Source organism: Furipterus horrens, unplaced genomic scaffold, assembly GCF_987537825.1.
Source record: "Furipterus horrens unplaced genomic scaffold, mFurHor1.1.pri manual_scaffold_12, whole genome shotgun sequence".
Classification (NCBI taxonomy): Eukaryota; Metazoa; Chordata; class Mammalia; order Chiroptera; family Furipteridae; genus Furipterus; species Furipterus horrens.
The window spans coordinates 74,213,793-74,285,881 of record NW_028327182.1 but is presented as its reverse complement, the minus strand read 5'-3'; the positions used below and the strand labels follow the sequence as shown (position 1 = coordinate 74,285,881).

Sequence of the window (72,089 nt, the reverse complement as noted above, 5' to 3'; positions counted from 1 at the left end):
TTTTCACTAACTTGGTTTAAATTTACATTAGAGGATAATTCCACAGTAAGACATGCATCCTTTGACACCCACCCCATGGGATAATAGCATTGCAGTCACCAGCTAAAATGAAATTGATTTTTTCAAAACAAGAATTTGGCAAATCCTGTGCTGAATCACTCACCACCCTGCACAGTGAAGGCCAAGTGCTGGGGCCCCCCTGTCACCATTCTGCCCCATTTCATAAGCAGAAGTGTCACAAAACACAGAGCTGGGCAAAGTGGCCCAGAAAAGAATGTGATAGCCTCAGATACCCTCACAGTCCTTTTCCCCTTAGGACAGGACAGGGCACTACCCAGTTTCCAGAGGTTACACCCTTCCCCTTTTATGCTAACAAGGGAGAGAGTAGGCGCCCAGGTGTGGTTTCTCCCCCAAAGAGCAAACTTGGAGGTGAGGAGGGGGTTAATGAGGCACTTCTGTGTGTGGGCCTCAGATGGGTGATGGGGGAAGAGATGTGAACACTCCAAGGTTCACTCTCTGTGCAGAGGGGTCACTTTCTGTTTGGAATCCGCGTCTGTGCCCTAGAATTCTGATGTGGGCCTATTCATGCCCATGGAAACCACCCCGTGGAGTCCTGGCATGTGGCCACGTGGTGAACTGCACTTGTACCAGGAACGAAGCCAGCTCAGGAGCTCCCTGGTGGTCTGAGTCCCAACCCAAATCTCCCTTTTGTTTCCCAAATGGCTTTTATCCCAAGCTCTGGGAAACCAGTACAAGCAATGTGAAATGAGAAATGATCCTGAGGTCTGTAGGGAACCCACACTTGGCACTTGGCCTCCAAGCCTGGCCAGACTGGCACCATAAGCCTAGTGTCAGGGCACCTTGGCTCTTTTTGGAGCGGTCTTGGGCTGAGCAACCTATGACCAGACCTCCCAAAGCGTGGCAGTTTAGGACTTCTGTGCTTCCTTTTCTTCTGTGCTGCCTCCCCAACCTGTCCCCCTCACTGCCGCTTCCCCCCCCGACCCCCCCCCCGACCCCATGATAGGAGTGACCTCTGGCAAGCGGAGGGAACAGGATTGGGGAAGAGAGGCAACTTCAATTTTATTTGCAATATTCTATTTCTTTCACAAAATTAAGTCTTTATAGTTTCTTTAAACTTAATACAGTACTTCAGATGTTAACAGTAGTGAAATTAGTAGTGATATCTTTTCTCTCCTTTTATGTAGTTCTCATATTTCTTCTAATGAGCATATTTTTCTCTTTCGACAGGAAAAAAATTTTTAAATCCCCACCTGAGGACATGCTCATTGATCTTAGGGGAGGGGGGAGCATCGATGTAAGAGGCCTCTCGCATGTACCCCGACTGGGAATTGAACCCTTAACCCAGGCATGTGCCCTGATCGGGAATCAAACCCACAAGCCTTTGGTTTATGGGCTGATGCGGCAACCAACTGAGCCACACTGGCCAGGACAGGAAATAAGTTTTTAAAACCATTAGTTGAGCAATAGTTTATACAAGGTGCTATGGGGTGAGCCATTTGGACATGGGCCCTGTGCTTTATGAAGAGGTGACACTGGAGAGCACAAACTATAGGTACAGAGTCATCAGGGGAGCAAAATAAAAACATTTAACACTATAGAGCAGAGAATGAGACTACAGTGTTAAAGATTGAACCCCTGACCAGGTCAAAGTAACCACATAAGTAGCATGAGGGGAGGGCACCATTTTCAGATTGTACCTCAGTCAAAATGTTAGCGCATCATCCAGAAGGAGGTTATATAGCCTGACCTGTGCTGTGGACCCACAAGGGAGGAAGCAGTACGACACTGCTGGACTGAGGGAGAAGCCACGCCCAGGACATGCAGTAAGGATGCACTCAGGATATAAGAGCAGCCGAGAGGCACTGCAGGAAGCGAGAATCAGAGCAAATCAGAATCAGAGCTCTTTGCTTAATGACTAAGGCTCTACCATTCACTCAGTGAGAAGCCTGATGGGATAGTCTTTTATCTTTTATATAAGAATACCTGAGTTGTGCTCAGGAAAATCCATGCCATATATTAGATCTCAGAGTGTAAGTTCACTCTCAGCAAATACTTTTGTTACTTTAAGGTAGTCTCAAGTTACAGAAACTGGCCAGGTGTTAAAGATTTTCACTTCCCCTGTCGAAATTCAGCTTCCAAGAATGAATAAAAAGAGGTAATTAGTCCTGCTTTCCTGATTTACAGAATGTTATTTCGATGAAGCTTTTATCTCCCAGCTGCGGTGCATGTTACAGAAGCATCTGGTCTACCTTCGCATCCCACCAGTCCACACATACAGACTGAGCACAAAGGGTATATGCCAGACACTGGGTTAGACACCAGAATGACGTAACAACTAAGACAGATACAGCCCCTGCCATCCTGAAGGCACTCCCTAAACGGACGTGGTTGTTCCTTCCTTTATAAACATTCTACCTGGCCTGCACCAAGAACTCAGAAGAATCTTCTTTTTTTTTTCCATCACAGACTGGGAAAAATCTTGACATTGTGAACAATGGATTCTTTTCTCCGTTACAACTTATTTCCAGGTGAAACCAGCTGATGCACGTTGTGATGGTTAATTTTATCTGTCAACTTCGCTGGTACCAGATATTTGGTCAAATGTTATTCTGGATGTTTCTGTGGTGTTTGTTTGTTTGTTTGTTGTATAAGATCAAAATCTAAATCAGTGAACTTTGAGTAAAGCAGATTATGCTCCACGATGTAGGTGGGCCTCATCCAATCACTTGAAGGCCTTTAATAGAACAAAGAATGACCTTGACCGAGCAAGAAGGAATTCTGCCAGCAGTTGGCCTTCAGACTTGAACCACATCAGCCTGGGTTTTCAGGCTGCTGCAAATTTTGGATTTGTACCTCCACAATTGTGTGAGACAATTCTTCAAAATAAATAACATACATATATATCTCCTGTTGGTTCTGCTTCTCTAAAAAACCTGGACTAACACACATGGACACCCTTAAAACCTCACATAACATGCACTAAAGACAGTGAAATGTCAAGAAGAATGGGGATTGGAGAGAATTCACAGCTATTAATACTGCAACTGTCAGTGAAGATACATGAGTTTTAGTTCCTAAAGCTGAAAGAATTCTTAGAAAGAATCTAGATCTACAGTATTCAAACTTCTCTTTCCCAAAATCTTACACAGAATTTCAATATACCAAAATGGGGTAAAAGAACCCACTTATTACTCTCCTTCCCACTCCTCTCCCCCAGGCACCACTGGATGCACATCTCCTGAACTTGAATGTTCCCACCCATTGTTTATATATAGGACTGATGTATATGCTACCCAGTAATGTATTCTTGCATGCCCCCAGTTTTATTTTTATTGCAGTGCTACTCAAGTCTGTACCAATATTATATAGATATAAATTTCTTATTCTCATAGCTCTTAAACAACTATAATAAAACAGTTACAAATTCAATAAAAACATTGCTACAAACTAATAAAATTTAACTTCATAACATTAATTTAATTTGCCAGATGATGGTGGTTTGCTCAAACTAAATTACTACTGGCGATAGGAATATGATAATGACTTCTTTGGAGAAGGTTTTTGTGTGTTTAACATGCTTACTCTTATCTTTGTTAAAATTACCTGGCAACCTTCATTACTGTGAGGCTCCATGATATCATTTAGCCTTCACTTGATGTGAATATTGCTGAGACCTCTCCATTGTTTTTCTGGGTACCTTATGGAGGTTGAAACATGATGTCTGATGCCAGAGGGAAGGTTAGCATGAACAGACACCAGGCTCTGACAGTGGGCAGCAGGCCTTGGGAAAAGTGGGCAGCTGAAAGGTTCAGATAAAAGTTTGTATGAGTTTTCATCAAAATGAAAAACTAATAGAAAAGAAAAGGCTAATAATTAGTGAGTCTGAGTGAAGGGTGTGGCTGTTCTTATCTTATTCTTCCGAACTTTTTGTAGATTTGAAATTTTTTAAATTAAAGTGTTGAGGGGAAAAAAAGAAATCCTCATAGAGAACTCACAGCTTCCAAGAATATCCCTATACAGTAGTCCCTCTCTATATCGTGATTCACTTATCGCGGCCTCACTGTATCGCGGGATTTTTAAAAATATTATATTTAATTACTTATCACGGATTTTTTGCTATATTGAGAATTTTGCGGTACTGTATACGTATGTTGTTAAAGTTACATAGGTTTAAGAGTGTAGAATATATTTAAGAACATAAGTAGTGTTTATAAAATGTGAAAAGGTTAATAAGGGAGTGGGAAAAGTTAGTAAGGGACTGGAAACGGTTTATAACTTGTAGGAAGGGTTTATAAAGCCTTAAAATATATATAAATACTAAAATAAATGTAAGATTCCTACTTCGCGGATTTTCACCTATCGCGGGGGGGGTCTAGAACATAATACCCGCGATAAGTGAGGGAATGCTGTACCCCCCAATGCGAGAAACATTGATCTACTTCAACCCTTTCTTTTATAGACTGGAAAACTGAGGTCCAGAGCACAGAAATGACGTATGGGGTTATTACCAGGCTAATTAGTGGAGAATCAAGATTAGAACCTCAGTCTCTTTGCTCAGACCCTTCACCATACCAACTATGAATTGTAGGGCTTAGACCCCTACAACTTTCACAGGGTTATGTTTTGCTGTAATAAACTGGTGAGGATTTCACAATAGACCTGTGTTTCAAGAGCATTACTAAGCTGATGTTTGAGAAGATACCAGCTTGAATGCCCCAAATACATCAAAGGCATAATAAAGAGTCCAGCCAATACGGAGAAGGAGCCAAGGCTCCACTCTGCTAGGAAGCATTGCATTCTTAAACAAACAAACAAAAAAGATCTCTTTATTCTTTAACTCCAGTGACAATCAAATCTTCCAGTCAGTTACACCTGAGGCTGGGCAGGACCAGGGGACGTGACCTGGGGCCACACCCATGCCTGGACCCACCTAAGGCAACTTCTAGGCACTAAGTCTTGTCTCTAGCCCTGCTCTTTAATTTTGCATCAGATATATATATATACATATATAACATATATATGTATATATATATATATATATAAGCTTAGGGAAAGAAGCAAAATAAATAAATAACAGTGCCTTGAAAATAGGAATACAAAATAAAATGCAAAATGTTTTAGGAACTGCTTATCATTTAAACTATCATTTTCACGAAGGGAGAGGAATCTGATTCCAGGGTTAAAGAGTGGAATAACTGAAAGATGTAATTACTGCTAAAAGGATTAAAATGTCTAAGGAGTTAAGAAGAATTTGTAAAAGGTTTGAGCAAGTAGCATTGTCTCTAGCATACTAAGAGGGTCAAGTTCAATGGAAAAAGTTAGGGGGGAAAGTTAAGTCATGTTTAATGTAAAATAGAGCCACCATAGGTATTCATCAGAGGAAAATTACATGCAGAGAGGGCTATTCAAAGAAAACCTTATTCCCCCTACTGCAAATACACAGAACTGCAAATATATGGCCAAAGTGAACTATCTTTTGGTTTTCAATAAACAGTCAACAGTTTCTATAAGCTATAATTTAGTTCTTAAGAGTCTACACTTACGATTAAGCTGTGGATGGAGCCATCTGACCACAAATCTTAGAAGTTGCACAACATTTTCCACAATGTTAGGTTCACAGTTCATTAGAAGGATCCTGGATGCTGGGCCAGGGTGCCAGCTAGCGTTGTGGTGCCTTTGGGAGAGTCTGGTGGTGGGAAATGAAAGTCTGTAAACTGAGTAGTCAGGAAACAAAAGTTTATAAGCTGTCTGGCAATTCCATTTGTTCTTATTTCACCTCCCTTTGGAACACAAAGGAAACCAGCTTGGGCTGATGCAGCTGGGGGCTGAAAGTCTTGGAATGACTTTCAGGGGACTGGCTGGACTGACCAAGAAGGTGGTTTCTGGAGAGAGGGGCTTATTTTACATTTGCTGTTCCCTAAAAGTATTGCTCCACTGTACCCATTCCTCATAGCCATACTACCACTGGGAATATCACCCAACTCCATGGGTGCAGCCACTGTCGATCTGCTCTTAATGCACTTTTCCAGCCTGGATCTCTACCCGAGATCTGTCCTATTCAAACACACACATCGAATAGCTCCACTTGGAGTCCTGCAGGCAACTCAGGCTAATGTTTCCAGCCCCATGCCTTCTTCTCCTTCTGTGTTTGCTATTTCATTGGAAGGTATCACCAGACACCTGAGAGTCGTTCTTGACCCTTCCTGGCATTCTCATAAATATTTCTTGACTCTCTCCCTTGTCCATGACTAGCTGTTTTAGCCCCTCTTCCCACATTGCTTGGTGTTCCTGTCTTGAATTTATTCTTCATGATAACCCATCAGTGGTTCCTCATTGCCCCCAGGAATAAATTCAAGTTCTTCAGGACAACAGTGAAGGCCTTTTAGTCTGATTTCTACCTCTCCTCCACTCAACTCTGATATTGTACCCTCGCCCGAATGTCAACATTCTACACACTCACAAGAAAGCCACATCTTTCTTCCATGCTTCCCTTTATACCTGAAACGTTATTGTTCAGCCTCATTTCCTTACTTTGTCTGGCTAACTTCTAACTCTTCCTCCCAAACGTAGTTCAGGGGGTCTGCTCTTCCTGACAGTGGTCCTTGCCTTCCATTGTGGGCTTAGGTGTGACCCTTCCACACAACTGAGTACCTACAATATACCACTGCCATTTTGTGTATTATGATGGTCCATTGTGTCTCACTTACACTCATCTGTGAGCTCCATAATGAGCAGAGACTTTGTATCCTCAGTGTTCAACAAAACTACTTCAAAAACGTGATCTAAGACAGGGGGATAAGATAAGTCATGTTTAATGTACATTTTTCATTACTTTGCTGGTCCTCTAGGGACTATTTCCAAAACAAATATGCACAGTATGTACAACCATCCCAACAAGGGGTCTGTTGGGCGCCCCTGAAGGGAAGGGTGAACGCGAGGCCCTGCTACTTGAAACATGGTAAACAGCAACCTTGGAAGGGCTATTGGGCTGATGCTATGGCCAAAGATCTGAATGACAGTGTAATGAAGGCCTTGAAGGACTCAAAAAATGGGATTGCAATTGTGGTTTACTAGTTTTACGAATTGAGCTCCCTTCTGGGCCTTAACCTCTAAAGAACAGCCTTGACTTTGATCAGCTCTAAATTCCCTTTGATTTCAAAAAATACCATTAGTTAAAACCAAGTGGCTTTGCCCAGAACCTAAAAGGCAATCAAATGTGAGAGGAGGACAGACACATATGCTGGGGGCACCATACTGTGGCACCCTAATGTAGTACCCCATTCTTAGAACAGTGGGAGACATTTTGCAATGCTAGAGACTCTTTGTTCTCACTGGGGAACAGGGGAGGAGGGGTGCTACTAGCATGTTGTGGGGAAAGCCAGAGATGCCACTAAACAGCTTGCCATGCGCAGGACAGCCTCCCACAGCAAAGAGTTATCTGGCCTCAAATGTCAGTGCCAAGATGGGGAAACCCTGCCTAGAGCTTTAGCCCTTTCCTTTTGCCTCAAGATTTATCAATAGGCCCATGGTTCAGTGATCCCATACAAAACAGATGTGCAAACATACCTGCGTCTTCTTCAGACACTAAGAAAGGTCACCATCATTGGATCACCACAGAGAGAGGTTGAAGTTGTGTGTGTGTGTGTGTGTGTGTCAAAAAGCTCAGGTTTCACTTTGGCAAATTTGTGCAGACGGCCACGTGCCAGTGTCCTAACTAACTTTGGTAAAGTTTGGCAAGGTTGATTCTCAACAAAATTGTGCTGTAGTCAAATTTGTAATATCCTAGCTCCTCCCAGTGAACTATCCATTGTCATATTGGTTCCTGCCTTCTAGTCTAGTGAAGGATGTGACACTTTAGTGACCACTTTCCATCTGCATCTTAGAAACATTTCCATGATACCTTCCCAGGATACTGGGAAACCCTCTTTGATCCCTTTGTCTTTAATTCCATAGTTCTTATGGTTTCTACTGCACACCCTAGTGCTTAGTATGGTTTGAATGTATCCACTGTAGGTACTTGTAACTATAGTCATAGCCCTAAGTGCACTATAAGCTCTTTTAGAGATTTCTGTGGCCCCTGAATGCATACCATACCACTGAGTCTGTAGCAGAAATTCATTAAAAACTTGTTTGATTGATTTCTACCTTCTAAGGAGATACTTAGATAATTACAATAAATCGAATCTTGTTAATGAGAAGATGCTGGCCTTATCAAGTTTACTCTTTTAAAAAACAATATTTTATTTATTTATTTTTAGAGAGAGGGGAAGGGAGGGAGAAAGAGAGGGAGAGAAACATAGATGTGAAAGAGAAACATCGATCTGTTGCTTTCCATATGTGCCCCAACCAAGACCAAACACGCAACTCAGGCATGTGCCCTGACTGGGAATAAACTGGCTACCCTTTGCGGGATGATGCCCAACCAACTGAGCCGCACTGGTCATGGCTCAGGTTACTCTTAATGCTTCCTTTTCTCTGAACATACCCCTTCCCCTTGCAACCCTACTACAGTTTAGTAGGAGTTCAGACTGGGTAAGAAGGGAGAGCATTGCACAGAAGGGAAGATGTGTGGGTCACCAAAAGTTGGAAGGCTCCTTTCCTTCATACCTGGCTAAGGTGAGAAGTCAGCAGAAGAATGCTCTCCTAGGCTCCTCCCACAGTTCTATGGGAAGAAGGTAGGGCTTTGCTCTTTCTGCTTTCTTTCCAAACTTCTAGTTAAAATAGAAGCAAAAGTGTGTAGGTGCGGAGAAGTGGCGGCAGAACCAACTGATGGGAAAAGGGTTTGTGGTACCTCCCTGCCTTTCTGTGTCTCTTCGTCCCATTCTTATTTTTTCCAAGCTGATGCTCTAGTTATTACTTATGTCTGCTTAGGTTAGCCTTGGGACTGTAACGACTGGAGATTTTCATGGTTACAATATATGATGCTCCTACTTGTGCGATGATATAGACAACACCTGTTACTGTCAGATTTTCTTGCTTTGGCAGAGTATATAAAATTTCCAGGACCACTACCCACCCCCCAAGACTGTGAACACAGAATGGAAATACTTTCAGAAACCACCTGGTTACAGTTTTAGGACTAAATTAGTCAAGATGTGGACATTCAAGTGACTATTTTCTATAATTGCTTGTATTTGGGAGGCACTTCTGAATACTGCTCATCAAAGCATAATTGAGGAGATAGCAATTAATGTTAGGTTCCTGCCCTCAAAATCTTCATTAAGTCACATGTGTTAATTAAGCTGCTTATACCTAATTCTAAGTCTTGATGAAATGAATCCTTGAGTAAGAGTCAGGAGACTTGGAACCTAGTCTCTGCTTCGCCACTGACCTTCAGTAAGTCCCTTTACCTCTCTAGTCTCTTTTTCTAAAATGTGGCTGATCGCAGCTGCTTTACCTGCCTGCCAGGTTTGCTGTGCAGATGAGCCAAGTATTCAGCAGTGCTCCCCGCCCACACCGGCCCCCGACCGACAACCCCCCCCCCCCCCCCCCCCGTTGAAAAGACCTCTGAGAACCATCTGACTCGCTTCATCCTGTGAACAGAGCCCCTCACCTTAATGTGTTCTGGATAGTTATTGCAAGAACAGCTGGAGGGAAGTGCCAAGGTGAGCTCAGTAGGAAGAGAAGGAGGGCCCAAGGGCAGGCTGCAGGCCCTCACTCCCTTCTGGCCTGATTGCCTTCCTTTTGCAGGCTTCCCTTCTAGTCATGGGTCCCCCAGACGCCCCTAAGGAGCTGGAGACTTAGTTAGCACTTCACAGATGCTGTTAGGAGCCTAGGCTTTGTGTTCCCATCGTGGCAGAGTGAGGTGGAGGAATGCCCACCTTGCGTTTCTCCTGGCCCAGCACTCCCTGCACCTTCCCAGTGTCCCCGTGTTGCCATTTCATGCTGGGCAGCCATCCGACAGACATGGGCTTCCAGGCTCCCGCAGAGGGGGAGTCTTCTTCCCTGTCCCAGACTCTCCCACAGCATTGCCCGCCAGTCTGGCTGGGATTCTGCTTTGTGCTGAGGAGCAAGGAACTGAGTGTTGGTGGGAAACATTGTGCAATTCTGAGGGATTTTGGTAATGTGCATTCACCCTCAATTTAATCATAAGTAGAGACAGTAAAGCACTAGATTATAGACATCAGAAGTTGTTGATTGTTTACTAAAACCCAAGAGGGCAGTCCAGTGTGATCCAACAGTACATATTCATTAAAGGAAAAAAGGAAATGCTTTTAAATGTCCCCACTGCATATAATTTACTCTGATGAATACCCACAGAGTATGTATTTCATGTCACATACAAGTTAATTTTCCCTCTGGCTCTTTCCCATGAACTTGCCACTAGGCCATAACTACTTAATCTCACTAGCCTTGGAGTCCCAGATAACTTAGTAAATTATAGTACTGGAATTATTCCCTCCCACCCTATACCTATCCTCACCTCATTCTGTCAGAATCTACCTTTGGCTAATTTTTTTGGTAACTATATGAGGAAATGAATGTTAACTAATTAAGGCAATTCAATTCAATATATATGTTGAGTATATTCTAATGTATATACACGTATTGAGTCATTATGCTGTACACTTAAAAACATTTTTTTTATCCTCATCTGAGGATATGTTTTTATTGATTTGAGAGAGAGAGAGAGAGAGAGAGACAGACAGACAGACAGACAGAAAGAGAGAGAGACATCAACATGAGAAAGAAACATCGATTAGTAGCCTCCTGTACACTCCACAACCAGGGATAGAACCCAAAACCTAGGTATGTGCCCTAAACAGGAATGGAATCCCCACAACATTTTAGTGTATGGGATGATGCTCCAATCAAACGAGCCACCCAGCCAGGGCTACGCTGTGCACTTTAAACTTACACAGTGCTGTATGTCAATTATATCTCAATAAAACCAAAAGAAAAAATTTGAGAAAAAATTTTTTTAAAAAACTGCAGTCTTCTTTTTCTTTTTAAAAAAAGCTTTAAAATTATTGTATCCCATATGTTTAGTTACTTTATTTCTGTAAGAAATCTACTTCACCATATTGCTGGAAAAGGAAATTTTCTTCCATATTCAAAATTACTTTTCTTTTAGGAAAAATATCTTTGAGAGAAAAAACAATATTACCATGCACCCTCTCTCTACTCCCAGAAAGCCTAGAAGTCAAAGTACCTAGAAATATGAATATTGTTTACACTTTAGATTAAGCTACAAACCCAGACATAGTGACAGGAGGATGCCTAAACTAGGATGCACTCTATATAGGCAATTTTAACTTATGTAATCTCATTTTTAAAAATTATATATTCTTGTCTCCTTAACATGAGTTCCTTTCTAGCATTAGTGTAATTACATGAGCCAACTGGAAGACTGGTTAAGAAATATACAGCATCGCAGAAGAAAACTGATATTGCTAAATAATACATTGTGTTGGGTGACTTAGACATCCCTGGTAAGTTTCAGGTCACTGTTAAGTGGGAATGGGCACCTGGACAGTAGATGCTACCGAGGTCAGACCCCCTCCTAGCCACATTTAATGGTGGCCTAGAAGAATGATGTGCCCATTGTGGCGCGCTTACAATCTCCGGGGCCCGTAGGTCTCACTACGACTAAGATCCTGGGGTTTGCCTTGGTGAACACACTTTCCATTTTCATAGTATACATTTACTGAAACAGCTAGTTCCCCAAACCTGGTGCAATGACCTTGCAAAACAGAACCTGCTTCAAATGTAGGAGCAGCAGTGAGGTTCTTTAGAATAGTTCTAAATTATCAGGGGGGAAACTTCCGTACTTTGGCTGGTGAGAGCATAAGCTTACACGCTGGGCAGAGCCTTGGGGGGATGTTTTCAACCCTCATGGTTTACTGGATCTGCTCCCTTGAATCCTAAGTGGATCAACATGTGTGTTTGCCATTTTCATACCTCAGTTGTCATTGGCAATAGTCTTGGAGGTAGTAGAAAACAATAGTTGGGCCCTGGCCAGGTGGCTCAGTTGTTGGAGCATCGTCCCATACACCAAAATGTTGCAGGTTCAGTCCCCAGTCAGGGACATACCTGGGTTGTGGCTTCATGTCCAGTCGCGGGCATGTACACGATTAATGTTTCTCTCTCACATCGATGTTTCTCTCTCTCCCTCTCTCTCTCTCTTTTTCTCACCTTTCCTCCACTCTCCCTTCCTCTCTCCAAAATCACTAAACATATCCTTAGGACATATCTTTGGTTGAGGATTAAAAAAATTAATGAAAGGAAAAGAAAAAGCAATAGTTGGGTTTTGATGCCCTATAGTCTGAGTAAAAATCCCAGGGCGGACACCTATGTGAACTTGGAAAATGATTTAGCCTCTCTGAGCTCAGCTCCCTCAAATGGAAAATGTAGATAATAATAGTGCATATCTCATGTGAGGACTGAATAAGACAAAGCCTTTAACACATTTCTTGGCACATGTGAAGCACTCGAGCAATGTAAGCTTCTCGTTTTATGGGTGGTGCTGTGAGTGAGGGTAGAACAGCTATGGAAAAAGTGAGCAAGACAAAATGCCCTGGGCTCTGGTTTCATTGGACCTAACACTCTATGGTTTTTGTTTCCTTCCTCCCTAATAATTCCTGGTCCACAGCACAGGACTTAGAGTTGCCCTGTATCCTGTGCACATCCTGGTCCTGTCATTTGCCAGGTAAGTGACCTTAGAGAAGCATGGTGCTTAGAATTGCTCATAAAGTAACACATTTCTTGGATTGACACCTGAAAGTTTATTTTTCACTCATGCGATATTGGCTGTGGGTCCAAGGAAGCAGTCTCTCCACAGTGACCAGGCAGTACAGGCTGTTCACATCTCATGCCTCCTGACGCGGAGGCTCCACCATGGCCCTGGCAGAGGAGAGAGCCCACTCGCCTCTCCCATGTGTCCAGATGGTGCTTATTCTAGCCACCCACAGCCAGCCCTAGTCCCATAGCCTTTCCTATTGCCAGGGCTCTGGGATGGACATAGAGGGGCATTTTGATGATGAGCACCACTGTCTCTGCCACAGCAAGTCTCAGCCTCTCTGTGCCTCCTTTTTCTTACCTACAGAATGCAAGTAGTATCTCCCAGGGATACTGGGAGGATTAAAATACATATAGAGGACTGATAGTACCTTTGTCAAGGTCCTGGCAGGAAACAGATGGCACGTGGACAAGAATTTATTGTTCCCAGGAGACAATGTATAGTGGGACCAAGTACAGAAATATGGGCAAAGTTAAGGGAATCATTAAGGGATGTGGTCTGAGGTCCCATTCCTTAGAAACAGTTCAAGGTCAACTCTAAGGCAGAAGGCAGATCTGAGAGGGGGATGAGGGTGGTAAATAGAGAATATCCCTCACCATACAAAATAAACATTCATTAACTCTACAATGCTCAACCTACATCACCATTCAGTTGGGTCTGTAGAATGTTGGTGACCTTCCCCACCCTCATTGATCTGACTTTGTTCTCTGGTCTTTCTCTCTGCTTTAACGGAAGCATCTAATAGAAAGGGTTATGGTATGGAAAAAGCACACAGAGCCTGCGTGAGGTTCTGTGAGTGGTCAGAACTGGGGACCATGCCGACTGCATCACAGGATGCAGTTAGGGATTTAAAAATAAGCGGCAGATATTTTAATGGGACTGACCATGCGGTTTTGAAAAGGAAGGTTCTCCATACGGTTTTGGTGAAGGGGTTCTCCATGCGGATTAGAAAGGAGGGTACGCCATGTGGCTTGGAAAAGAGAGGTACACCATGATGCTTTGAATAGGAGAGAACACCTTGCGGCTTGGAGAAGGGGGAATACCTTTGTGGTTTTGGAAAGGAAAGGCTGGGAATCTACGCGGTTCTGGATTAAAAGCCAGGGAGACCCTTAACACAGACAACACCTCCCCCAATCAGAATTGAATGATTGGCAGCTACCAGTAAAGCTGAACTGTGTCTAGGAAGTAGGGAAATGGTTTCTCTAACTTTTCTAAAACTAGCCTGGTTTGGTAGGGGGAGGCAAGAATATGTGTTTGTGGGTGGTTTAAGGAACATAAGACTTAACGGCAGAAACCTGCAAATAATCTAAATCTATATAACTGTTAAATAAATAATTCTTTTTCTTTTCACTAAACTCTGGTATTGAGAGTTATAATTCTGGCGGTTGGCAATCCGGCCCCTAACTAAACAGCCTGTGGGTGCTAGGTTTCAATTGGAGCAGCCCAGAGGTTCTGTAACAATATGTCCCTTGGATGGTGCTTGGGTCCAGTATTCTTCATGGTATGGAGCCCTAGGAATTCAATCCCTATGGTTCAGGCCTCATCTTCTCTCTCCTGGGCCCTTGTAATAGCCTTTTAACTGGCCTCCCTGCTCCATACTGACTCCATTCTAATACTATTACTCACATTTTATAAAACCTTCCATGTTCCCTCTTTCACAGAGAATGAAGTCTAAACTCCTCAGCCTGTTATCCAAAGTTCTATTCTTTCTCACCTCCCACCACACCCTCCACTAGGGACTACTTCAGCCACACCTAAATATTCACAATTCCTCACATGTCGCCTCCTTGGACCTTGGCTCCAGATGAAATGCCCCTCCCACACCCATGGTCTTTTGCTGAAGTCCTACCTTTCCTCTGAGGGCCAAGTCAATACCAGCCTATGCAAAACTCCACCCCTTGGTCCTCCCATCAGGAAAATGTCTCTTTTTATTCTCCATCTTTCCTACGTGACTGTCTGTCTGATGCTCGTAATGTGTGTTATGAGTTTGTCGCCTTTACTAGATTATGAGCATTACTGAAATCTTCATCTCTCCACCCTCATGATGCTGGGCCTGACATTTCACATACAGTCAGTGTTGGTAGGAATGAAGCAAAGACATTTAGTCTTTTCTAAAACTTTCTCCCATAAAAGCTAGAGAAAGAGAAGGCTCCATCGACAGCCCTTAATTTAAGGACATCTTTCTTTAAATAAATAAATAAATAAATAAATCCCAAACCTGAAACTTCCACCAACAGAAGGATAGGAGACAACTTGGGGTGTGGGGGTTGGTTTATGAGAAAGGGAGGTCTTTCCCTTCCCCCATGAGAACTATTACAAGAGCATGAAGGGAGTTGCACTGCTTTAGTTTGTACTAGAGTCGGGGTTTGGGGAGGTGCCCCTCTTTCACCTTCTGCTTTGCACAGCAAAGGCCACAGATTGGTTCTTGCATTGGCTTGTGACCTTCCTTGTCAAAATCAGCACAGGCATGGAGATGGAAGGTTGGACTCTCTCTAAGGTTACTGTCCAGATGGACTCTTGGATGCTCCTCCGGAAATTTACATACATGCAACTCCCAGCAGCAGAGGTGCCCTGCCAGGATCCCTGCTTAACCCCTTTAATTCCTCTAGCCAATGATATATTTGCAAAAAAATGTTTTCATCTTTATAACTAAATTGCTTCCCTCTAAGACAGTCTGGAAAATGTGGGCAGCCTGCCTTTACTGAGATGTTTCAAAGCCTCGGCCCCTTCCCCCACCCCCCAACTCCATTTCTTTGCTCTCAAGCACTCTGGGAAGTTGCTGGTCATTTCCTGTTCTCCTGACCTGCCCCCTGATGCTGGTGCAAAACTTGAGAAGACTGCTCCTCTCTGTCTCTCCCTTCTTTAAGCAGCAGCTTAGAAGTAATATCCTGTGTTTGTGTAGCATGTGGCAGCCAAGAAGTCCAAAGTCCTTGGCAAACATCAGCTCATCATTACTGCACCTCTCCCTTTTCTCACCATGTCATGGCAAGGAAGCTGTTGAAAGGGCACAATGTATTATGGGTTGGGGAAAATAGCATTTGGAATATAAAATAGGAGGTTAAACGATGGGAAAGGTCAGACAGCCTAAACTCCTGAGTAAAATTCATTCTGGTTCTAAATCAAAATTTCCCCTTCTTTTACATTCCAACCACCTGACTTCTTTCTTGGTGACACTCCTGTATGGCACAACTGTTTTTGGGGAGCAAGCTGTTTGGGGGAAGCCACAATCTCACTGTGTTTTGCTAGCCTGATATTATTGAAAACATGACTTGATTTTGTGTAGAACAGACTCCATGCATTTAGGAAGCCTGTTATAATTTTGATTCAATTGTTAGGAACTAAGTACCTACTACTTTTACATACTTTAATTCATTAACCTTCCTAATGAATTCTCTATTTCACAGATGAAAAATCGAAGTCTCAGAGGTAAGCCAGATGTCTGAGCCCACAGCTCTTTACACTGGGCCACAGGTCTAGGTTCTGGTCAGCTTGATGGGATGTGTGAAAGGCTTTGCAGACTTCATAGGTTCCCACCTGCCTCTCCATCTCAGTTCTGTGTTTTGGGGCCTGAAAACAGTTAAGTGGACTTCTTCAGTTTCTAGCTGCTTTGCCTTCGTCCTTGGTCTTGGTCTTTGAGTGTCTCTCAAGATCAAGCCCAGACCTTCATTCTCTCCCCTCAGCCCTTACTCCCTCTGGCTTCATCCTGTCTTAGAACTTAGAAGTTCACCCAGCCCTCATCTCACTCCATCTGTCCTGCCCAGCACAGCCATGGAAATCCTACGAAGGGTAAGCTCAGATCGCCACCCAAACCTGCTCAGAGCAGGAGCCTGGCGCCCTCCCACAGCCTACCAAAATAAGGGAACATCGCCTTCAGCACACCGTAATATAATCTTGATCTACACAAGCCTTCATTCCCACTGCTCCTTTATACACAGCCTATGCTCACATTCCAGCCATGCTTTGTCCTAGCAGGAGAGACACTCCAAACCTTGCTGGTCCACACGTTAGTATCCACTCGCACTATTTCTTCTCCCTGGAACGCCCTTCCCAACCCCCATTCCCCCAGCCAAATCCCAGTCTTTCTTAAAAGACTATCTTGAATGCCTCCCCTGGTGCTCCAAATCCTGCATGCTTCCTTTGAATCACAAAACACTGTGCTCTCTTACACAATTCATCTTATGCTATCCTGTAGCATAACTCTTGTTGTCTAATCCAAATGCTACATGGAATGTAAATTCCCGGAAACAAGTCTGTGTCTCCTTTCTTTTTGATTCTTCCACGCTGTTAGTGTGGGACTTGACACATAATTAATGCTAAGTAAATATTTGTAGATTACATGGATGCATGTTACTACTAGGTACTCAATATCTATTGAAACTGATTTGCCAATGATCCTCAATGCTATGCCTCCCATCTAAGCTCCACGTTTGTATTCTAGGTGCCTTCAAGAAGGTATATGGTAATGACTTGCATTTACCTGGAACATAGCACATCAAAAACTAAACTAACTGTTCCCCACACATCACCCCCAGCCCCAGCTTCATTACTTTGGTCTTTCTGCCTCACAAATTCTTCCACCTTGTACTTTTGTAAGAGTTACTTCATATGGGCTGGATGAGCACCAGAAACTTGATCGAGTAGTCAAGTTCCCAGCACCTAACATCCATGGATTAATGTGTATCACAAAATTATAGGATGTCGGAGCTCAAAGCAACCTCAGTCCAAACCCTTCATTATAGATGAAGAAACCAAACCTCCAAGGGGATTTGCAAGAACTAGAGGCAAAACTATCACAAGACTCTAGTCTTCTCACTCTTGGCCGAGGTCTCTGCCCTCATTAGATATGGCATGACCTTCCTAAGCTCTTCTGTTTTTCCAGGTGTTTCAGGTGGTTATTTTGCAAGTGACTGCATGTTTTAGCATAGCTTTTTCTCTGACTCCCACAGTGACATCTGACAATACAGGCCTTTGGAATCTGTGGCACAGAGCTCAGACAAAGCTGTTGCCTCTCCCAGGGCTGTCTGCTATACTATAAAGCTCATTAACTCCACCCCGGTGTCTGATGTGCCTGTTTCTCTAGAAACTTACTAGCAGTTAGCTGGTAGGAACTTTGCATTGCTAACCCAGCAGTAAACTCAAATTCTCAGCATTTTATCTAACATTCCCTACAAAGCCAAAGATAACCCAGGTTACTTTAGGGCTTTGAATAGTTAATTCAAAAAGTTATTCTGAGCATAATTAGAAATGACCAAAAGACCATGGGGTACAGTTTGAACCAGATAATATGTACTTGGGCTAAATTACTTAAACTCATAGACAGCCTCACAGTGACACTAATTAGAAATTATTCGTGTACATCTGCTCTGTTGAGCTAAACAGGGCCAGAGAGCTCCTCCAGCTGGCCTGTCTCTCCCCCAGGCAGAGAGATGTGAGAGAAATACCATTTTTGAGCACCAGCTTACACTTTATATGTGTGACCTCATTGAATTTGATTCTCTCAATAACCCTGTGTGGTAGTAACCTCATTTTACAAATAATAGAAGTGACATTAAAAAGTGTAGTCATTTCTCAAGTTGATTTAACTAGAAACAGAACCACTCTTCAAGCCCAGCTCTGTCTCTGATTCTAAAGACTGTACTTTTTCTATTTCACCAGTGGGTTCTCTTCCTTCCTTCCTTCATTCCTCCCTCCCTCCCACCCTCCCTCCTTCCCTTCTTTCTTCCTTCCTTCCTTTTCTTTTTTTTTAGAAGGCAAACTTTTTAGACTAAAATGGTACACAAACCCCAATATATAAAACATAAAAGAGCAGAGCTGCCTTGCTTTATTTATAATTGACAAAAACTGGCAACACCCCCAAATGACCAACAACAGATGACTACATGTCAACTGTCGTCGTCGGCAGCCGTCCGTCTCGAGAGACGATGGTGTAGCTTCTTAAGAGTCTATCTGCACTGCCGAGAATGGCTGTGCAGTCCGACTCGGGAGTGACACGGTATCTGTCTCCTCCCGTGTTGAATCGACATCTTGCGATGACGCTGAAGCTACAGAGCCTGGGCAGGGTAATATGGAGGGTCTGCTGTTGCCCATGCAGCAGACCCCCCCTCTCTTCGCAGCTGAAGGGTCCAAGGGAAAGACTGAGTCGATACAGCTTGGGTTCAGGTGCGCCGCAGGAGTTGCCGGTGTTGACTACAACGTCAAACCGCCTTAGGGACTCCGGCTCCGGATTTTCTGTCGGGGTTTACTCCCTTAGCCTTTCCCCTGAAGAGGTATGCCGCAAGGCAGCGGAGGTTTTTTGGAGTCAGAGTTTTCCTTCTCTGATGTACCCTGACTGGAAGATCGAACCAGCGACACTTAGCTCGCAGGCCGACGCTCAATCCACTGAGCTAAACCAGCCAGGGCCAACATGTCAACTGTGGTACATCATCAATAATAAGAAATGAAGTAGCCCTGACCGGGTGGCTCAGTTGGTTGGAGTGCTGTCCCTGTACCAGGGCACGTACAGGAGGCAACAAATCAATGCTTCTCTCTCACATCAATGGCTCCCCCTCCCCCTCTTTCAAATTAATAAACATATCCTTGAGTAAGGATCAAAACAAAAACAAAAAACAAAAAAACAAAGGTCAAGTACTAATACATACAAACTGTGTATAAATTTCAAAATAATTGTGCTGAGTGAAAGAATCCAGACACAAAAAAGTATATACTGTGTGATATGTGTATACTCACATAGAAATTTAGAAAAGGCAAGGCCAATTGATGGTGACAGAGGACAAATCAGGGATTGCCTGGGGCAGCAGCCAGAGTGCTTATCGCAAAGTGGCTGAGAGAAGCTAAGTCCGTTTTGGGGGTAATGGAAATGGCTCTGTGTGTTGATTGTGGTGGTGATGCATATATTTTTCAAAACTCACTGAACTTCACACTTTAAATAGGCACAATTTGTTGTGTGAAAAATACCCAACAACATTAGCTTCTTTGTGTTCCTTTGCTTTTTTAAAGCTGAGCTACTTTAACTGAGGAGGGGGTGCCCAATCCTTCCCAGTACTTAGTGACTCTGTAAGCCCCAAGGGGACTCTGGCTGTGCTGTGTGGAAATTTATGTCTTCAGGAAGCTGTCTGACCACACCGAGCTGCCTCACACAGCCATAAATATTGCCCAAGCAATCAAAGCTTTGTAAAGGGAATAAGAGCAGTTCATGTTCATATAAACCATCTAAACCTTCTTGCTGAGGGCTGCATAGTTCCCACTGAATCAGCAACCAGCCCTATCATTGCCAAGAAGAGGCTTCTGGTCCAGGTTCATTCTCTGCACAGTGAAAAGAATGATAATGCAGAATTAGGAGTTAATCAATAAAACTGAGAATTTCATGAGTGTATATGTGTGTGCTGTGTGTGGAATGAGTATGTTTGTTTCATGTCACTTGGATGCAGGTGATGTTATGTTTTATTTTCCTAAATTGAACTCTATCCAGCTCTCAGTCACCGCTGGCCAGAGCAATGGGATGGCAGTGTCAGTTTTTATTGCCCCAGGGCCATGCAAGAGTCTGGGGCACTTATCGATCCAGAGGATTTCAAGAATTAGCTCTGTCCTTGAGTTCACCCTGGTCCCAGCTAGGTGTCCAGAGCCCAGTCTCCAGCGGACCATTGCAAAGGTTGGTGACTTTGATCTCCAGCTGGGATGGGGGACCATGTGGCAGGCCTCCAAGTGAACATACCTAGTATTCTGCCTCCCGAGGCCACCTTGGAATCAGGCAACCACGGAGCGCTGGGCAAGGAAAGATTGGTCACTGCTATGTCCAGTGGCTCCCAACATGCTTCCTTTCTCTATTTTCCAGTCTCCTCCAGCAGAGCTGCTCAGGACTTCCCAGGACAATCCACCCTAATTCCTTAATGGGTCTGAAACACAAAAGCTAGCAAAGGTGGGGTGGTGGAGTAGAGCAGAAAGGTAGGGGGAGAGGACTGCACATCTACATTATTCCTTCCTCTGGAGTTACAGGTAAAGGAGGCATTTTTTTGTTTGTTTGTTTGTTTGTTTTTGCTCTTACTCAGTGAATCCATAGCAGGAAAAGAAAGCCAAGGTGGAAGTTCATTTCTTTATTAATAATGCAACTAGTGGTGTATGAGAGTTTAAATTTATGCAAAGCCCATGAAGTAAAGAACTGCATTGGTCTCATTCATAGTTGTATCCTCTGCACTTAGCTTGAGACAATATAGATAATCAATAAATATCAGATATTCATGAATGAATGAATGAATGAACATGAAATATCCTGAAGGACAGATAGTACCTGAATTTTGTTACCTTTAGGAAGTGGAATTCTGCGGGGGGTGGGTATCATTACTATTTAAAGTTCTGTATTGTTTGTATTTTATAAAATTGTGTTTAGTGACTATATAATGTTTTTGTTAAAAACTGTTTAGACTGTAAGTAATAAGCACATGCAGAAGTTTTTATTATAATCTTGCTGTAAGAGGGCAGCTGTCTGGCAGCCATGATTTACATTTGGTAGCATTATAGTATTGGATAATGTAAGAGCAAAAAAATGTCTCTTCTACCCTTCTAGATTTTTTGGCTGGTCTAATAATCTAAGTGACATAAGACTGATTAATAGGAGAAAAACATTTAATTTCATACAGAAAGAGCCCCAAAGCTATGAGACCAAAGGGCAAGTCAGGCAATGGAGGCTTATATGCCATCCTGAGCTAAGGAATGTGACAAGGGCCCAGGGCTTCAAAGGAGAGGGGGTTAATTCACAGGAAGATAGAAGAGCAGATGTTTGGAAATTAGAAGTTGGTCCTGACAACAGATTGGTCTTTTAGATAAAATGTAATCCCTGGTAATAGCCCTCTTTCTGAGCCAGCCTCCTTATTTAAATTTTTGTAGGTATAGTTAAGGGAGAGGTCAAAGTTTTTTCTGAGTCAATTGGGTCTTGATGGCCTTCAGCTCACAGTAATTCACATGCCAACGTGGTATATGCTGGAGTGGCATATTTTGCTCTCCTTCAGTGAGAAAATGTCCAGATAATCTACATTAGGCCTGATTCACAAAGGTCAGAGTGTTTGGTTAAAGATCATCAGGTGTTTGACTGACAGCTGAGGGAGTGACTGGTTTCTCAGAACACAACTTAATACTTCTAAATTCATGAGAAAGTCACTTAAACATTTTCTCAGGAATAAATGATATATTCCCAGGAGATGTGAATTCTATCAGTGTGAATTATACCTCTTTTAGGCCAGGTTGAGAACAATTATTTCTTTACAGTTGTGAGGTTTTAGTCACCCAGTAGGAGTTCAGAGGAGAAAGAAAAGGAACATGTAAACTAAAATCCATACAAGTCAAAAGAGCCTCCTGGAAGCTATGGGAGCTTAGAATGATATTGTCAAGAAAACTGTTCATTTCTTCATAACTCCATTAGACTGTTATTAGAGAAACATCTTGGGTTTCTCTGGAACCCCCAGAGAAAAACTGTTCAGAGGGCCAGGGACTGAGATGCAGCTGATCAAACCTAGACCAGCAGAGAGACTTCCGGTCAAGATGGAGGCATAGGAAAACATACTTCACCTCCTCACACAATTATAGAAAAAAATTACTAGATACAAAACAAATTACCCAGAACCATCAGAAAATCGAGCTCTATGGAAGTCCAACAACCAAGGATTTAAAGAAGCCACATTCATCCAGACAGGTAGGAGGGGCAGAGATGTGGAGAGAGGTGGAGAGGTGTGGACCCTCAAGAGTAGCACAGAGGGGCAGTGCAACAGGTGGTCCCACATTCATGTGTGGTGGATAAAAATTGGGAGGGATACCTTGGGAGTAAATGATCCCAGTCCCAAACCAGACCACCCAGCAGCCCATGGTTCCAGTGCCAGGAAGATAAATGCCCATAACTTCTAGCTGTAAAAACCATTAAGGATTGGGACAGTGGAAGAAACTGCCAGATTTTCAGGAGACTCTGCTTAAAGGGCCTGTATGGACTTAGGACTTATGCAGACCCTCCGCCTCTGGTATTCAGCACCTGGCAACAGCTGGAAGGACACAAGTGACATAACCAGGGAGAAAATGAAGTGACTAGAAACAGGGCGAGTCCTGGAATACAACTTTCTCCCAGACAAACCTCCAGAAGCCAGGCAGCAGCATTCTCCCCTCTCCAAGCCCTCCCCACACACAGAGCCAGAAAGTGGGAAAACAGGTTGCCCTGCCCTGACGATCACCTAAGGCTCCACCCCACATAATTTACAGGTCTGCTCTTCTACAATAGGCCATGCTACTAAGACAGGAAGTCAAAGCAGCTCTACCTGATAAAGAGAAACAAACACAGGGAAGCTGCCAAAATGAGGAGACAAAGCAATATGGCCCAAATGAAAGAACAGATCAAAACTCCAGAAAAAGAACTAAACAAAATGAAGGTAACCAACCTATCAAATACAGAGTTTGAAACACTGGTGATCAGTATGCTCAAAGAACTCATTGAGTACAGCAACAGCATAAAAAAGACCCAGGCAGAAATGAAAGTTACATTAAGTAAAATAAAAAGAAATCCACAGGGAACCAACAGTGAAGGGGATGAAACTGAGTATTAAATCAACGAATTGGAACATAAGGAAGAAACAAACATTCAATCGGAACAGCAAGAAGAAAAAAGGATTAAAAAAAAAAAAAACACGAATATAGGATAAGAAGCCTCTGAGACATTTCCAAACATACCAACATCTGGGTTATAGGAATCTCAGAAGGAGAAGAGGAAGAGCAAGAAATTGAAAACTTATTTGAAAAAATAATGGAGGAAAACTTCCCTAATTTGACAAAGGAAATAGACATATGAGTCCAGAAAGCACAGAGTCCTAAACAAGTTGGACCCAGAGAGGACCACACCAAGACTTATCATAATTAAAATGCCAAAGGCTAAAGATAAAGAGAGACTCTTAAAAGCAGTAAGAGAAAAGAAGAGAGTCACCTATAAAAGAGTTTCCATAAGACTGTCAGCTGATTTCTCAAAAGAAACTTTGCAGGCTAGAAGGAACTGGCAAGAAGTATTCAAAATGATGAAAAACAAGGACCTACAACCAAGATTACTCTATCCAGCAAGCTATCATTTAGAACAAAAGGGTAGATAAAGTGCTTTCCAGACAAGATGAAGCCAAAGGAGTTTATCATCACCAAGCTCTTATATGAAAAGTTAAAAGGGACTTATTTAAGAAAAAGAAGATCAAAACTATGAACAGTAAAATGACAACAAACTCACAAATATCAACGCACGAATCTAAATAAGCAAACCAAGCAAACAACAAGAACAGGAACAGAATCATGGATATGGAGATCACTTGGAAGGCTATCAGCTGGGAGGAGAAAGGGGGAGAATGGGGGGAAAAGTGCAGGGATTAAGAAGCATAAATTGGTAGGTACAAAATATACAGGGGGATGTTAAGAATAGTATAGGAAGTGGAGAAGCCAAAGAATTTATATGCACGACCCATGGACATGAACGAAGGAGGGGGGTTGTTGCTGGAGGGAGTAGGGGTTCTGGGCGGAGTGGGGCAAAGGGAGAAACACTGAGACAACTGTAATAGCATAATCAATAAAATATATTTTTAAAAACAGCCTAGACCAGCAGAAGCTAGCAGCTTGCCAGCCAGCACTCACTGGAATTACCTGAGGAAATTTTTCAGTGAACCAGGACTCTAACTCAGAGCCATGAAATCAGAATCTCCAGGAGGGTCCAAGCATCCCACACTAAGATCAGTGGCTCCCAGACTCTAGCGTGTCTCAGAATCATCCGCAGAGATTATCAAATGCAGATTGCTGGGCCACTTCCAAGGCTAGTGACTCCTAGGTCCAGGGTGGGACCTGAGAATCAACATTTCTAACAAGTTCCCAGGTGATGATGATCAGAGTATTTTAACCCTCACACAATTCTAATAGGTTCTAATACTGGCATACAGCAGGGCTTCTCTATTTCAGTTTGCAGATTGGAATCACCTGGGCAGTTGTTAAACTATAGACCCTGACATAACTAAAATCAAAAATGAAACATGACATTATTTGTTGACAACATGAACAGTATTTTCTGAACTTGAACTGGACCTGGTCACAGAACAAAAAAAGAAACGCTTATCCACCATTGCTCATAATTGAACATTGCACACAGGATGTTTATTGAAAGACAAAGGTGCAGGTAGGGGCAAAGGCAAGTGTGGTCCAAAGACAGAATCAGCAGGGGAGTCTGGGGCAGGTGGCTGCATTCCAGACCACAGTCTCCGTGGCCAGCCCAAGGGGAAAGTTAAGCCTCTGTAACTTCCCAGAGTGAGATGCGCTTCATCATGTTGAGAACCACAGTGAAGGCAGAACAAGCATGGCCAGGACAGGGGGAGGCATGTGAGCCACTTACCGTTGGCTCAAAACTGAACTGAATGCCCCAAAATGCAGTAGTTTATGCAAATAATCATTAAAGATTTTTCCATTGCTTTTTTTAGAGAGAGGAAGGGAGAGAGAGAAACAGTGATGTGAGAGAGAAACATCAATAGGTTGCCTCCCATCAGCACCCAGACCGAAGACTGAACCCGCAACCTAGGCATATCCCCTGACCGGGAATCAAACCTGCAACTTTATGGTGTACAGGATGACACTCCAACCAACTGAGCCACCTGGCCATGGATTTCAAATTTTTAATTTTTTAAATAATTAGACTCACAGGAAGCTGCAACAAGGTTGTTCCCCGAATGTTGACATCTTATATACATAGCACCATGTCAAAACTAGGAAACTGACATCAGAACATTACTGCTATAACTAGCCTGCAGATGACTGTTTTTTAAAACCTGTATTTACCTGTGTGCACGGCTGTATAGTTTATGTGTATAGTTGAATGTAATTTAAGATGAGTATTTTAAGGCAATAATTCTAAAGCTCAAAATCAATGCCAAAAATCCATGATGAGCAAAATATCAAAATGTTAAAGAAAGAATCGGTAAAGTCTCTGCTAACAACATTGGAGCCTGAAGCAAAGTAAAAAGTAGTAACATTTTGTTCATCATAGACTTTTTTTCATTCATTTTGATTTTTTTTTAAAATTGCGTTAAAAAATGACTTATCCTGACTGTTCCGGCTCCCTTAGGTTGGGGCCCTGGGTGCGTGCCTCACTCCCCACACCCTGCCCTGCCCTGGGAGAAAAGGCCCCAGGCAGCTGGTGCTCCTGCGGACCGCTGAAAGCAGGAGGGGAGGAAAGGAGTCTCTCCCTGCTCCTCTTCTCTGCTGCCATCTGCTCTGTTTTGGGGGCCAACCAGGGTGGTGTTGGCACTGATTCAGCCCTAATTGCATGCTGTAAGACACGGCTTCCTTTTTGAGGCCAGACGGATCACAGCAGTCAGTGGCTGTTCCCTCCCTCTAGCCTCCCGGCCTCCTCTGGAGCAGAGCGCAGCTCTGCACCAGCTAAGCCATCATGAGCCCATCACCAGTCAGGTACATAGCCCAATATCCTTACCTCCCCTCCAGCCCTCCTTCTCTTCTCTGATGGTAAGTGAAATCAGAGACCACACACCCTCCACTAAAAGCAGGCTGCCCGTCCACCTTAGCATAGGGATGGGAGTGAAAGGCTAAATCCTTTGAGTGAAGGCTGAAGCACCTGATTCATATGCTGGGTCGGGCATTCTCATTTCTGAGAACCTTTGGTGACCACAGAGCTATCCTTTATCTAAGAGTGAGCAGAGAAGTCAGACGTCTGCCCAGTTGGCCCTCCAAGGACAACTGCCTTCAATGAACACATTTAAAAGGACAACAGGAGAAAATAACACGTTTGCTTTGAGCATATTCCATGTGTCAGCAGTTAACAAAAGGTTCTAATGTAATGGTGTCAAGAGCTAAATGCCAAAAACTAATTACAACAAAAGCAGCTCTTACTCAACACAAAGCATTTACTGAGTGTTCGCTGTGGACAAAGCACCCTGCCGGCACTACAGGTATCTGATCAGGCAGTTTTGGACCCCTGGAGCTGGCAACTTTTCTCTTATTCCCTTCCAGGTTCTTTGGCTGATCCAATAATTAAACTGATATAAGACAGATGAACAGGAGAAAAAACAAACTTAATTTTATAGCTACAGGAGCCCCATGAGAACAGGAGACATGAAAGAGAGCCAGGGAATTGAAGCTCACATACCATCCAGAGCCAAGGAAAGCGGCGCAAAGGGGAGGAAGGCCTTTCACGGGGAGGTAGAGGAGGTGTTTGTAAACAAAGGTTGCCCTGTTACACAGGCACATTTTCTCTGGTAACAGCGCCCTTCCTGGTACAGGCCCTCTTTCCAATGTTCATGTAGGCAGTTGAGGGGGAGGTAAGGAGCTTTCCTGAATCTGCTGGGTTTTAATTGCCTTCAGCTCAAAATAATCCTTATGCCAAAGAGACATATTTGGGGTAGCAAAATCTGCTCCACTTCAGCCAACACAAACATGAATAACTCCAACCCCAGGTTGGCCAGGAAGACAGCTGTCAATCAAGATGCACACCTCTTGCTAAGGAAAGTATTGGCAGCAAGTGGGTGGTCTGACAAGAGTACATACAGCTTAGTTTCTGTTTGTGAAGTTCAAGACAGGTCAAGACACCACTTATGGTGATAAAATCAGAATAATAGTTATGGGAGGGGGTGTAGACTGGGAAGCAGTACTCAGGAACCTCCTGGGGGATAAGGGTTGTTTCATACCTTCATCTGGGTGGTGCTTATGAGTTATATATTTAAGACCTGCATGCTTTCCCTGATGTACGTTATAACAAACAAACAAACAAGAAATCACCACTCCCAAACCCCCAAAGACAGCAAACATCTCTAAAATCTCCTGATCCCCAAGTAACTGGCCCAGGAAAAGCCACTAATGCCAGGAGTCGCAGATCTAATTGTAGTCTAGGTAATGGCGCCCCCTGGAGCACAAAATAGACCCAGATTTTACATTCCAGTTGAAATGGAGTTTCTCAGCCTTTTATTCCACGTCTGCCCAGCCCCTGGGTGAATGAGGGAAATCTGGCTCAATTTACGGATCAGAAACATGATAGAGCATGACTGGAACCCCCGTACAGGACAACAGAATCTCTCATGACAAGCAGGTAGCTGGTGTCCTCCTGTGCATTATTTATCCTCCCAGCCCTCAGCAATGTGCCTTCCCTGATCAGAGTAGAAAATCAGTGTACAGATGGACGGATGGAACCTTCTGTCCTCGATGACACAGTTATTCCTAACTGCATGTTTTCTTTGTGGGAAGTCCTCTGCAGGGCTTCGTGATGAGAACAAGCCTCTCCCATCTCCTCCCCTCCAAGCCTATTGTGTCTTTCATGAAATATAATTATATCTAAATGGTATTTTTCTTTGTGTTCTTCCTTGTTGAAATACATCCTGTTCTCATGATTTGTGTCCCATGGTGAAATTTTCCAGTGATAAGAGTTGAGTTATAATCTCACATTTTCTTTTCATGGGAATTGGCAACAGTAACAGTTAGAGTCAAGTTAGTCTAAAATGCACAGACTATAAGATATTGGGATTTCTCACCAAAGGTTTAATGTGAAAAATCAACTGTCAAGCATTTCCACCTGAGAAAAAATGAATTTCTCTTTGAGAGCCAGCCCTGCCTGCCTGGGACCAGGGCAAGTCCAGGCCCTTGCACCCAGGACAGAGGCGTGGGGGTAACTGGGATTTTTGGGGGGGCTGAGGGAGGCTCAGCCTGGGACTCCAGAAGAGACTTGTTTGGTCCAAGGCTGCTGCTGTGTCTCTAAAGTTTGTTAGAACAGGAATGTTTTTGAAGACACTTTTCTATTCCCACTTAAATGCTGATGGCATCCTTAAGCTCAGAAAGAAAGAACCATAGGTGCCTTCTCTTTGCCACTTCCTAGAACATCTAAAACATTCTCTACACTTTGCCCTACCCCTATCCTCAACCCTGCAGAGAACTGGACTCCTACTGTATGTTGGATTAGAACCAGGACTTAACCAGAGCACAGTGACATTTGGGGCAGGATAATTCTTTCCTGTGGGGTTCTCCTGTGCACTGTACAGTGTTTGGTAGCATCCCAGCCTCCCCACCCATTGGATGCCAGTAGCGCCCCTCTTTCCAGTCCGCCAATCAAAATGCCTTCAGGCGTTGCCAAATGTCCTGTGGGGGTACAAAATGGCCCCCAGTTGAGAAGCTTTGGATTAAACTGTTCAGATGTGAAGGTCAACACTAAAACCCAGGAACCCAGCTCCCACGTGTCTTTGCCCCATGAAACTTCCAACATCCCTCCTACGGACAGCGGCTAGGAACAGAGCAGTAAACATCTGCTCCATGACTCCATGATGGCCATGGGTGGGGTAGGGATGGAAGCCACCTGGCACAGAAAAAGAAGGTACCAAAATGCAATATCTTTGTGTCTAGGACATGTTCTGCTTGTAGGGTTCACACAGGATTGCTGAGTTGGTGAGATTGAGGAGTACGTTTGACAAAATGGAGTTTAATCTAAGAGCTTTAGCATCTCCTTTTTGTTGGTCATTCAGATGTAGAAAGAAGGCAACTGGGGAGCTCCCTAATGAAATGTTCTCTGTGATACGGTTCTCAGATATCAAAGATCGCCCAGTGTTTCTACAACACTTGAGAGGCCAAGGAGCTGCAGTCGGCATGGGAGCAGTGAGCAGGTGTCACTTGTACACTCCCTCGGCCCACGATACCATGCTCTCATGGCTGCATCATGTTTCTGAGACTTATCTTGTCACATTGACTACATGGTGACTTGATTTTGTCTGACACTGCGTCAGGGTGGTAGAAGTGGGGGCAGTGAGAAGGGATAGGTTTTGAGATTCTGGATATGTTTTGAAGGTAGAGAAATTAGGAGTTGGTGGTAGCTTGCATGCAGGGTGGCAAATGAAAAAAATCCGTATGTGGAGGTTGAATAGATACCTGTGAGTGAATGAACATCTTTTAAAACTGTTCTGTTCTTAAGTTTTCTTCATTTGACTAGAGTCAGAAAGAAAAAGAAACCCAACATGCTTTTTCAAAGCATCAGGTTGAAGAACAGGAAACAAGCTAGGATGGGAGAGAGATAATCTTTACAAATCTGTGCAAGGTAGGTTTTACCTAAATGTATACTTAGCTACAACATGGCAATTATGTAGCAGGTGAATGGCACAGTCATAAATTTGCTCACTGACAGACCTGGTGAAGTCACACACATAAACACACACACCCAGAGAGTTCTGAGCATCTCTCTCTTCTTTCTTTTTGTACCGATGCAGAGGGAAAATGGTGTGGAATGTGGCCCAAGACTGAGGGGTTTTCTGGGTTAGGGAACTCTCAGTTTTAAAACTGGGACAGTCCTGGGCAAACTGGGATGGTCAGTGACCCTAGTTACAACAGAGACTCAGAGGCTTTTCAAACCGAAGGAAGCATAGAGTCTTCCTAGTCTACACTCTAGGTTCACACTCTGTCTACAGATTAGAATTACCTGGAGAGCTTTAAAAAATATATGATTTCTATACTTCACAGCAGACCAGTTAAAATCAGTATATTTGGGTGCAATACCCAGACATTAGTATTTTTAAAGATTTAGCTCCCTGAGGGAGCATTGAGAACTGATCTAATTCAACTCTATCCAGTGAATGAGGAATCTGATGCCACAAAAAATTATTTGTCCAAGGTCACAGTTAATTAGGGGTAAAACTCAGGGTTCCTGACTCACAGGCCAGTGTTCTTCCCACAGACCACAATCCTCTTATAGATAATAATTACAATTAGTTACCTGCAATCAAGCCCCTGCCCAGTGCTGTTAGGGCTACTCACACACACACCAACCTGTCTGGTCCTCAATAAAACAGACACTTGAGCTTTAGCCAAAAACTGTGTGCACTCACAGTTGAAATTCAAGACTCCCTTTTTTTTGCTCCCTTCTGACTTTCCCCACTATCGCTTGCTCTGTTCCGAAGTCCCTCCAGCTCTTGAGAAATTCAGATTCCTTGCCCAGGGATTCCCTTTGTTCCTGTTTACTGATTAGACCGCAACCACTTCGACCCCAGCACTCTCTCACTTCAGCTTCTGGTGGTCCCTCAGTGGCTAAGACTTAGAGCACCTGATATGGACACCTGGGGTCACTCACCTGGGTCTAGGAGCTCTGCTTGGCCAGCATCCCCACCAGGTGAAGCTAAGACAAAGCTCCTTTAATTACAGAGATTGTTCTACAATTTTGTACAACAGGCAAAATCTCCAGAAACCTGTAATGTAAGCCCCCTCCTTGTTTTCTATGCCAGACTGTAGAGCACTAACAAGCACCCCTGCTGAAGATGTAGAGTCTAGAATAAAATTAAATGCCTCTGAAGGGTTAGTTTGGAAACTCAAACCTCGAACTTAGCAAATCAGACCTGAAATGGCTCAACAGTTATCCTGACCAGAAAAAAAAGCACTCAAAAATGGTGGTTGTGATGATGGCAATAGTGCGGGAAGTTTGTTGTCATTTGCAAAGGAGATGGAGGAAAGCCTCAGAAAAGAGACAGAAAAAAACAAACCAAGAATGACATTAGAAGTGTTCTAGGCCCAAGACGGAGCCACTCCTGTTTGGGGTGCCACATCTACAAACCAAAACTTAGGTAACTTTTGTATCCCTATCAAGGCACTGCTTGACCAGAAACTTAGTATATTCCGTCAGCTAATCCCCAAATACCAGGACAATTCTGGGTCTTATCACCCCAAACAAGGTTGCCTGTGTGACCCCAGCCAATCAGATGTGTTCTATTTGTCTCTTCCTTGTTCTTTTTTACCCTATAAAAGCTTCCTGCCTTCCACCACATTTTCAGTTCTCAGAAAGGAGGCTGTCCACTTCATCAAGTGTTAAATAAAGTTTGTTTTTGTCACCTAAATTGTCTTATTTAATCTTAAACAAACAAACAAACAAACAAATAGACAAACAAAACCAGAAGAACAATGCACAACACTTCCTTAGCACAGGGCTCCTCTGTGCTGAGCTGCACAATCCCCTGCCTCTCACTATCACAGATGTCTTCCTAAGGACACTGCGGTGTTAGGGCCTTCAGGGGCTTGTGGCCCTCGTGGTTCTTGGCAGCCCGAGGGCCCCTCCTCCTTGTTTGCAGTGGTTTCATGTGGTTTGCTTCTCCTGGTCCTTGTGGTGGCTTAACTTGGACGAGGATGGCCAACAGTGGTCTGTGGTCGGTAAACTTGACTGCCCTTCAAAACCACACGGGCCCCGTTCCACACCCACGGAACCAGAATTCCTGGGGAAACTATCCAGGAATTTGTGTTTCTCAAAAGTTCTCCCAGATGATTGGGAAGCACAGGTAGTTTGGGAAATGCTGCTGGGATAGATTTAGAGATGCCTTCTCTGCGTTCATACTCTCCTTCCCACCAAAAACGCCAGGGTTCCCGATGGGGGGCGCTTCCTACTCTGTGACTTCCCTGATTCCAGCGCAGTCGCAGGCATCAAGTCGTTGACCTAGTGAAGTCTCCAGGCTGAATCCGAAGCTACTGTCGGTTCAGACTTCTTTCCTTGAGAACTGTGCATGTTGGGTGCAGCTGTTAAAGCAACAACCCACTAACTTCTGGTGCTTAGTTTTGGATTTAGGCAGGCTGCTTTTGTCTTACTTTTATCTTCTTAATTTAAAATGTAAGGAATGAAAAATATCTAAAGCATACATCCTTTGAAAAGGAGCCTGTCGGCATTAAGTTTGCAGTATAATCACCAATCCACCAGGGGGCTCCCGAGTCCCATACCGCACCTTCAGTGTCGCCTACTTGGTCCTTTCTCTGGTCTTCCCTCTGCTAATGCCAAACCTGGGGAACTACAAAGCACGTCCAGGAGCCCTTGGCTTTCTTTGTTGGATCTCAGGAAAGAATTTGACACTTACTTAAAAGCCATGATTGCTATCTCTACAGATAAATGAGTAGGATGTTGTACATGGGAACAGTGCAGAGGGAGAAAAAGGATTGACAGACTTTGGATTCAAGTGCTACCTTCCCAGGGTCTTTGGATTTAGTAAGTTTAAAACCAAAGTAAAGAATTAACTTATTAATAAACGTAAATGGATTAAATGCTCCAATCAAAAGACATAGAGTAGCTGAATGGATAAGAAAACATGACCCACATATATGCTGTCTACAAGAGACCCACCTCAGAACAAAAGATCTACACCGACTGAAAGTGAAGGTGTAGAAAAACTATTTCAAGCAAACGGACATGAAAAAAAAGCTGGGACAGAAATACATCAGACAAAATAGATTTCACAACAAAGTCCATAAAAAGAGACAGAAAAGGACATTTCATAACACCTAAGGGAACAATCAATCAAAAAGATATAATTCTTATAAACATATATGCACACAATATAGGAGCACCCAAATATATAAGGAAAATCTTGGAGGACTTCAAGGATATTGACAGCAACACACTCATAGTGTTATAGAGCAGGGATCTCCAAAAATCTCCAGAGCCTGTGGGTTGGGGGATGGGGAAAGGGAACAGCTTTTAAGTTGCCTTTGTATGACTATGGCTAGTAGCTAGAGTCTTAGTTATGCAAATAGCTTTGGTTCTTCCAGGTCCCCAAGGAGATGTGAGGGGTTTTGACCATGGAATGGTGTGGAAAGAGCATACAGAGCCTGCACAAGTTTCTGTGAATGGTCAGAACTGGTTACCATGCACACTGCATCACAGGACATAGTCAGGGATTTAAAAATAAGGTGGTGACCATTTTAGAGAGAGGAGAAGAAGAGATCCACACAGTTTGCAGGAAAGAGAGAACTCCATGCAGCTTGGAAAGGAAAGGGAGATCTCCATGTGGATTTGAGAAGAGAAGAGGAGATCCGCACAGTTTGCAGGAGGGCAGAGGAGAACATCATGCAGCTTTGAAAGGGAGAATAACATGTGGCTTTGAAAGGGCAAAGCACTTGTTTTCCTGGACTGTTATATGGAGGCTGATGACATCATACCCCAGATCCTGAAGGAGGGAGCTTACAGGTAAGGAATGGGGAACTTCTGGGCATGTTTTTGGCTTCTAGCCTTTTGGGGAGCAAGGGAAGTGCTGGGTCTCGGGGGAGAACAGGGCTCTGAGCTATAAATAAAGACCTGTTTTCCTCAACACTAGTTGTTGGGTTTTACACCAAGGCACCATGTGAAAGAACCCCCTTTCACTCTGTAACAGTTTTGGCGACCCCAGATGGGACTAATGGAACCTGTAGCCAGGTTCACTCTGTAGCAATAGTAGGGGACTTTAACACCTCATCGTCAACAATGAACAGATCTTCGAAGCAAAGAAACATCAAGGATATTGAAGCATTGAACAAAACTCTAGATCAAATAGACTTAATTGATATATACAGAATCTTTCACCCCAAAGAAGCAAAATACACATTTTTTTTCAAATGCACATGGAATATTTTAGAAGACAGACCACATGGTAGGACACAAAACAAGGCTCAACAAATTCAAGAAAATTGAACTTATTGCAAACACCTTCTCAGATCACAACAGCTTGAAACTAGAAACCAACCTCAAGGAAAAAAACTCAAAATCATTCAAATCCATGGAGACTGAACAACACACTATTAAACAATGAATGGGTTACCAATGAGGTCAAGGTCAAAATCAAAAAGTTTCTGGAAACAAATGAAAATGAACATACGACAGCCCAAAACCTATGGGACACAGCAAAGGCAGTCCTGAGAGGGAAGTTCATAGCAATACAGGTCTACCTAAAAAGGATAGAAGAATCTCATATAAACAACCTAACCCTACATCTACAAGAACTAGATAAATAACAACAAACAAAGCCCACAGCTAAAGTAGAGGGAAGGATATAATCAAGATCAGAGCAGAATTAAATGACACAGAGACTAAAAGAACAATTCAAATGATTGATAAATCCAGGAGCTGGTTCTTTGAAAAGATAAACAAAATTGTCAAGACTTTAACCAGACTCATCAAGAAAAAAAGAGAGAGGATCCAAATAAATAAAATTAGAAACAAAAGAGGAGAAATCACAACGGATACCACAGAAATACAAAGGATTGTAAGAAATTACTACAAGTAACTGTATGACAAGAAATCTGACAATGTCGGTGAAGTGGATAAATTTCTGAAAACATATAATCTTCCAAAACTGAATAAAGAATAATCAGAAAACATGAATAAACTGATACCAACTAGTGAAATTGAAGCAGTAATAAAAAAACTCACAGCATACAAAAGCCCCAGACTGGATGGCTCCACAGGTGAATTTTACCAAATATTCAGGGAAGAACTAATTCCTATCGTTCTCAAACTATTTCAAAAAATCCAAGAAAAAGGAAGACCCCCAAACTCTTTCTATGAAGCCAGTGTTATCCTAATTCTAAAACAGGCCAAGACACAACAAAGAAAGAAAACTACAGGCCAATATTGCTGATGAACATAGATGCTAAAGTCTTCAACAAAATATTGCAAACTGGATCCAGCAATACATTAAAAAGATCATACATGACAATCAGGTTGTATTCATCCCAGGGATACAAGGGTAGTATAGTATTCACAAATCAATAAATGTAATACATCACATAAACAAATGAAAGACAAAAATCACATGGTCATATTAATAGATACTGAAAAAGTATTTGATAAAGTACAGTACCCACTTATGATGAAAACGCTCAGCAAAGTGGAAACAGAGTGAGCATACCCCAATATAATAAAGGTCATATACGAGAAACCTGCAGTCAACATCATACTAATGGACAAAAACTGAAAACTATCCCCCTAAGATCAGGAACAAGACAAGGATGTCTACTCTCTCCACGTCTATTCAACATAGTGTTGGAAGTTCTAGCCATAGCAATCAGACAAGAAAAAGAAATAAAAAGCACCCAAATTGGAAAAGAGGAGGTAAAACTGTCATTATTTGCAGATGACATGATAGTATACATAGAAAACCATTTAGATCCCACCAAAAAACTACTTGACCTAATAAGATAATTTGGCAAAATAGCAGGATACAAAGTCAATATTCAGAAACTGAAGGCATTTTTGTACACCAACAATGAAATATCAGAAATAGAAACTAGAAAAAAAAAATCCCATTTACTATAGCAACAAGAAAAATAAAGTACTTAGTAATAAACTTAACAAAGGAGGTAAAAGACCTGTACTCAAAAAAACTACAGAACACTGAAGGCATAAATTAAGGAAGATACAAATAAATGGAAGCATATACCATGTTCATGGATTGGAAGAATTAACATCATTAAAAGGTTACCCATAATCTACCCAAAGCAATTTATAGATTTAATGTAATCCCTATTAAAATACCAATGACATACATATTTCACAGAGCTAGAACAAATATTTCAAAAAGTTATATGGAACTTAAAATGACCGTGAATAGCCTCAGGAACCTTGAGAAAGAAGAACAAAGTAGGAGGAATCACAATACCTGATACCAAACTATACTACAACGTCACTGTAGTCAAAACAGTCTGGTACTGGCATAAGAACAGACAAACAGATCAATGGAACAGAATAGAGAGCCCAGAAATAAGCCCAAGTCTCTATGGTCAATTAATATTTGACAAAGGGGGAAGAAACATAAAATGGAGTAAAAATAGTCTTGTCAACAAATGGTGTTGGGAGAACTGGACAGGGACATACAACAAAATGAAACTAGATCACCAACTCACATCATACACCCAGAATAAACTCAAGATGGATAAAAGACTTAAATGTAAGCCGTGACACCATAAAAGTCCTAGAGGAAAACATAGGCAGTAAAATTTCAGATATCCCATGCAGCAATATTTTCAGTGATATAGCTCTTAGGGGAAGGAAAATAAAGGAAAGAATAAATAAAGTAAAAAGTTTCTGCTCTGCTAAAGAAAACATCAGCAAGATGAGAAGGGAACCAACCACGTGGGAAAACATATTTGTCAATGACCTCAGACAAGGGTTTGAGTTCCAAAATATATAAAGAATTTATATGTCTCAACACCAAGAAGACAGACAATCCAATTAAAAAATGGGCAAAGGACCTAAACAGACACTTCTCCAAGGAGGACATACAGAGGGGCCACAGACATATGAAAGAATGCTCAACATCGGTAGCCATCAGAGAGATGCAAATTAAAACCACAATCAGATACCACCTCACACTTGTCAGAATTGCCATCATTAACAAATCAACAAACAACAAGTGCTGGCGAGGATGTGGAGAAAAGGGAACCCTAGTGCACTGATGGTGGGAATGCATACTGGTGCAGCCATCGTGGAAAACAGTGTGGAATTTCCTCAAAAAACTAAAAATGGAGCTGCCTTTTGATCCAGCAATTCCCCTACTGGGATTATACCCAAAGAATACTGAAACACCAATTCAAAAGAGCCTATACACCCCTATGTTCATAGCAGCACTATTTACAATAGCCAAGTGCTAAAAACAGCCTAAGTGCCCATCAGTGGATGAGTGGATCAAAAAACTGTGGTACATTTACGCAATGGAGTACTATGTAGTAGAAAGAAATAAGGAACTCCTACCATTCATGACAGCATGGATGGAACTGAAAAGTATTATGCTAAGTGAAATAAGCCAGGTGGTGAAAGACAAATACCATATGATCTCACCTAGTACAGGAACCAAACGAACACAACAAACAAATGAGCAAAATAGACCCAGAAGCACAGAAACAAGGAACAGACTGACAGTGACCAGAGGGGAGGGGTGTGTGGAGGGGGGAAAGAAGGGGAAGAGTTTAGTCAAGGAACTAGTATAAATGACCCACAGACATGGGCAACAGTGTGGGCATTGACTGTGGGAAAGGGGGAGAGGATAGGGCAGGACAGGAGAGAGCAATGAGGGGAAATGGAATAACTATAATAGAACAACAATAAAAATTTTTAAAGAATTTATTAAAATTAATTGAAATGAACTGGTGAAAATAAGTTTTAAACTAAATGAAGAATTATCTTTAGAGTGAAATGGTAGCCATCAAAGGATAGGAGATTATTTTGGAGTGCAGTGAGACTTCCAAGTTCAGCACTGAAATTCCAGACCTCTGACTCTTATCACACTACACTCATGACTAATTCCTCCTACAAAACATCCCTACTGATGGTAAGAGGAAGATATGAGTATCTGAAATTCTGATAATGCTGGCTAGCGGTAGAGGCAGACAAGTCGCAGCAAGAATGACTGAGGTAAGATGTAAGGAAGGACCCAGAAAAGCCAGCTGGTAAATCCCTGATGGATGACTGAGGAGGGATAGAGTGGATGAGCCTTCAGGAGGCAGGGTGTGTGTTCTCTCCATGGTCATTTCTCTATAAAGTGTCATACTCAGGTTAATGGGGTAACATTAAGTAGCATGGTACATGATTCAGGCCCCGATTCTACCTGCTAGCTGTGTGACATCGGCCAATGACTCCACCTCCCTGGGTTAACTGTCACATGTAAACTTTCCATAGCAGACAGGCAGTTTCCTAAGACTTCTTTTTTTCTAATCCAAACTCCTTGCCCTTTCATCATCTCTTGTTAAGCCTTGTTTCTAGACGCTGGGTTTCTTGACTCCCTCTGGATGAACATCATTAACTTTCTTAGAACATGTTGCCCTAAACAAAATGTTCCAGAGGGTTCTGATAGGGCAGTGCTGCTGCTCTGGGTGCCGTTCCCAGGGCGACAGATACCGCAGAACCGTGCAACTGTTTTTTTTTGTTTTGGGGTTGTTTTTTTTTTGTTTGTTTGTTTGTTTTTAGATAAAGGCAATTAGGTAAGTGGATACCCAATATGATTTCATTTTTCTAATTTGGTATGTTATTTTGTGGAAATAAAATCATAAATAAGAAAGACACGTTTTGTCCCAAGTTGCACAAATGTGGTCACTTTAAGCTATTTTACCTTTTGCCATGGGTTCAACACCCCAACCTTTTGAAGTTATTCTGAATATTGATTCTGTCACACACTGTGGATGACAACGTTGTATGGTTTGGTATTAGAAGGGACCTCGGGAATCAAGTTAGTCCTTTTATTTTTGTGTTACTGAAAATTGGTTAAGCTTATCTTCACTGCTTTTAAGAAAGTACTTGAGAGATGTTAAAGGTGTCAGGCAGGGCCTTCATGCCCTAGGGGAGAATGCCACTAGAGACCTTCTTGCAGGCTGACATCCATTTATTAATCACCACCCTTGTTTGTGATTGCTTAACTAGCTCTGAATTAACTTGATTGTACTATGGTACCATCTATAATTCTCCTTTTTATCTCCATAGAGGTCATAAAATAAGGTCTCAAAGTTTCTTCTTTTCTCAAAGTTGATATCAAAACATTCTCCTTTTACTTATTTATTTTTAAACATTCTCCTTTTAAATGTTGCCAAGGTTTGTATTTATAATGAGTAACAGTTTAGCTGAAGGATAAACATGTGTAAATGAGATGATTGTGATTCTGTGTGATAGCTATGTGATTATGTATGAGTATGTGCACATGCATGCACACGTGTGGGCATGTGCACTGGAAGGAAATAGACCAAAATCTTGTTGGTGGGGAGATTAGGAAGATGGGTTATAAGTCTTCTTAAAAGTTACTTTTAGGATTGTGCTACTTTCACAATCTAAAAAATACTAACCGTAAGTTTAAAACCCTTCAGTTGAAAGTACATGTCACGTGTCACCTTCAGTGGTGTTTCCGTGGGTAACACAAGTACATCTATTACGGAAGCAGTCTGGGCAGCGTTCCAGAGCCACCAGAGTAAGTGAGCTCACTCTTCACAGGGTGCGCGTTTGGTCCGTGATGGGCGAGCAGAGGTTTTGCTCAGGGTCCCAGAATACAAACTAATCCTCTCTGGATAATGGACACCTGATTATTTGTGTTTAATGGACACAACACCACACCGCAGGCAGCTGCCCGGCTCATGTTCATTATTGGTTCTAGGACAGGTGAGGGAAAGCGCAGGAGCAGGCTCAGAATGGCGGGGCCTGGGACGCAATTCAGATGGATAGGAAATCTTTGTCTGATTGTTTCCCTCCTCCTTTAGTTCAAGCAGCATTCTTAAGCATTTGTATGTAAAATCTACTGCAGATAACAGAGATAAGAGGACACAGCCCTGTCCTTGGGAGCCCAGGGTCTCATAAGGGAGACAGGCAGGTAAGCAGCCATGTGGTGTAAGGGCTTCTCTGAGAGAGGAGCTTGGAGAGGTCGGGCAGACAGAGGAGGGGGCAGAATCCTGCCTCCTAGCCCAGGGATCTTTTTATTACCTGTTGGTTCCTCACTGAGTATCACCTGGTGTTTGAAAGTTGCTAATGGCACATAGTGAGGGCCTAATGAGATATCATCGAGAAATTTTTAAATTGGATTAAATCAGTGTCACTAAAGTCAGGTACATCAGTGCCCTAGAGTGCATTGCTCTAACATGCAGTCTTCATGCAGGTGAGTGCTCCCACCTGGCCCTCTCCTCTACCTAGCCCTAACTTTCAGTTACTCATTCATTAGATTTGCATTTATTAGGGGCCCTCTGGGTACAGACAGCACTGAACTGGATGAGAATCAGATCAACTGTGAAGAGGGTGAATCAAATTAAAAGTGGCATTATCAGTTCCCAAGTCCCATAGGGAAACAAAACTAGTCCATACTTTCTTCTGTCAGAAGAGTAAGGGGACCCTGTGGGCACAAGGGAACCATAGTGGATGTTCTGACACTGAGACACTCGAAAACCATTAAACAAGAGAGTTAAAGGACATATTCATTATTTTTACTCAAGATATAATTGACATATAACATTGTATTAGTGTTAGAAAACAAGACAATAGGCCCCAAATGGTGTCACTTATGCTAAGCCCCATGTCACCAAACTGAGGTTTCACTTAATGACAGTTTCTGCTCTCCTCAAACGGAATATGAAAGCAGTCCATCAGAAACTGTTAGTGAGTGAAAGGGGGTTCTTTCGCATGGCGCCTTGGTGTAAAACCTAACAATTAGTGTTGAGGAAAACATGTCCTTATTTACAATATTCCAATCTGGGGAGGGCTGCGAGCACTTTAGCTCAGAGCCCTATTTTCCCAGGGGACCCAGCACTTCCCTTGCTCTCCAAAAGGCTATAAGCCAAAACCAAGCCCAATAGTTCCCCATCACTTATCTGTCCGCTCTCTCCTTCAGGATCTGGGATATAGTGTCCTCAGCCTCCATATAACAGTCCAGGAAAACATGTGCTGTGTTGCACTGGATCATGCATGGTTCTCTCTTTTCCCTTTCAAAACCACGTGGATCTCCCTCTGCCCTTTCAAAGCTGCATGGATCTCTCTTTCCTTCTAAAACTGCATGGTGCTATCCCTGAAAATGGCTGCCGCCTTATTTTTAAATCCCTGACCATGGCCTGTTACACAGTGGGCAGGGTAACCAGTTTTGTCCATTCGCAGAAACTTTGATAGGCCCCTTATGCTTTTTCCTCACCGTTCTGTGGTCAAAACCCCTCCTATCCCCTTGGGGCCTTGGAAGAACCAAATCTATTTGCATAACTAAGACCCTAGCTACCAGCCATAGATATGCAAAGGCATCCAGAAAGCTCTCACCTTCCCCCATTCCCCAACCACAGGCTCTGGGGATTTGGGGGGCTCTGCTCTGTAACAGAGCCACCTAATCAGCGCTAGTTAAGTAATCTGCCTGAGGAGGCCCTGCCCTGCACAAGGGAAAGTGACCTTGCCACATTCCAGTCCCTTCTGCTAGTACAACCTCCTTGTCCGGATGCCCTACTGCTTATAAAGTATTTAATTTTATACAGCTTTTCAGAGCTCCTTTCTACCTGTTAGAGTGGGTGCTGCCTGATTTATGAATCATTGAATAAAGCCAATAAGATCTTTACAATTTACTCGGTTGAATTTTGTTTTTAACCTTAGCTTTGGGTGTACAACACAATTATTCGATATTTGGATATACAGTACTGCGAAATGATTACCACAATATATTTAGCTAATGTTCATCAGCACAATAGTTCCAAACTTTTTTTCTTGTGATGAGAACTTTCAGAATTTACTCTTTTAGCAACTTTCAAATATACAATATAGTATTACTAACTATGGTGACCATGCTGAACATTACATCCCCAGGACTTATTTTATAACTGGAAGTTTGTACTTTTGACACCTCTTGTATTCATATGCTTAAGCCCCAAGTCCAAAATGAAGAGAACATAGAGGAAAAATATGTATGAGAAGCTTTTCACTAACTCCCATGATACGGATTATATGGGGGAACCCCCCCAAAAACCTGAAATTAATTTCTGGAGGTCAGGCACCTCGTAATACAGACTTCCCCCACTAGATAAGTGTTCTAGGAACCCATCTCTATCAGTGTACCAGCTGGCATTGTTGTGAGAGGCTGCATTCGGCTTCAGTGAATTTTTTTTGAAGACTTGTTGTGTTTGCCCATATCTTGATGCCCACACCATGCTGAGTGTTCTTCAGTTTTAGGTAAAAATGGCATGACGCCTGTGCCCCACCCTCCCTATTCACCCAATCTCTCCCTGAGTGACTTTTCTTTTTTGTTTCCCTAAATGAAAAAAGTCCTCAAAGGGAAACGTTTTGCCAATGTGGAAGAGACAAAACAAAAAACGGCAGAAGCACTAAAAGACATCAAAATTGACTAGTTCAAAAACTGTTTTTGAACAGCGGAAAAAACATCTTGATAGGTGTATTGTTTCAAATAAAGAGTACTTTGAAGGTGACTGAAGTGTAAACATGTAAGAATAGATACACAATTTTTTATAAATAAATCCCGGGTTTTTGGAGTCCCCCCCTTATAAAATGCAGTTTTTTCTCCTTAATACAGATCGCCAGCCATAAGAGAAAATGCCACAGAACATTCAGAAGCGGTCTGGCTTCCTCCTTTCTCCGCTGCCCTGCATCTCTTTGCAAGAGAGGAAATTAATAAGTCAGGAGTTAGGACCCAGGGATACTTTGTAGCCTTACACGAGCTGACAGCTGCCTGGAAATCGATGAAGTGTACTTTACAAAACATTACCCTGATGGGAGGTGGTGGAGACTATTTTATCCCATTTCAGGTGTCTACTTTCCCCTTCGGTTCCACGTCTGACCCTGAACCACTGCATTTGCCTTCCAAACCCCCCTCATCTGATGGAAATACTGTTACTTAAAAGAAAGAAATCTTCTTTCTAAAATTGACATGATGACGCTGGCAGGTTTTATTCTGGTGCTCATTGTCCTTGGTGTGACTTCCTCAGGTAAGCACAAGTTAAACTAAATTACAAATTCATGCTTGTAGAACTATTTAAGCAAGGAAGGTGAAACTATGATGTTGATAATGTTCACAATTATAAAATGTAATGTGTGGATATCTTTAGGATCAACTTTATAATGTGGCTTTGATGCATACTTCTATAAAATCTGTATATTGAAGAAGAAATCATAACTATGAATTTCGTAATGTTTGTCCTTTTATCATTTATTGTGTTATTCCTTCTGAAACCTCATTAGTTTGGTAGGAAGATATAAAAGCAGGAAGAATGTTACCAAATGCACTGAATGTTACTCAGAGAATTGTTCAAATATTTGGCAAGGAAATTTATTAGATTGGCACTTTTATATCGTATCTACTAAAATCATGGTATTTGTGTACAGAGACTTTTGTCCAATCTATCTTGTAGACTTATATAAGTACTTTAATAAATTTGTGTATGTGGGTATATTTAGTATGTTTGTACATCACAACTAAACAAAAATATATATCAAATGTCTATGAACATGTGTGAGTTTTCTGTGACTATTATCCACCTGAAAATAGAGAAATTTTAAATAAAGAAAGAGGGCAAATTAAAGGAGAGAGGGGAAGAGAGAGAGAGGAAAAGAGAGAAGAAAGAAGGAAAGAGGAAGAAAACTGAAAACTTAGGAGAAAGTGGTCCTTTGCACCTGCTGATTTTCTGGGTTTTGAACTCATTTCACTTTTTATGTAACTTAAGAACAGGAAGCTCTTCCCCACTGCACCAAAACCAGTTAGAGCCGGGAGCCAGATGGTGAAAAAGGTGTCATTCATTCCCTTAGCAATTTCTATTTATTCATTTCTAGTATTTTTGCCACATTTGATTATTGCAATTTTCAGATGGAGAACCAAAGGCCCTGAGATAGCTTTGTCCAAGTCCTGAAACAAATCGTCACTTTCAAAGTGATAGGGCCACAAGGCACACAGTACAGGTGGACACTATCACATCCTCGAAACCACAGCCTTTCCTCATTCCAGAGACTCAGAAACAGTAATTTCTAATTGCAGACAGCATCAAATCCACTTTCAAATATCACTAAATTTGGTCTCTGCAAAGTCTGAAATGCAATTTGCCAATCATAAGTAATAATCAGCCTCTGTGTGTGTTCCCATACAATTAGTGTACATGCATCTAATGGTTGGTTTGGGGGTTGGTTTTTTGTTTTGCTTTAACTTACTAGTCTATTTACTGTTAAAGGTTGATTTTTACCACTCTTTTTCAAGGGAAATTGTTTCACTGGTTAGCAAGGGTAGTTAGCATAAACCCTCTTGGTTCACCTATGCATCCTCCTTCTGTGCATAGTAACAGTTACATAAAAAATTGGATTTGGCAGGGAGCCTGGAACTCATTCTCCACTGTGTAGGTTGCAAATGTTTGGGAGTGTATACTGAGCTGTACACATTGGTCATAGATCTATAAAGAACCTATGTAACTCTCATATTTGTGAATATTTCTAGATCCATTGGAGCCTATGTCTATATTTATATCTGTACAACTTTTCCTTAAGTTCTTTAACTTTACTACTCATTGTAAGGAAATAGTTTCTTTTTGTCACACAAATGACAAGGGGCAACCCCTCATTTTTCTATTCCTGGCTTTGGTGAAAAGGATAGTTGTGTGTGGCCATGTGACATCTCTTATATTGCTAAATCACGCTCTGTGTGTTTGTGTCTGCTCCCAGAAATAGAGGTGTATCTTATTTATCTTCGCTCACTCTTACCCCATGATGATGTAGGTTTATTCATTTAATAAATATTTACTGAGGATCTCCTGTATCCTATGAATGGTTCTAGCATGTGGGATTCAAGAGGGAATAAAACAAAACCATTCTAATAACCTCTCCTGCTAGCAAGAATCCATTAAATATTTATTATTTGGTTTCACTCTGCAGGCTAGTTCTCTGTGTTGACAGACAAGGCTACCATGTTTGTGGTATGATTTTTTTTGGACAAGGTGGTGATAATGGAAAGGAAAATCCAAATATGCCAGAAGGTATCAAAACAAAAAAGACACTTCTCCCAAACATACTTGCTGAGATTTGACATTCTCAAATTGTTTTTTTACTCTCCCAGCTGAGAATAAATAATAGTGTTGTCATCAATAAAACCGCAAATCATCATTAAGTCTTACCTGTTGTCTATACCACGGTGTGAGTGAGTTTGTCAGACTGTTGCTGAAGGTGGGTGTTGACATGGGGGTGAGGAGAGAGCAGAGGGTCTCAGCGCCTGAAAAATGGAATAACCAAGAAGAATAAAGAGGCCACAAGGTCAAGTCATAGGTTACAAAGAAAAATTTCATTGTGCAAGCTGCCACTGGGAGACTCATCCAAATAAATCTCTAGTGATTCCGCTTACTGGGTTGGGAGAGCCCCGGCCTCCTCCCTGGGCATGAGTCCCAAGCAGTCCCTCAGTAGCTTTAGTTACCTGTACCTGCTTGCCTTCTCTGTCGCTGCTGTACATGGCAGCCAGGAGTGAAGGTCTGTCCCCTAGTCAGTGGTGCATCTTAAACTTGGGCTCCCTTTTGTATCTTTGGAACAGCAACTATTTGATATTAATAGGTTACATTTGGTGGCTGTGTGGTGAACGTCAAGATCCTAGAAGCGCAGGACCTGTATAGGCTGCAGGGCCCTTCCCCAATCATCCGCTCATATTTTTATTGGGTGAAGTTAAATGCTTTGCTTAAGATCACATGGCTTGGAATCAGGACCAGAAATCATGTTTCTGATTCTGAGTCCAAGTGCCTCTCAGTGTTAAATAAATATTTGTTGGATTCTCTCTCTAAGGAGTGACAAGTTTGGCAACAGACTCAGCATCCTTAGCCAAGAGCAGTGTGCCCTCCTGGAGCCTCTCCCCGCTAGAGCAGGCCCAGTGCTCACTGATCCTCCCTCTTCTTGCTCCCTGTCCGTGGAGTTGCTTGTCTAGTCCCAAGGGAAACATTTTCTTTCTTTTAAGAAAGAAAAATGAGACATAAGTTAAGCAGGGAGAAAGAGAAAAGAGGAGGGAAAGGGGAAGAACTGGGGTTTAGAGGAGAAACAAAATGCCTTTTTTTACCAAAAGAGATGGTGGAAAGCTTTAAGAGGCAGCTTACATCCTCCGAAGATGAGCGTCAGACTAAGTGTGTGTGTTTGGGGGAAGGGGATGTGCAAAGTAGGACTCAAAGCAAGGAAATGTGGGAAGTACGTGGTCAAATCTGAAACAGGAATGCTTCCCTGCTGTAAAACTTCGGGTGTCCACCTCCAAGAAGAGTGATCACAGAGGGAGGTGCCCATATAAGAGGCCCCCGGGGAAAGCAGTGTGCCCGGTGCCAACTGTGGCAGAGGGAGATTCAGGTAGGATTAGAGAACACAGTCACCAGTGTTGAGTGTCTCTCTAAGACCAAACAAAGATTACCTGTGACCTGGATTTAGAATATTATTCTTCCCAGCAATAGATTGCTTTATACTATAGTAAAATATTTTGAAAAATACAATGCTAACAACACAACAAAAATAGCAGTAAGAATGAACATATGTTTGCAGAAATGAATTTGTTGGAGTAGTTTTTATGTGGCAGTAAGGAGAGAACATAGTGGAGGGAACGTTCTTTTGTCCCCTCAGTCCTTAAAGAATCTCATGGGCTGGTGGAAACACTGTCACCTTGGGAGTCAGAAGACCACATCCACCACTTATTAACTGAACGGGGTGGCCCTGGGCAAGTCACTTCCTCTCTGGGTACCCCAGGATCTTCACCTGTAAATGAAGGGCTTAGATCATCTTTGGAGTCCTTTCCAGCTGTATTGTCTTTGCTTTATCATTTCCCTTTTTCCTCTTGTTTAATTAATGCTGAACTTATTTATAAATACAAATGCTCTTTCATCCCTACCCGTCAGAAAGCTAACTTTGGGGTATGGGGTGGTGCTCACCTTACAAGAGAAGTTTCTTAACTTTGTCAACTTATCTTAGAATATTGGCCTTGTCTAATTAATTTAAAATATAAATCCATTTGCAAAAATTTGTTTTACACACAGCTTTTCAGGAATCCATTTATTCCTTAGCACAGACGCCACCTGTCCTGGTCATTGTGAGCACATCTACATTCTCTAGAGCTGTGGGCCAGGGTCACTCTGCCTCTGTCCTCTGTGCACAGAAAGCACCGTTATGGCCTTTTGTGTATCCATTCTTTCATTTGTTCATTCACCCAGTATCATCACATATCTGCTGAGACTCTGGCCTCAAAGAATTTAAGGTAGAAGCATTTGCCCTTCCTCATAATTTCCTATTTTACAGAAAGGACAAATCAGAAACATTCCCAGGGCTATGCTCTATGTCCTCTCCAATAACATAAATGACTTCAGCTTCTATGTTGAGAAGGTTAAGGAAGCTTGAAGATATTAGGCAAAAGCATTGAGCCTTTGGCTTCCTTCCTTCCTTTATTTTAGTCTTCCTGGTCTGTTTTGGTTACTACAGATTTGTAGTAGTCGGTTTGAGCTGCCATATCAAAATACTATACTACAGCTCTGGCTAATGGGGCTCAGCTGGTTGGAACATTGTACTATAGACCAAAAGGTCACAGATTCAATTCCTCATCAGGGCACATACCCAGGTTGCAAAGTTGATCCCTGGTCACAGCACATACAAAAAGGCAAAGAATGGATGTTTCTCTCTTTCTCTCTCTCCCTTCCTTTCTCTCTAAAAATAATGAAAAAAAAAAAAATGTCCTCGGGTGAGGATTTTAAAAAATACTATACCAAAGACTAGAGGCTTAACAAATTATTTTCTCACAGTTCTGGAAGCTAAAAATTCATGATCAAGTTGCCAGTTTTGGGTGAGAACTCTTTCTGGCTTGTAAACAGCTGCTTTCTGGCTGTGTCTTGACGGTTATTCCTCAGTGCTTGCATGGAGAGACATCCCCATCCCTCTTCCTCTTCTCATGAGGACACCAATCCTATTTGATTAGGTCCCCACCCTGATGACCTCACTCAGTCTTAATGACCTCTTTATGGACCCTATCTCTGAATATAGTCACAATGGGGGTTAGGTCTTCAACATATGGATAAGTAGGGACACAAACATTCAGCCCATAACAGCCAGTACAGATTTATACTTTTTCTCCCTTGATTCAGATAGAAGCATACTCTCTGACATTGGTAACATGAATCAAAACATATAAAGGTCCTTGAAAGAACAGATCTGTTCATTTACCTTTGGATCCACAGAGGATATGGCTTGGGGAGTTGCAATGCTGGGAATGTCAAGGCCCTCATTTTATAAGTTCCCTCCACAACATGCAACTCCACCTCCCTTCAAAATGACAGTCCTGCCAGGAAAGGGAGTTCAAGGGTACAGTCTCTGCTCTTTTAGGATCCCTCTCATACGTCCCAAATTATAATGGCTCAGGGTTGTTGGAGCTAAGGGGTGTGTGTGCATGTGTGTGTGCATGTGTGCATGCATGTGTGTGTGTGTGTGTGTCTTGGTTGAGTCAGTATTTGGTGTCTCAGCCTCCCTGGAGCCTCGCCATCTGTTGTGAGATAGCATCTTATGTAATTTGTATCCACTGGGCTGAACAAGGACATGGGCTCTCAGGGAAGGGCAGCACTCTGGCACTCTCAGAAGCTGGGACTGCACTCGGATGCACGTGACAGTGGCCACAGCAATGTAGCCAACTAGGGCCTGGGAGATCATGGTAACAACCTGGGGTGTTTTTCTAAGTCTGGTGGGAAGCCATTTGGAGGGTCGGAGCAAGGAACTGACATATGCTTTTCAGCTTTTAAGAAATGGCTCTAGGTGCTGGGCAGGAAATGAACTGTGAAAGGTGCAAGAGTGGAAGAAGTTAGGAAGCAGAACAAAAAGCGAGAGGATGGAGTTTGTGATTAGGGTGGTACCCGTGGAGATCGTGGGAAGCAATCATTGCTGCGATGTATTTTGAAGGCAATTAAGATGGGATGAGGGGTAAAGAAAGCCATGAAGTTCAGCCTGAACATGTGAACACCTATTCCCTCCCTTCCCCTCCATTGCCAGTAAGGGTTTAGGGCCTTTACAGAGTGCTGCCTTGGCAGCCGCCCAAATGACCTGCTCCTTCTTTTTTTAAGTATATTTTATTGATTATATTGTTACAGTAGTTCCAATTTTTTCCCCTTTGCTCCCCTCGGCCCAGTATCCCCCTTCCCTCCAGCAGTCCCACCCCCCTTAGTTCACGTCCATGGGTCTTGCATACAATTTCTTTAGCTTTCCCCTTTCCTATATTATTCTTAACTCCCCCCTGTCTATTTTGTACCCACTGATTATACTTCTTAGTCCCTGCCCCATTTCCCCATTTCTCCCCCTCCCCCCTCCCAGCTGATAACCCTCCAAATGATCCCCATACCTATGATTCTGTTCCTATTCTGGTTTGCTTAGTTGAATTTTGTTTTTATTTTTTAGATTCAGTTGTTGATAGTTGTGAGTTTGTTGTCATTTTAGTGTTCATCGTTTTGATCTTCTTTTTCTTAAGTAAGTCCCTTTGACTGACCTGCTCCTTAATGCAGCTCTGCCTGCTGAGAACATTGAAACATCACAGTTGGAGAATGGTTAGCTTTTAAAATAAATAAGCACAAATGCAAGGTCGCATTTCTCTCTATCACTCATTTGCATTTTAATACACTTTCTAAACTGAAAAAGAAAAGAGTGGAGGCAGACGGAGCACAAAGACTGTCTTATCCATGCCCCTGATCACTCCGAGGAGCACTATGGTGCATTTTGAATGGCTGCTCCCTTAGTAAATTGAAATTCTCATGTACACACATGGAATGTGTGCTGTTATGCTTTTCTTCCTACATAGAATTTTGGATTTTGATCCTGTAAACTTGGGGGTTGTCTTGCATGTGATCACTGTCCATCATATGTTTCTCTTAGTGGGAAAAAAAAAGGTTCTCTATGGTAAAGCATATGGTGCAGAATGAATTGCTGTAGGATATTAATAGGACACTGACTATCCAAAGAGAGGGGCTATATGTCGTCGTCGGCGGCGGCAGCCGTCCGTCTCGAGAGACGATGGTGTAGCTTCTTAAGAGTCTATCTGCACCACCGAGAATGGCTGTGCAGTCCAACTCGGGAGTGACACGGTATCTGTCTCCTCCCGTGTTGAATCGACATCTTGCGATGACGCTGGAGTGTCCTCTCCAGTGAAGCTGAAGCTACAGAGCCTGGGCAGGGTGATATGGAGGGTCTGCTGTTGCCCATGCAGCAGACCCCCGCTCTCTTCGCAGCTGAAGGGTCCAAGGGAAAGACGGAGTCAATACAGCTTGGCTTCAGGTGCGCCGCAGGAGTTGCCGGTGTTGACTACAACGTCAAACCGCCTTAGGGACTCCGGCTCCGGATTTTCTGTCGGGGTTTACTCCCTTAGCCTTTCCCCTGAAGAGGTATGCCGCAAGGCAGCGGAGGTTTTTTGGAGTCAGAGTTTTCCTTCTCTGATGTACCCTGACTGGAAGATCGAACCAGCGACACTTAGCTCACAGGCCGATGCTCAATCCACTGAGCCAAACCAGCCAGGGTCTAGGGGCTATATGTAAGCCAACAGCAAAGAGCTTCCTTGTTTTAAATTTGATAGCATAGCACTAAAAAGATACAAAACGTATCTCTAAACTGCACTCCTAAACCATTTCTTCAGCTGGAGGGTTAAAGCTTGAAATTAGGGTGCTTCATAGGCTCTCACACATTTAAGGGCAGAGCAGAGTGTTGATCCTGGACCACGGAAGGTCTACACATGAGGGAAGACTTCCTCCAGAAGAGAGTAAGAGAACAGCACAGGACAGGTGACAGGTACTCATCAGATATGTGTTGAATGCCAGGGAAATGGTCTTGACACATACCCGTCATTGGTTCGTTCATTAAACAGATATAAAATGAACACCTGCTGTGGGCTGGATAAGCATCATCAAATAAAATGGATTTGTCCCTGCCATCATGGAGCTCAAGTGGAGGACAAACTATGACAAGTACAAGGTGGGGCGAAAAGTAGGTTTATAGTTGTCCATATGGAAAAATAACACAATAATGAATAAATAATATAAGAATAAACTGTTCTGCATACTCACAACTGTACACCTGCATTTGCCCCGCCCTGTATGCAACCATTGTGAAGGAGCCAAACAGGGTGGACAATAGCACATGGACAGAGCATGTCTGTAGGGGGATGAGATGTGAGGTAGGGAGTAAGGGGTTGACAGTAGGGGATCTTCTGGGGTCAAGGAGTTGGTCTCGTGATGTGAAGATCCTGTGAGAGTGAAGTTCTGGGTAAAAGAATACAGTCTACTTTTAGCTGGGTGTTGTGGGCATGGAAAATGGTTAAAGGGAACCCCAGTATCCTCAAAACTGTCTTTGCTGAATTGGACTGGTGGAAATACATTAGAGTTCAGGCCACGGGAATGTTAAAGCAGTCATTGTACCTCTCCCATTAATTCAGGATCTCCCATGATTCTTGCAGCCACTGCAAAATTCAGTTCAATAGCCGAAAATGAAGATGCCCTCCTCAGACATTTATTCCAAGGTTATCAGAAATGGGTTCGCCCTATATTAAATTCCAGTGACACCATAAAAGTCTACTTTGGATTGAAAATATCTCAGCTCGTAGATGTGGTGAGTAATCCTGGGCACCAACCTAAAAAGAACATGCATTTCTTAACCTGCTTGTGAGTCTGAGATTTTATTTTGTTTTCTTTCCCATGTCTGACATTTTGATCTTAACTATAATTTACTGTGAGAGAAAATCTGCCCCAAGAAGCCAGTGAAATGACCCAAGGAAAGAATGAGAAGTGTCACAGAGTACATTTTTGTTGCAACACTATTAGTGTGGGATTTTTTGCTGGATGGTCAATATGGTTGCTAGGATGGGCATTGCCTCTGGTGGATTTGCTGTACCCAGGGTGGAAAGCAGGGGCTGGAGAGGAGGGAGAATTGAGCCTTGGGGCTAATCCAGTGTCCTCTCAGCTGTGGGAGGGCTGGCAGGGGCATCTGCATGAAGAGAGGGCAGAGATGATGACCACACCAGAGCAAGTGCTTGGGCTACTCCACCATCCTCCTGGAGCTCGTTAGGACCCCATACCTCCCTCATTTCGCATTCTTTGCTAATTTCCTTGCTAAACTTGCTAAGCCATGATTGCGCCCCTGGAAAATCAGTGAACTGTAAGCAATGAGATTCTGCAAAATCATCTTGCCGTGGTCCCTACAGTCCCAGAATAATCCTCCCACATTTCACAAATCCCCCACCCCACCACACATGCACACACACTCACCCACCCCAGCTGACTCAATGCCCCAAGATTCCTTCTAGATAATCATGCAAAGCCCATCTCCAATTTAGCTAATATTTAATTCTACTTGGCACCATGAAAGTGCTTTCTGGGTTATGCAATTATATATAAATATCACCACAATGAACCACTACTTGCTTTAATTATTATTTTTCATTTTAAGCAAAATATGCATAACATTTTAGGAGCCTGTGCCATTTAACTATTCTTAAGTTGAAAATCCTTTACACTTTGATCACCTCAAAGGTAAGACTCAGAGAGCTCTTTCTAACCCCCCAAAATACAAAATGCAACTTCCTTTAAATTGAATTTCCATCTTTTTAATTGTCATTTTCTTAGGATGAAAAGAACCAACTGATGACAACAAATGTGTGGCTCAAACAGGTAAACGTTGATCCAGGGATTGTATCTGCCAGGTTAATTATTTCCATTCTCTTGAGAAAGGTTCCCATTTAAAAAATAAGTATCTTTCTCAGGGAGATACTTGGGAGTGGTTGGGTCTATTATTGTTTTGTTTTCTTTTGCGAGAGTCAGAGAGCAAGTCTTGGACACTGATGGGCGTGCCTTCCTCTGCTGTTGCTCCTGCAGGGTGTGTCCATGGGGTGGTGGTGGGTGACTGTCAGGGAGGCATGGGCACTGGCCTCTGGGCTACTTGGAGGAAAGGGTGTAAGGGCTCCAGGGTGCAGCTTTCCCCTGTTTAAGGTACTGCAACTGGATGAGAAAGTCAGGGATGTTCAATTCTCCCTCACTCCACTGGTCCTCCGTGGGGAAAAATCTACCCCAACATGTTTTGTTTTTCCCTAGAAAGAGGAAATAAGAAATGACAGAAGGCTGTCCACTGTTGATTTCAGAACAAAGTGAAACCCAAACAAAATAATGCATGTATGTTTTTTTCTGATATAACTAGCAATGTGTTTTGAATGGTCTTTAGGTCTCTGCTTAGATGATTGCTGTTAGCTTGACTATAGTCTGTTTCCTAAAAGAGAAGCATCAGTTCAGAGGAGCTTGGTCTAGAGTTGTCAGGAAATCATTACCTTTCAAAACCCAATTTTGTGTATGTGATATGAAAAGAGAAAATATTGACAATGTCTTGATAGGAGAAGAGCAGTTTGGTTTAATTGCTTATTTTTGTTTTGGTTAGTAATTACTTCTTTTTTAAATTTTGTTTTTAATCCTCTTCCAAGGATATGTTTATTGATTATAGACAGAGAGAAAGGGAGAGAGACAGAGAGAGGAACATCGAGTGAGAGAGAAACATCAGTTGTTCGTTGCCTCTCGTAAGCGCCCCGACTGGGGATCGAACCTGCATGGAACGATGCTTCGACCAATTGAGTCACTCGACCAATTGAGCCACCCGACCAGGGCAGAAATTACTAGTTTTTTAATGAGTATCCAATACTGCCTAATCTTCCATAAATTTAAAATCTTCCTGGTGGGGCTGTCTTAAATATCACACTTAATTTTAACATACTGACATAATACTTTCCAGTTCTTTATATTGAAATGAGTTACCTGTTATGGTTTAGTAGACATTGTTTAGTTCTTTCTGCTAATTGCTTATAAAGAACAATGGGTACAAGACACTGTGAGGGGAGTCCATAGGCTTCATTTAGTGTCATTAAACTTTTATCAGACTTAGAGAATTATAATATTTATTACTTTCAGTTTCTCTGATTCTATACTTGGTAGCTATGTTAGCAAGTTAGGAAATAGGTCTGCATATTATTTTACTTGGAAATAAAAATGTTCAGGAGAAAGTAGTAAGTGCAGAATGTAGATATAAAAATATGATTTAAATAATTGTATTTTTCTGTATACCTCTTCCATTCCTCAGTGACTTATCCTGCTTTTGCACTTTAGAAGCTGTGAAATTTGGAGGCATTTTGAGCTCCTAAAAATCAATAAGAAATCCTGTATTTGAGCCTGTAGGGGAGAGGAGAAAAACTTTTCTGTTAATGAGTAGATAGGTTGAGGGAGTCCAGAAAAATAAAATAACAAACAGACTTTCACTGCTTCACACACGTCTCCTTCTTGAGCTTAATCTCTCACATAAAACACTGGTCTGGGGACTCTTGTCCTTTAATATTGAGATAGTAGGTGCTTTTCCCTTTCTTGAGATTTTGGAAATAAGAAAGCGTTTCAGCCCAAAAAGACAAGGTTAGACGGGAAGGGAAGAAGTCACAGGCTCCTCAGGCCTTAACAAAAACTTTGGAAATGACTTTCAGCAAAGTGGTGCCATGGGAATCAGAGGGGCCTGGTGAATGCCTCCAGGTCAAGACAGAAACAAAATCCAAAAATGTCCACCACCCACAATGGAACAAGAGAAATCTGTAGGCCTGGGGGCATCTGAGGCTTGAAGAGCCAGCCTGCTGACTTAGGTCCCCACTTCATTAAACTGGCGAGAATAATAGGCTCTGATTGATTTAATCTGCAAAGGGTTGTCATATCTCTTACCTTATTTACATTTCCCAGTCACTCTGGATTAGCAAAGCAGTTATCATCATCCCCATTTACAGAGACCGAAGAGTCTAGTGACTAACTCATCTGGCTGGAACCTGGGTTTCCCTGGTTCGGGCTTCTCTGCCACATCAGCCTTTGTACTAAACATCAAGACCTGTTTCTAAATCATAGGAGGAGTCAAAGTAGGGAAACAGCTGCACATTTCATAGATCCGCAGAGAATATTACCTAAGCTGTTCCATTCACAGACTGGATTTGGACTAGAACGTCACAATAGTTATCAGTCGATAAGGGCTACGCTATAGCACAAATGATATGAGCAAAAAAAGGATGAATTCTATGGCATGAGTGGCAGGCAGGGAAGGCTGCATGGAATAGGATGCATTTGAGCTCTGCCATGAAGCTACTTTATGGGTTTAAAAAAAAAATCTTTTTAAGGATAAAAGAAAATGATGATAAAAGCATAATAAAATTAATGTAAAAAGAAACTTTAACTGGTGTTTTACACAGATCTCAGTTTCAGAGCAGCTATTAACAATAATACCTAATATTTATTGAGTGTTAAGTGCTTAGGCACTATGCTGAGTGTTTCATGAGCATGAACTCAGTTAATTCTCACAGCTACGTATAATGTAAAGTCTGTTATGATTCCCACTTTGCAGATGAGAAAACTGAGGTTTGGAGAATTGAAGTCACTTGTGTGAGGTTCCACACTGTTAAATGAAGTTTAGCTTATATGAAGAAGCTATTCCCTTCCTCAGAATGGAGGGGGCTGATGGAAGGTGTCCAGTTCTCACAATGCTGTCCCCATGTAGTCTAGTTTCCTAATCTTGGTCTTCAAAGGCTTTGATTCCTCAGTCCCTAGGACATCTCATGGAGTTGGTCTAGAAAAACATTTAGGAGAGAAGGAATTAAGGACTCACAGCACTCACAGCACCTTCCATTCATTCCACAGTGTTTATTGAGAGCCTACTTAGTGCCAGGCATTCTGCTAGATACTGGATATACAAAGAGTAAAACACAACCCTGCCTTTAAAGAAAGAACATAGTGTTACTGTGTTTAAAAAAAAAAAAAAAACTACTGTAATATGATAAACATCATAAAGAACGTATACATAGGTACTGTCTTATTACAAAAATGAAAATGAGACAGGGAGAAAATTGGGGAGAGCTTCCAAGGGGGGGGGAGATATTTAAATTGGGTCTTATAGAATCAATAGAAGTTGTGCAAGCTAAAAAGGTGAAGAAGTTGTGAATCACCTGAATATCATTCCCAATAACAAGACTTTCCAAAGCTCTCACACCAGAGCAAACCTCTTGGACATTCTTTCCAATTACCCTGTGTAACTCTGTCAAAATTAGATAAAAGTGATCATACCCTACTCTTTTCTCACTTCCCATCCAGACACTGAAAATTACTCCCTAATTTATAGCTACAGAGAGAATAAACTTCTACCTGGTGGGAACAAAAGCATGTTCCGTGTTGGCATACAAAACTGAGATGCTTGTTTTTGTTTGTTTGATTTTACCTAATTCTTCTGTCTTATCCTCTATTTCCATAGTTCTCCTTTGGCATAGTTAGACACTCCTCTTCTATCTTCTCAACCAAGAACTTTATCAAGCACAAATTTAGTGACATCCTGAGAAAGTCCTTTATGTGGAGCTATTTTTATTGTATTGATTTATTTTGCAAATTCATTTGTCTTCCTCCTTCGCGCACAGAGAAATCAAAACCCTACAAATTATAAATAGATTTTTAACAAGACTCACTGAAACTGCATGAGAAGGTACTTAGTGCCTTAGCCTCTCAGATTCTGCTTTGTCATGTTCAGGGCAGGGCAAACTGCATCGCAAGCACCTTAAAGGTAATAGGAAATGAAGCCAACCTTTCGTTAAGGACCCAAGTGTCAGACCCTTTGCCCAGTTGGTATCATGTGAATAATCACTACAATGACAGATGTCTAATTTACTTACTCAACAAGCGTTTACTGTGTGCCTACTATGTGCTGGGCACTGTGTAAGGCACTGGGCTAGGCACTGTTGGGTATAAACACCAATAAGACAATGAGATTCTGAGTGAGCCAGCTTCACCATAGCTGAGAGCAGTTTGCTCTCCTCTCTCCATGATGACCCTGAGGAAAATAAAGCTACCTGCCTGTCTGCCAAGGCCAACATCTTAAACTGGTGGTGTTCCTCCAATAGTGATTCCTGTTTTAGGTCAATAAAAAGTTCAGCGAACATAATGAAGTTCTCTGTAGATAGATCCCTGGGGCTGGTCTTTGCTGAGGAATAAGAAACAAGCCTGCTGTGAAAGGGAAAGCCTTGCTGTAAAGCTCTGGATGATCTCCCCAAAGCCTATTTATCTTGACCTTCTCTGCAGCCTCACTCTGACCTGAGCAAGGGAGGCCAGTTTGTTCTTCTGATTCAAGTGGGCCCTGAATAAGAATTGAGCGAAGTGACTTAGGCATCAAAAGTCCTGCTACATAAACCTGGGCAAGTCCTTTCACCTCTCTGACCCTCAGTCTCTTCATCTATCAAGTAGAAGCAATGCTTAGCTCACAGAGTCCTTGGGAGGTAAAGGAGATCCTGTGTGTGAATGTGACTCATACATTATCTGGCATGGAATGGGGACTCAATAAATGTCATTTCCTTGTGCCACCTCTATAGGGTTTCTCATCCTTAATGACAAATTCCATCTCTTGGCACTGACAACTCATGGAGGTAATGGGAATATGTGACATATAATATGTCATGTTGCTGCCTTTAAGATTAAAAGATTCAGCATTAAGTTGGTTTTAAGAACTTCTCATCTAACCTTTAAGCTAACTGAACTTCCCAGGGATGTCTCAAAGGCTGCAAATCAAAGCAATAGCAAAGAATATTTGTCCCTTACTATCTAGTTGTCTTAGTATTAAACTAAGAACGATTTGAAGAATTTACTCATGGTAAAAAAAAACAACAACTCATGATTTAGGTTTAAGTGAAATTGTGTTCTGAATTACAGTAATAGCTAGACATTTATGAGTGATATTTCAGGAAATACATGTAAGAAAAAATGATTTTAAAGGAATATTTATGACATGGATTTGAAATTGTACCCTTCAGAATTAAGAAACCTAGACTTGGAGTACCTTTCCATTTTTTTTTAGTGATAGATTAACTTTGATACTTGGCCCTGACCTGCCCTGCGCTCTCCCGTTTCCTGCTCGATCCCAGCTCTCACCTGGGAGCTGTGGGAAGCGGAGCTGATATTTGCAAAGGGCTGTGAGAGTCTTGGCTAGAGCATGCTACGTGAACACAGGATATTATTTCTAATCTCTTGCTTGAAGAAGGGAAAGGCAGGAGGTTCATCTCCAGATGCCCCAGGCGATTCAGAGACAACAGGGAAGTGCCCAGAAAGTCTCACAGCTTCTTAAAGGACAAGAGAGAGGATTTGGGCTCTGACTCCTCATCCTGACCTTGCTGACTAGAACACGTCATCATTTTGGGGTACAGGGGCTCAGGCAGCATCCTGGTGGACACCCATCCCGGTAGAAATTCGGTGAGCCTCTCTGGATGGGCGTGTGTCAGGGCCAACGTCTCTGACTCCTCAGGTCTGTCTACGGAACACCAAGCATGTGAAGGCGATTCTCTCATCCCCGCAAAGGAGTGCAACTAGGAAAGGGCGATCCATGTGTGGAACATGGGGCTCCAGTGCTCTGTCTCTTCTGGGCACACCAGAGCAAGCAGCGCTGACCAGAAGTCCCACCTGGCTCCTTTTTCGTTACTGGCCAGGAACACAGCCTGAATCCACTCTAGCTCTCTTTATATCCTTCTCAAGGACCCAAACGCATCCCTCCTCCACCCATGCACCCATTTCTGCCCTCCCACACACTGTTCCATCTATGGCAGACCTCCCTGCTCCAACCCACACTGCTCCTCCTTACTCTTCAAGTCTCAGCTTAGATGTTAGCTCCTCAAAACTACCTTCGCTGCCCACAATGCTGCTCGGTATCTTTATACCCAAATTGTACCCCACTCCCCTTCACAGCAAGGACCACAGGTGTGTTTTCTATTTGTCTGTTACTTTACTTGTTTATTGTCTGAGGCAGAACCAGGCTAGGAGTACGGTGGTGGTGTGTTCCATGTGAGCACAAGCTGTGAACCCCATAATATACCACTGCCTTGGTGTTACTTCTGGCCACAGCTGTGCGTGCTGCTATTGGAAGGCCAGGAGGCAAGGCCGCCATTTGCACCAGGGCAGGAGCTCCAGAACAGTTGCTGTCCCCCTTCCTCCTTTGCGGTGCAGAACTGGGCATAGGGGAAGACTGTCTGTGCCTGGAGAAGAGAAAGAACTGGATCCAAGAAATAGGCAACTTCGTTTCCAACAACCTCAATGGTACAAACGGAGGAACTGCGGGGGCTGGATTCATCAGCGGTGCTCACCAACATTGTTTTTGCGAGACAGAGCTAGGCTATAAGGGCACAGCTCCAGTCAGTCCCTCTGCCCGGGCGTGTGTCTGTCTGGGGCTCGCTGCCTGCTCAAGGTCTACTCAGATTCTCCCCAGATCAGCTGAGAATGTTTTAGTTACACATGTCAGAAAAACCAACCCAGACTGGCATAAGCATAAATAAAAGTCATTGCCTTTCACAATCTGAAAAATGCAAGGACAAGGCTGGCTTTACCTGCAGCTTGATCCAGGTGCTCAAGCAATATTCTCAGGGCCTGGTGTTCTTTCTGGGTGTCTCTGGGCTCCACGTCCCCTGGGTGGCTCTGTTCTCATCCAAGCCCTCCTCTAGTGGTAACAGGTGACTACTTCAACTCGTCTGGAAGTCCTTCCTATGTTCAAGTTCACTAGGAAAGAGTATAGCCAACCTCTTTTCCAGTGGTCCCAGAAGTCTCATGGTGTTGTACTGACTCTGATCTGGTCCCTGAAGATCAAGGTGGGCAGGTTCGAACTGCAGGCACCCTCCTGGAGCAGAAGGAAGGGTCAGACCCTCCCACAGCAGGAGGGTGACACTGGTGGGATTACCTGAAAAAGCAAGGAACTAGATTAGCCAAGACAAATCTTAAAAAGGAGAATAGAGTTGAAGGATTCACATTACATGGTTTCAAAACATACTAGAAAGTGATGATTATCAAGACAGTGTGATATTGGGGAAAGCAGAGACATATAGATGAATGAACCAGAACAAAGAGCCCATAAATAGACCTACATGCATATATGGTTAACTGATTTTGGGCAAATGTGTAAAAGTAATTCAATGGAGAATGTTTAGTCTTTTCAACAAAACGTGCTGAAACAATTGGATATCTATATGCAAAAAAAAAAATAGAAAAAGAAAGATAAAGAAAATGAAAAGAAAAAAACATAACCTATATTCACATCATAATAAAAAAATTAACTCAAAATGGGTGTTAAATCTAAATGTAAAATGCAAAACTGTAAAATTTCTAGAAGAAAACATAAGAGAAAATCTTTGTGACCTTGGATTAGGCAAAAAATTCTTAGATATGACATAATTCATAAAAGATAAAATTGGTAATGAACTTCATCAAAATTTAGAATGTCTGTCTTGTGAAAAATGCTGTGAAGAGAATTACGAAACCACATACTGTAGGGAGATACTGCAAATCAAATATTTAACAAAGTGCTTTTATCAAGGATATATAAAGAACTCTAAAAACTTAGAGTAAATGAAAGTTATCTCTGAGTCTCCTGGTAGTCTTCCTTTGCCTGTGTTTCCTTCCTTCCTTTTGGATGTATCTTGGAAAAATGCGTCTTGGATTTTAAGTAAAATATGACTCTTTGGTACAATAAAAACATATTTGAAAACTCAAAAAATAAAAATAAAAAAGAGAGAGAGAGAAATAAGTAGCAACCCAATTAAAAAATACGCAAATATTTATGTTCTGACTGGTGTGGCTCAATGGGTCAGGCATCATCCTGCAAAGTGAATGGTTGCTGGTTCCATCCCCTGTCAAGACCCATGCCTGGGTTGCAGGTTCAGTCCCCAGTCAGGGCATGTACAAGAGGCTACTGATTGTTGTTTTCTCTGTCACATTGATTTTTCTCTTCCTCTCTTTCTCCCTCCCTCCCCCTCCTCTCAAAAAAAAAAAAAAATTAAAATTTTTTTAAGAAACACAAAGAGTTAACAACCATTTCACCAAATAAGATATATGGATGGCAGACAAGCATGTGAAAAGATGTTCAACATTATCAGTCATTAGGAAAATGCATATTAAAATCCATAGTGAGATACCACTGTACAACTATTATAATGTGGTTGAGATTTTAAAATGTGGCCATACCAAGACTGGAGAAGATGCCAAATGACTGGAACTCTCATACATTGCTAGTGGGAATGCAAAGTGCTGCAGCCACTCTGGAACAGTTTGGCAGTTTCATATACATCCCAGTCCTAGATATTTACCCAAGAGAAAAAAAAAGTTTTTCCGCCCAAAGCACTGTACCAAATGTTGATAGTGGCTTTATTGACGATCATTAAAAAGTGAAAATAATCCAAATATTTTACCTGGTGAATGGATAAATTGTGGTATATTTATACAATGGAATACTATTCACTAATAAAAATGAACAAACTATTAATACAACATAGAAGAATCCAAAACCCATATGATAAGTAAAAGAAATCAGGATCAAATGGCTATCTACTACATGACTTCATTTATATGACATTCTAGAAAATGCAAAATTATAGGACTGGAAACTAGGCCAGTGGTTGCCAAAGGTTAGGGACGTGGGAAGGGTTGATTACAAATGGGGAATTTGTTGAGCAACAGAGCTGTTCTGGTATCCTGATAGTGTTAGTGCTTACACAACTGTTTGCATATAGAACTATACACAAGAAAGGTGAGTTTCATTGTAAATAAACTTTAAAAGCATAAATGAGGGAAAAGTGAAACAAACAAATAAAAATGCTACTCTGAGTTCCCTTCAACATTTCTGAGAGTCAGACCTACTGCTGATGGTAAAATTCTCCTTGGCAAGAGACAAATTATTCATAGGAACGAAATTATATTTGCTTTTCAAAATGGACCGAGGAAAAGGGGAAAAAAGGCTAAGCCTGTGAGCACCAAGTAAATATGGTAAACACTTTATTAGTTTGGACTCTTAAACTGTCAGTTTTCATATGCATGGTTTGTCCATACTCATGCAATTTTTTATCCTTGAGAGTGTAGCTTCTTAAAGACTCATACCTTTTAAAATTTGTTTTTCAAAGATTGAGCCTCACAAATACCATCTAAAACAGACAATGTCACATTTGAAGTGTGTAGTTCTATCATTTTCAGACATCAGGCTTATTTTAATATTTTACCACCCAGTCAAGTCGTCCATCTGCTGACTTCTGAATTTTTAATAACAGAGTTGGCATCACTGGGCTCCAGGAAGCTTCACAAAGGGCATACCCTTCTAACTTTCTGAAATGTCATTTAATATTATCCTACAGCATTATTCTGCTGTCCACATGAGGGACAGTAGAATAGAAAATTTTAATTTTCGGGTCAGATTTCATGAAATATCGGATCCAAAATCTTTTTAAGAAAGTCCATTTCTACTGTAATTGGATCATCCGCATATCATCCTCTTAACCTTCATAATCAAATCAGTTAATGGTCAGGTTTGTTAACCTGGATCCATCAGCCCCTATAAAACATGCTAAATGATTTCATTCTATTATGAGAAAAAATATGTAAGCATTTGGAGGCTAACAATATTAGGAATATAATTTAAAATTATAATTCAGTGCTCACAAAATAAATTCAGATTAGAATTTAGGAAAAAATTCTTGGAAAATATTTTTTTATTGGATAGAAGTTATAATGTCATCAAGAGTAGTCAGCAGAAACTGGATGTTCCATATTAACGTAGTGAGTGGATGTTTGTCCAAGACTCTTGAGTGACATTCAAAATCACTTGTATCCTTCATCATGAGATTAAAATATTGCTGGACCTAGAATAAACTGAGTTAGATAGATAATTGTTTTTTGTTTCTTAAGAGCAAATAGCCTGACAAAATGGATCATGAATTAGTGTCTTTTGTTGCTGAGCCTCTTCCTTGTGAGGTAGATGTGGTAATTTTGGATACCCTGGTGGGTGGGCCTGGGCAAGACCATAGACCCTTCTGACGCAAGCCCTGTCTTTCCAGCTGCCACAAAGAGGGTCATAATATCTAACACAGATGAATTTGCCCTTTTTAAATAAAACACTGGGTTAGTAAATTAGCATAAACTTGAAGACCTCAATGTGTAGAAAACTGAATGGTCAGAATAAAATTAAAGTATGCTAATTTTATGCAGGAATGGACAGACCACAAATTACGCTGGAATCCTGAGGAATATGGTGGAATTCATTCTATTAAAGTCCCATCAGAATCTCTCTGGCTTCCTGACATAGTTCTCTTTGAAAAGTAAGTACTACAGAAGAAAAGGACATTGGGCAGATTAGTACTACAGATAGACAAGCCTGATGTTGGTAAAATAAGTGAGAGTAATGCACAGCTTCAAGTAACAAGAGTATTGTTTCTTTTTGAGATATTGTTTAACCCTGTAGAAGGAAAGCAATGAAATACAAATAGCACCGTGGTAGGCAAAACAAAACTAAACTAAACTAAAAATGAAAAAAAAAAAATACCCTCATGTGTTCAACTTGCCATTAAATAAAACTACTTTTACTACAGTGCAGATGGACATTTTGAAGGTTCCCTCATGACCAAAGTCATAGTGAAATCCAATGGAACTGTCATTTGGACCCCACCTGCCAGTTATAAAAGTTCATGCACCATGGATGTCACGTTTTTCCCATTTGACCGACAGAACTGCTCCATGAAGTTCGGTTCCTGGACTTATGATGGTACCATGGTTGACCTCGTTTTGATAAATGAAAATGTCGACAGAAAAGACTTCTTTGATAATGGAGAATGGGAAATACTGAGTGCAAAAGGGATGAAGGGAAACAGAAGAGACGGTTTATACACGTATCCATTCATTACTTATTCCTTCGTCCTGCGTCGCCTGCCTTTGTTCTACACCCTCTTCCTGATAATCCCCTGCTTGGGACTCTCTTTTCTGACAGTTCTTGTGTTCTATTTACCTTCTGATGAAGGAGAAAAACTTTCATTATCAACATCTGTTCTGGTTTCCCTGACAGTTTTTCTTTTAGTGATTGAAGAGATAATCCCATCTTCTTCAAAGGTCATTCCGCTCATCGGAGAGTACCTATTGTTCATCATGATTTTCGTCACCCTGTCGATTATTGTGACTGTGTTTGTCATTAACGTTCATCACAGATCTTCTTCAACTTACCATCCCATGGCACCTTGGGTTAAGAGGCTATTTCTGCAAAAGCTTCCTAAATTGCTTTGCATGAAGGACCATGTGGATCGCTACTCTTTCCCAGATAAAGAAAAGAGTAAATCGGTAGTGAAAAGTAAAGTCCTAGAAAAAAGGAAACAGAAACAGATCAGTGATGGAGAAAATGTTCTGGTTGCTTTCTTGGAAAAGGCTGCTGACTCCATTCGATACATCTCAAGGCATGTGAAGAAAGAGCATTTTATCAGCCAAGTGAGTAAATTGCTATTCCTAATACTGCTGCCATCGAGGCGTGCAAGAATAAGTGTTTTCACTTCGACTTACAACAAAATGCTGTCATTGTTTGAAACATGACATGATTAGCTAGCTGCTTTACATGTATGAAATATAAAACGAACCCTGACATAAATTAGGGATTTGGGTATGGATTTTTAAGAAGTTCACAAAAACAGAATGAGCAAAAGTGAAGCAACTATATATTAAGCACTATTCCTTATGATTAGAATTAATTCAATTTAAAATAATTCTATTCTACATTTTCAATAGGCTATTCTGGTCTCTGGTAACTTCTCATTTTTATATGGGATGATGGATATTTTTATCCATAGTATTTAGAAATAAAGGCAGAGAAAGAATCAGATTTTTAAACTAATATATAAAATACAGTGTTATAACCAGTAGCTTGATGAGAGAAACAGGTGTAGTTATTTAACTCACAGATTTGAAAAAGGGAAGTGTGGCTAGAGTGTGAGTTTCAGGTTCTAAACAGTCCTGGACTCTGCCTATATTCCAGATGACTTGAGACATGGTACATAATCCCAATATCATAGATACAGGACATTTATTTTCTTTGAAAGATGAGAACTGGCCTGTCCTTCAGACTTCTATAGCCTCACTGTTTTTCCTGCTCTGACCTTGCCCTTCCCTCCCACCTCCACCCGACTTCCCTTCCTCCAAAGGGAGTTGGTCTCCTCTCTCCCCTATGAATTCCTGTCATCTCCAGGTCAGTTCTCCTTCTCGGCAGTATCCATCATTCCGGAGCTGTAACAGTCAAATCCATGTGTGGAGTTGAAGAAAAAAAGTAGGCTTCTGACATTGGGCTATGAAAATTTGTAATTTATAAATATGTGGTTCATTTAAAATGTAATATCAGGAAGCATCACACTGAGAGATACTGGCTTTTTATTTGTGTAAAATAATCAGGCTTTCCCCATTTTAATCTGTAATGTTTACAAATGCATACATGATTCTTTTGTTTCCATTTTACATCTTCAATGTTGATGAAAGTGTTCACATGCTGTTTAGTTTGGGCACTGTAGTGAAGTTGCCAGGGAGAATCCAAGCCTATATTGCGGGTAATGTGTTAGGTGTGTTTTGAAAACTGATGGGCTGTAAATCTCATTATTACTCTTTTTAAGTCCCTTGGAATGAATTCAGAATGGTTGCCCAGCATCGTAAATGGAAGGTATCTTTTTCTCTTTTGCAGGTAGTACAAGACTGGAAATTCGTAGCACAAGTTCTCGACCGCATCTTCCTATGGCTCTTTCTGATAGTGTCAGTGACAGGATCTGTTCTGATTTTCACCCCCTCTTTGAAGATGTGGCTACATAGTTACCACTAGGAACAAGTCTTCAGAGCAATCTAATATACGTCCCATAGAGACAAAATTACACCTTAGAACCGACACTCAACTAGCATGTATGTACAGTGTCCAAATGCATTGTGCTCTTTAGAAGGGTCTGTGTCATACTCATGGAAACTGAGCCTTGGTAAATGGGTTTGCCCACAATAAGTTCAAGGTTGCCATTAGAGTGGTTTGGGTTTAAGTAAAGCAGAAGCTCCACAGGCCCCTGCTTTGGCTTCCACAGTCATTCGGGGAGGAGTCACATGTCCAGGCCTGAGGCCACAAGCCAGAACACACAAGGATTGTCATTGGCAGGAGACATATACTCCCAGGAAGCTGGACAGAGGCCTAACTAAGACTGGGCCCATGGAGAATTCAAGGAGGCTTCTGAGTGAAGGTTCTGTGCGGGCAGGACTTAGGTCTCCTGTATCTACTGCGGTCCTTGCTGGTTTTGCCTGAGTTGCACCTTGGGCTATGTGTTGCATTCCTCTAGCAATGTGGATGAACATATCTCAACAAGCATTTGGAGAATTACACTGGAATGACAGCCCTTGCCCAGCATAATTGTTACTAGGAAGATTCCAAGATGCCATTGGTTCATTAATGTCCCCCCACCCCCGAACATGTTATTCATTAAAAACAGTCTCACTTGTAAGGCTGGCATTATTCTAGGCTTTCCATTCTGTTTCTTTTCTTCCTTTCTTTCCTTTTTTTTTTTTAATTAAAAAAAATTTGGTGAGAACATTTAAGTTCTACTCTCTTAGAATTATTCATAACATTACAAAGGTTTTCAGATGGTGAAACTGCTGTGAACTGGGATTTGCTTTAAGATCATCTCAAAATAACCTACAGTAGAAACAATGTCATCTGCAATCAGAAGTACAATCATTAACGCCCATTATCATTTCCTAGAAAAGGGAAATACCTGCACTGAACATTCTCAGATAATGCTGTTTTTAAGTCCCCACATCTGATCTAATCCATTTCAACAGTAACCACTAGGCTTTCCATTCTTCTCTCTCTCCCTCTCTCTCTGTCTCTCTCTTGTGAGAGCATGTAAGTTCTACTCTCTTATCTAATTTCAGTTATACTATACAGTGTTATCAACTATGGTCACCATGTCTTACATTAGCTCCTCAGATCTCATTCATCTTATGTTTGAAAGTTTGTACCCTCTACCAACCTCTCCTTATTTCCCTTCCCCCTACAAAAGTGGCAACCATTTCTCTACTCTCTGTTTCTGAGTTTGACTCCTTTTTCTGGTTGGTGGGGGGTGGATTCCACATATAAGTGATACCATGCAGTATTTGTCTTTCTCTATCTGATTTATCTCAGCAAAATGCCCTGCAGGTTCATCTGTGTTGGCACAAATGACAGGATTCCTTTCTTTTAAAGGCTGAATTATATTCCATTGTGTCTATACTTACATGTGCCACATTTTCTTTGTTCATTCATTCATCGACAGACACTTAAGTTGTTTCTATATGCTGTCTATTGTACATGATGCTGTGATGAACATGAGAGTGCAGGTATTTCTTCAAGAAAATGATTTTGTTTCCTTTGGATGTGCCCAGAAGTGGGGGTGCTGGATTATATGATAGTTCTTTTATAAACTCTATTTTAATTTCTTGAGGAACCTCCAGAGTGGCTGTACCAGCTTACATTCCCACCAGCAGGGCACAAGGGCTCCCTCCACATGTTTCCAGCATTTGTGATCTTTTGTGTTTTTCATGACAGCCATTCTAACAGGTGTGAAATAATATGCCATTGCAATTTTGATTTGCATTTCCCTGATGTTGAGCACATTTTCATGTACCTGTTGGTCATTTGTATGTTTATTCAGGACCTTTGCCCATTTTTAAATTGGGTTATTTGATTTCTCGCTATTGAGTTATATGAGTTCTCTGTATACTTTGGATATTAACCTCTTATTCGATATATGGTTTGTCCATCTCTTCTCTTGTTCCATAGGTTGCATTTTCATTCTGCTGATGCTTTCCTTTGCTGTGCAGAGCTTTCTAGCTTGATGTGGTCCCACTCATTTATTTTTTGTATTGTTGCCTTTGCCTTTGGTGTAAAATCCATCCCACCCTGGAAAAGTCATTGCCAAAAAGCTTTCCACTCAGTTTCCATGTGCCTCCCTGCCCCCCTGGGTGCGCTTCATCCCCTCCCTCTCTGAGGCTCATCAAGGTGAATGTGTTCAGATGCTTTCTGTTCTTCAAAATTGCTACTGCCAAATCCTGGATTTTAGCTTGAAGCAATTTTCCTCTTTTCCCAGTTCTAAGTCTAAATCCCTATCTGGATAATTTTATTTGGGGCATGTCTCTCATAAACAGTTTGTGTCTGGGACTTTTTAAAAACTAAGGGTCTAACTCTTTCACACATGTTTAGTCTTATTTATGACATTTTGTTTTGTGTTTTCTGTATAATATTTTCTTATTCCTTCTTTTGTTGCTCTTTTTCAGCCTTGACTGAATTCATCTGTTCCTTCCTCTTCTCTAATGGCTTAAAAGTTATGCATTCATTTCTATTAATTTATTAATAGACATATTCAAACTTTTAATCAGTGTTGAGAATTAATGCCTGAAGCCACCATTCTCTAAACAAAACAATTCCTTTATTACCTTAATTCCCTTTTATCACCTTTTATATTTTGTCAAAGTTGTCAGAATTTTTGTTCCAGATTTTTAATATTTTATGTACCTCTTTCTTCAGATTAATTTATTTACAATTTATTTAGTTCACAACCACATTATAAACACATTAATTGTTTTATTAATTTCTTGGTTCACCACTGTTTTTTTTCCCTAAGTTTTCCTTTTACTTTTTCTTTTTTAAAATTATTTCAGAGAGAGACATCTCCAAGTAATTCTTTTTTTTTTTTTACATGAGTGCTTGGCATTTATTCACAATAGCTGAAAGGTAGAAACAACCCAAATTTCAATCAAATGATAAATGTATGGAAAATTATTTCACCTTAAAAAAGAATTAAGAATTGGTAATACTAACTACAACATGCATGAACCTTAAAAACATTATGCTAAGTGAAATAAGTTTGTCAGAAAAGACTACATAGTTAATATTATATGAATCCATTCATATGAAATGTACAGAGTAGGAAAATACAATGGCACAGAAAATAGGTTAGGGGTTGTCTACCACCTTCCAAGTAATTGTTTTAGAAAGTTTTGAGTACAGTAACTTTTCTGAATTCTTGAATTTCTAAAATTGTAATTTATTCTGCCATTACAGAATAGGTTGGCTGGGCATAGAATTCTGAGTTCAAAATCATTTTCCCTCAAAATTTTGAAGACATTATTCTATAATATCCCATGTTACAGATGAGGGTGAGAGGTGTGGAAAGATTTGATTCTTATTCCTATTATATTCCTGTTTTTTTTTCCCCTCCTGAAACTCTTAAGCTTTTTTCTATAATTATCTTTGGACTTTGGAAATATCACCTGTCTGGTATATGGTGTGTCTAAGAATAGAACTTATTCTCTCTCTCCCTCTCTCTCTCTCTCTCTCATTTTGTCTTGGCACTTGTTGACTGATGTGTTTTAACTCATGCAAATTTTCTTCTCTTTTATTTTTTATTATTTCCTGGCCTTCATTCTCCTTTTGTTTTGAAATTTCTAGTAGAGAGAGCATGCTATTCCTGGATTTGTCCTTTGTGTTTATTAACTTTTCTCTCATATTTTGTATTGCTTTAATTCTTTACACTGTCAGCTTCATATTATAGCTAACTGATTTGTTCTTCAGTCATCATCTATTCTTCTATTCAGCCCATCTACTGAGGTAGGGTTTTTGCTTGTGGTTGATCATGTATTTGAATTCTAAGAACTCCAAGTTGTCTTTTTGGCTGTCTTATCCTCTGGGATATTTGGAGAATACTAATTATACTTACTTTAAAGTCTCCTGTTATCTGCATTTATTATTTTTTCAGGGGTTAATTCTTCTGATTTTTTTCTGCTTTTCGTGGTCATTTAACTCAAATATTTGGTCATTTTTTTATATTGTTTATTCACCCAACAGTAAAAACTATTTCTAAGCAGGAAGCTTGGCTCCAGTCAATTTCCTTTACTGTCTGTGTCCAAGAAATTGTTTTTCTAGAGTGTATGAGCAGCTCATCTTTTACATGCAAAGACCCCCACCCCCTTCATGGTAGGCCTAATTATCTGACTCCAATGCCCACTCTGGTTCCCCATGGGTCAGAAGGCCCACATTCATGGGGACATATGACTAAGTGTCTATGAAAGTAGAGAACTTCTGAAGCTGTCCTTGGTCCTTCAATTGATTACTGAACAATTACACTTCTTCTTTAAGTCTCCACTTATATTATTTTAGGATTATTGTGGAGATTTTCTAGAAAAAACAGTCTCTTTGGTGGTCCCATTCTTCCTGCATGGAACCACAATTCTACTGCTCTATTAGGTTTTGCCATAAATTTGATCACATCTGTCCTACATATTCCTGCCATTCTTTGCCAATCCGATCTATGACAGTACCCTGGCCAACTTTCCAGTGCTGTTATGGATTTGTTTTCATCTTATCTTTCTTCTGAAATATCTGTAGGATTTGGAGTAGAAAAAAAAGGAAGGAAACACATCAGCCAGCTCTTTTATACTAGAAATCTTGTTAAAATCCCAGTCCTGATAGACATGCCCAATTAATTGTACATGGCAACCAGAATGCTGAAAACCAAAAGGGCACCACACCACAACAAGAGTGTGAGTCTATTTTAAGGGCTCCAAATAATCTTGACTTTGCAGACTGGTGGATGCTGGACACAGATGGAGACTGGAAAGATGATTCTTTTAGGAATAGAATTGCTAATTTATTGACAAAAAAAGTGAGGCATTTTAAAAAATTAATGATTTTTGAGAGAGAGAGAGAGAAAGACATTGATTTCTTGTTCCACTTATTTATGGTTTCTTCTTGTAGTGTTCTTACTGGGAATCGAACCTACAAACTTGGTGTATAGGGTCAACACGCTAACCAACTGAGCTACCCAGCTAGGCAGTGAGGCATACTTTGAAGTTAATAATCTTGGCAAGAGGACCACATGTACTCCAACAGGGTCCTTCACAGCTGGCTGTTTCCAGTCTCCAGGACATTTGCAGTAGTCTCTGACTGCTTCCAGTCAGATCTCCATCCTGCCCATACCAACTAGCACTTACTCCTTTTCATACCAAACTTCTTCTCCTCTTGTGCCCTTGATCCCTCCTCCTGTAAATTGTTCCTTTAATTACACTCCCTCTCTTGTATGGCACTCTTTTGTGGGCCTACAAAGTTCTGAGATCTGCTTATTCTTACAAAAAGAACCACAGCAAACAAAAACAATAAAATTTTTTCAAACAATCTGGATTGTATTTTAGAGGGGTTCATGCCATTCAAATCACTCCAAATAGCAACTCTAAATTATAAAAAAGAAATTATATTTATATATTTTAAATGTTCAGGTAATATTTAATATGGTCAATGTGTTTGTTTTCAGTAGATATCATATTTTATACCACAGAACTGTATTTTTGTTTTATTGCATACATTATGGAATATTGGGGCTCATTGTATTATCCTAATATCTGTTACTTTTCTGCACATTTTATTGGATTTTTAAAAAGGAGGCAAGATGGTGAAGAAGAAACCAAGGCACAAGGACTCTTGTGTTCTAAACTAGCCATTACCTAACTGTGAGCTGTGGGACCTTCTGGGGGTCATTTGTCCTCTCTACTCAATAAGAGGTTATGACTCATGACCTTTGACTCTTCCCTCTCTAAAATTCTATTCTTTGGAGTTGTATACTGGAGCTTTCACAAGTCTTAAACTACACAACTTCTAATTATAACGTTGTTCCTTTGGAAAAATGAAATCTGTTTTATCATTACTTTAGGGAAGGATTTGCAGAAATTCTTTGTGATGAAATCAAAGATTCACTGCTGTAAATCCCTGATGGTATTGTGAAAGCAAAGGGCAAATCACTGTTTTTTTTATTAAGAATGCTATTGACTTTAACTCATTACTTAACTTTAACTCATTAGTTTGCTAAGTAAATGGCAATACTAATCTTAGAAAAATGCATTTTGATTACAATTCAGTCTTAAATTTTGAAAAAGATCACATGAAACACTTTCCACAGCCTCTTTCTAATCAAGCACAAATACAGCAAAGGTCAAGCATTTATACATGTACATGCTGCTTATGCCTCGCTGCAGTTAAATTGGGATAAAATACCAGTTTTAAATATAGTAAAGAATAAATATTTATATATCATAATAACCCTAAGGAAGTAACTACAAAAGAAGTTTAAAGCAAAGAAATTTTTATCTCAAATGTATAGCAAGAAAAATCATCTGTGGACACAGCAAAACCCATACAACTCTCCATCACATATGCCAACATGTGGGACACACACAGGTGTGGGCATATGCGCACACAAACACACATGTGCTC

At 41.5% G+C, this 72,089-nt stretch overlaps 1 protein-coding gene across 1 annotated transcript; it reads left to right on the top strand.

Annotated features, from left to right (window-relative positions):
* The first annotated feature begins 42,882 nt into the window (after positions 1-42,882).
* CHRNB3 (cholinergic receptor nicotinic beta 3 subunit) lies at positions 42,883-66,253 on the top strand. The gene is made up of 6 exons (XM_090258054.1): positions 42,883-42,940; positions 51,415-51,566; positions 52,580-52,624; positions 63,002-63,111; positions 63,382-64,264; positions 65,499-66,253. Exons 1-6 carry the CDS (start codon positions 42,883-42,885, stop codon positions 65,631-65,633), a joined length of 1,383 nt encoding a protein of 460 aa, XP_090114180.1. The 3' UTR covers positions 65,634-66,253.
* The last annotated feature ends 5,836 nt before the right edge of the window (positions 66,254-72,089 follow it).

What these genes read in the sequence shown, in the direction of transcription:
- CHRNB3 (XM_090258054.1), top strand. Translation starts at nt 42,883, where the DNA reads ATGATGACGCTGGCAGGTTTTATTCTGGTGCTCATTGTCCTTGGTGTG. An exon ending in TATCTCAGCTCGTAGATGTG is followed by an intron (nt 51,567 to 52,579) that starts GTGAGTAATCCT and finishes TCATTTTCTTAG; the next exon opens with GATGAAAAGAACCAACTGAT. An exon ending in AAGAGCATTTTATCAGCCAA is followed by an intron (nt 64,265 to 65,498) that starts GTGAGTAAATTG and finishes TCTCTTTTGCAG; the next exon opens with GTAGTACAAGACTGGAAATT.